The sequence below is a fragment of the Lolium perenne genome, chromosome 4, assembly GCF_019359855.2.
Source record: "Lolium perenne isolate Kyuss_39 chromosome 4, Kyuss_2.0, whole genome shotgun sequence".
Classification (NCBI taxonomy): Eukaryota; Viridiplantae; Streptophyta; class Magnoliopsida; order Poales; family Poaceae; genus Lolium; species Lolium perenne.
Window position 1 is genome coordinate 22,803,687 of NC_067247.2, and position 72,089 is coordinate 22,875,775.

A 72,089-nucleotide genomic window follows, 5' to 3' on the forward strand; every position below is an offset into this window, starting at 1 on the left:
ATGCATCAAACCGGCCCAAGAACTGGAACTCGCCGCCGGGTTCAGGTTGTTTGGGTGATTGGTGGCGCCGGTGAGTTGAGTACTGGTGAACATGAACCTGCACTCGGCAGGAGTGACTCCATGAGAGTGAGCAGCTTGACGCGTAAACTTTCCACGACAAAAAATACGTCATGTGATGACATATCATGTATGTACGGCTAGTTCCTACTTCCTGAGAACCAGCGCGACTCTGGCCTTTGCTGGCCTCGCCGTGTTCGGCAGCATAGGAGCTGGGACAGTGTTAGGCTCCTCCCAAGAAACGACCTGTCGTGTCCCACCATACTTCCCTCCAGATGCTGACATCACCGCCAAAGGATGATCTGGTATAGTATTTCGGTGCTGGCCGCCACCACGCCAGTACAACACTGCCCCGCTTATGCCTTGCCCTGTCGTTGAATCTAGTAGCAGGCCAGATCAGTAAGCCAACGATCGCTACAGATCTACCAGATGGAAGCGCGCGAGGATGCTTCGATCCGATTTCACGGTGTATTGTACGATTTCACGATCGGATATTTTGTATCGACGTATGAAAGACAACCTTGTGGCTGGCCATGGCGAACCGCCGCGGCGTGGAATCATCCTCGAGCAGATCCGACGCGTTTGTGTTTGTGTAGTAGTCGAATTGAGGGATTGGCCATACGCTGAACTAAACGAAGTTTTGAGCCATCGGTGTGCGTGTTTATGATAGGAATGTTAGCTATTTGAGGACGATTGATTGAGTTTCAGCCAGACTTTGCAAGACTCCATACTTGGCCCGATTTGCTAGTTTCAGTAATACACGATACACGTTTGAACATCGGGTCCATTACAACTCACACCATACGGGGCAAAGGGTCTAACCAGACGGACCAAAGACGGACGAAAGCGTATAAGTGGATGGACAAAAGCGCCTTATGACGGACCAAACCAAGGAAACACTTCTCCCTTTATTATTAGGTATAGATATAGATGTTGATATATTCAATAAGGAAGAAGTTTGAAACATTTGAATGAATTCAAATAAGTTTCAGCATGAAGTGGAAATCATCGTAATAGAAAAGTCAAATATCTATGATTGGATCATGGTGGAAATATTTGAATTACGAGTTTTTAGCGAACATCTAAGAGAGTTATGAAATTGTTCTACAACTCACATTTATTGGAGTATCATAGTGATGATGAAGTATCCAAGAGATGTATCCAAACCTTGTTGGATCAATGATGAGATAAAATATTATGACGCCATTATATTTTTGTGGATTATGCTTTAGTGACTACCGCTTTTACACTGAATAGAGCATCATCATGATCCGTTGAAATGACACCATACAAGTTATGGTATGGGTATAAACCCTAATAGTCTTTTCTTTAAATTTTGGTCTAAGAGTTTACAACCAAAATCGGATGAATGTCTTTGTTGGTTATCCCAGAGATTTAGTTGGGAATTCTTCCCACGAGACAAAGACAAAAGTGTTTGTCAATGTTTCTTATTTCCGAGAAATTGTTTCTAGTGAAGTATTTGAGTGGGAGGACAATATAATTTGATAAGGTTTATGAACCTGAGCATAATGATCAGAGTAGCGCAGCATCGGAATTGGTTTCGGAAGCGACCACAACGATCATGGCTCCCATGACTACAAAGTGTTTTAGCCATGAAGGTCGAAGTACATATTGAACCTTGTAGGTATGGTTTACTTTGTGATCAAATAAATGATTTGTGGACAAAGGATTGATTTTTAACAATGATAAACCAACTATAAACAAAGAAGTTATGATGGGCCCTGACTCTGTTAAAATGGCTATATGCCATGAAATCCAAGATAGATAAAAACTTTTTGAAAGTAAATGGATCTATAAAATTGATGGACTTGGATGGAATATCCTTGAAGAAGCTTGACTTGTCGAAAAGTTGTTTACGACAAAGTTCAAAGAGTTGACTATGATAAGATTAGATCTTCCGTAGCAATGCTTATAGTCTATGTGGATTATTCTAGTAATCACTACATATTTCTTTTATGAGATATGCTAGTAGGATGGCAAAATACACTACTTAACAGAAGTGTGTATTAAAGGAGTATATAAGATACAACCAATTGTTTTGCTAGTCCGTAGAATACTAGATAGGTATACGAACTTCAATTGGATGAAATGAGTATCGCGGAGTTGGAATCTTCACCAGATGAAATAGTCAAAGAGTTTTTGATTTCATCAGAGACGATGAAGAGGCTTGCGTTTGCAAGAAATTAAGTGGGAGCGCTGAGACATATTTATAATACTTATGTAGATGACATATAGTTGGTTATAAATGATGTAATTATATACTTGATTAAAAGGTTTCATTGAGAAATTAACTTCAATGAAAGGATATAGACAGAAACAAATTTTGTGTCAAGATCTATGAAGATAGATTAAAACACATAATATGTTTAAGTCAAAAGTACATTGAATAGATATTGAAATAGTTCAATATAGAAATATTAAAGAAAATATTCTTGTCATGTTAAGTTTTAACAAGACTTGAGTGTATCTGACACTCAAAGAGTAAAAACACATGAGTGATTATAGATCACGAATAATATGTACACAATCAGATATCATGTGCTATAAAGTGTTATGAGCATTTACCAGAATGATTCATATGATGATCATTGGACGACAGCAAGAATATCCTTGAGTACTTTAGAAGAACTAAGGATATATATATACATATTTTTGTATGAAGAAATGACAAACAAATCGCTGTAAAGTGTTACACCAATATTGTTTTTGTCACATATAAAATATAATTTCAATCTCAAATTAGACTAAGTGTTGTTTAAAAGGTAGCACAATGAGCTAGAAGTTATCTATGCTAGATTTAGAAGAGTTCTAAATATTGTGATGGATTCTACAAAAGAAGGCAGAGTATGTCATTGTTTTGACAATGACAAAGGATGTTAAGTCAAGAGGTTCTTTGAGAACTTGGTGTAGTTCCGACAGAGTCAGAACTTTGAAGCTATATTGTGTGTGACAATATTAGTGACATATTTCAGACCGCGGAATTAAGGTTCCACCAGAAGACCAAACATATTTAAATGCCGACTCATTTGGAAATGAGTGATGCGTTGAGACGCAAATGAATTACAAAATCCATACGTTTCTGAGCGTGTCAGATCCGTTGACTAAAAACCTCTCCCGTGAGCAATACATGATAAAGCACCATAAGGCCAAGGTGTTATATCTTTACAAATGTAAACTAGATTATTGACTCTAGTGCAAGTGGGAGACTGAAGGAGATATGCCCTAGAGGCAATAATAAAGTGGTTATTATTTATATCTTTATGTTTATGATAAATGTTTATATATCATGCTATAATTGTATTAACCGAAACATTAGTACATGTGTGATATGTAGACAAACAAGAAGTCCCTAGTATGCCTCTTAAACTAGCTTGTTGATTAATGGATGATTAGTTTCATAATCATGAACATTGGATGTTATTAATAACAAGGTTATATCATTATATGAATGATGTAATGGACACACCCAATTAAGCGTAGCATAAGATCTCGTCATTAAGTTATTTGCTATAAGCTTTCGATACATAGTTACCTAGTCCTTATGACCATGAGATCATGTAAATCACTTATACCGGAAAGGTACTTTGATTACACCAAACACCACTGCGTAAATGGGTGGCTATAAAGGTGGGATTAAGTATCCGGAAAGTATGAGTTGAGGCATATGGATCAATAGTGGGATTTGTCCATCCCGATGACGGATAGATATACTGGGCCCTCTCGGTGGACTCTCGTCTAATGACTTGCAAGCATATGAATGAGTTGATGAGGGACCACATACCCCGGTCCGAGTAATGAGTACTTGTCAGGAGACGAGGTTGAACAAGGTATAGAGTGATACCGAAGATCAAACCTCGGACAAGTAAAATATCGCGTGACAAAGGGAATTGGTATCGTATGTGAATGGTTCATTCGATCATTGAAGTCATCGTTGAATATGTGGGAGCCATTATGGATCTCCAGATCCCGCTATTGGTTATTGGTCGGAGTGAGTACTCAACCATGTCCGCATAGTTCGCGAACCGTAGGGTGACACACTTAAGGTTTGATGTTGAAATGGTAGAACTTGAATATGGAATGGAGTTCGAATATTTGTTCTGAGTCCCGGATGAGATCCCGGACATCACGAGGAGTTCCGGAATGGTCCGGAGAATAAGATTCATATATAGGAAGTCATATTCCAAGTTTGGAAATGATCCGGTGCATTTATGGCAGGTTCTAGAAGGTTCTAGAAAAGTCCGGAAGAAATCACCATGGAAAGTAGAGTCCCGGAGGGACTCCACCTTGCATGGCCAGCCAACCCTAAAGGGGAGGAGTCCAAGGTGGACTCCCCTAGGGTGGCCGGCCAACCCACCTCAAGGAAAGGTGGGAGTCCCACCTTGGGTAGGACTCCCTCCTTGAGTAGGTTTCCCACATATGGGAGGTTTTAGTGTTGGGGTCTTATTCGAAGACTTGGACTAGAACTCTTGGGGCTTCCACCTATATAATGAGGAGGAGAGGGAGGGGGCAGCCACTCTTTGGCTCATCCTTGGCCGCACCCCTTAGAGGGCCGGCGCCCAACCCCCCTCTCCCCAAACCCTAGCTTCTTCTCCTCCTCCACTTCTCCCGCATATGCTTAGCGAAGCTCCGCCGGAGATCTCCACCGCCACCGCCACCACGCCGTCGTGCTGCCGGATTCAAGGAGGAGCTACTACTTCCGCTGCCCGCTGGAACGGGGAGAAGGACGTCGTCTTCATCAACACCGAACGTGTGACCGAGTACGGAGGTGCTGCCCGATTGTGGCACCGTGATCAAGATCTTCTACGCGCTTTTGCAAGCGGCAAGTGATCGTCTACCGCAGCAATAAGAGCCTACTCTTATAGGCTTTGGAATCTCTTCAAGGGTTAGTCTTGATCATCCCCTCGTTGCTCCCATCTTCTAGATTGCATCTTGGCTTGGATTGCGTGTTCGCGGTAGGAAATTTTTTGTTTTCTATGCAACGTTCTCCTTCAAGCGGAACTGTTGGCCCCACGGTGGGCGCCAACTGTCGTCGTGGTGAACAGACAGATGCCATGGGATGGCTTAAGTTGGGGCCGAATGTGCGCTAGAGGATTCGGGGGAGGGTTTTCGATTAGATAGGATGAACTTCCGGATGCTTTCCTCAAGAACTCAGCCAAAGGCAATGATACAAGAAGAAACACACAAGGAAGAACTCTGCTCTAGATCTTTCTCTATATTGATTTCCACAAGATGCAGGTTTTTGGATACAAAGCTCATCATCTGCCCGTGTAATGGGGCTGCCCCCTCTCCTTATATAGGGGAGAGGGTGGCTTACAGGGGAAAGAACCCTAATGGCATCTTTGACTAGACAAACTACTTTTACAAAGTTACTTTAATCATGAACGGCGGCGCCGGTATCTTTAATCAGGGAGGCTGACGTCCTCCGGCTGCTTTTGGCGTCATCCTCCTCTTTGGCATCAGGGCTTCGTTTAAAGCTACTTTGCTTAGCTCATCTTTGTCCTCTAGCTCTGAAGAGAATCTTTGACCAGTCTTGCCGACATGCTCTTCTTGCCGGTAGCCCGGTGTCTTCTTTACCTGGGTCCGGTATACCCCTCTTGGGGATACCGGCTTAGCTCTACTTAGCCAAACACTTAACTTTACCCTCCGGTATAAACATTAAACCGGTATCTTGATGGCTCAAACCATCCGGTTTGGCATACCTTTGGCATACCGGGGGTCATCCCCCCAACACAAGGAATATGATAGGAATGCACGTCTGGAACAAAAAATAAAGTGTTATTATGTTCGTCATTGGCATTCTATCTAGCCCTTAGAATTTATAATAAAGAACTTAATAATTGTTATTTTGCTCTGGTCAAATAAAAACAATGAGTTGTTCAAATTATGACATTACTCCATGTACGATGGATAAGTTATTATAAATCTTAATGGTGAAACACACATACATAACACTGGCGCTAAAATGCCATAAGGCAAATGATTTGAATTCCACTTATTTGTGGAACCGCCATTTAGGTTATTTTAGAGAAGAACGCATGAAGGAACTCCATGCAAATGGATTTTTAGAGTCATTTGATTTTTGAATCGTCTAGCGCTTGCAAATCTTTTCTAAAAGAGAATGACTAAAATACCGTTCATAGGCCAAGAGTTGAACGGGCAACTAACTTAGTGGAAACATACATGATGATGTATGTGGTTCACTGGGCATAGTTGTGTGCGGGAGATTCTTCTACTTCATGAAAACTTCCAACAATGAATTGAGTATACATATGTGGATATATTCGATAAGGAAGAAGTTTGAAACATTTGAATGGATTCAAATAAATTTCAGCATGGAGTGGAAATCATCGTAATAGAAAAGTCAAATATCTATGATTGGATCATAGTGGAAATATTTGAATTACTAGTTTTAGCGAACATCTAAGAGAGTTACGAAATTGTTCTACAACTCACGTTTCTTGGAGTATCATAGTGATGATGGAGTATCCGAGAGATGTATCCAAACCTTGTTGGGTCAATGATGAGATAAAATATTGATGCCATTATATTTTTGTGGATTATGCTTTAGAGACTACCGTTTTTACACTAAATAGAGCATCACCATGATCCGTTGAAATGACACCATACAAGTTATGGCATGGGTATAAACCCTAATAGTCCTTTCTTTAAATTTTGGTCTAAGAGTTTTCAACCAAAATCGGATGAATGTCTTTGTTGGTTATCCCAAAGAATTGATTGGGAATTCTTTCCACTATGAAGTAAAAGACAAAAGTGTTTGTCAATGTTACTTGCTTATTTCCAAGAAATTGTTTTCTAGCGAAGTATTTGAGTGGGAGGACAATAGAACTTGATAAGGTTTATGAACCTGAGCATAATGATCAGAGTAGCGCAGCATCGGAAATTGGTTCCGGAAGCGGCCACGACGATCATGGCTTCCATGACTACAAAGTGTTTTAGCCATGGAGATCGAAGTACTTATTGAACCTTGTAGGTATGGTTTACTTTGTGATCAAATAAATCATTTGTGGACAAAGGATTGATTTTGAACAATGATAAACCAACTACAAACAAAGAAGTTGTGATGGGCCCTGACTCCGTTAAAATGGCCATACGCCATGAAATCCATGATAGATGAATACTTTTTGAAAGTAAATGGATCTATAAAATTGATGGACTTGGATGGAATATCCTTGAAGAAGCTCGACTTGTCGAAAAGTTGTTTACGACAAAATTCAAAGAGTTGACTACGATAAGATTAGATCTTCCGTAGCAATGCTTATAGTCTATGTGGATTATGCTAGTAGGATGGAAAAAATACATTACTTATCAGAAGTATGTATTAAAGGTGTAAACAAGATACAACCAAGAGTTTTGCTGGTCCGTGGAATACTAGATAGGTATACAAACTTCAATTGGATGAAGTGAGTATCGCGGAGTTGGAATTTTCACCGGATGAAATTAAGTGGGAGCGCTGAGACATATTTATAATACTTTATGTAGATGACATATAGTTGGTTATAAATGATGTAATTATATACTTGATTAAAAGGTTTCATTGAGAAATTAACTTCAATGAAAGGATATGGACTGAAACAAATTTAGTGTCAGGATCTATGAAGATAGATTGAAACACATAGTAAGTTTAAGTCAAAGTACATAGAATAGATATTGAAGTAGTTCAATATAGAAATATTAAGAAAATGTTCTTGTCATGTGAAGGTTTGACAAGACTTGAGTGTATTTGACACTCAATGAGTAAAAACACATGAGTGATTATAGATCACGAATAATATGTACACAATCAGATGTCCTGTGCTCTAAAGTGTTATGAGCATATGCTAGGATGATTCATGTGATAATCATTGGACGACAGTAAGAATATCCTTGAGTACTTTAGAAGAACCAAGGATATATATATAGTTTTGTATGGAGAAATGACAAATAAATCGCTGTAAGGTGTTGCACCGATATTGGTTTTGTCACACATAAAAATAAAAATTTCAATCTCAAATTAGGCTAAGTGTTGTTTACAAGGTAGCACAATGAGCTAGAAGTTGTCTATGCTAGATTTAGATGAGTTCTAATTTTTGTGACGGATTCTACAAACGAAGGCAGAGTATGTCATTGTTTTGACAATGACTGAAGATGTTAAGTCAAGAAGTTCTTTGAGAATTTGGTGTAGTTCCGATAGTGTCAGAACTTTGTTGCTATATTGTGTGCGACAATATTAGTGACATATTTCAGACCGCGGAATTAAGGTTCCACCAGAAGACCAAACATATTTAATGCCAACTCATTTGAAAATAAATGATGCGTTGAGACGCAAATGAATTACAAAATACATACGTTTCTGAGCGTGTCAGATCCGTTGACTAAAACCTCTCCCGTGAGCAAAACATGATAAAACACCGGAAGGCCAAGGTGTTATATCTTTACAAATGTAAACTAGATTATTGACTCTAGTGCAAGTGGAAGACTGTTGGAGATATGCCCAAGAGGCAATAATAAATAGTTATTATATATCTTTGTGTTTATAATAATGTTTACATACCATGCTATAATTGTATTAACCGAAACATTGATACATGTGTGTTATATAAACAACAAGGAGTCCCTAGTAAGCCTCTTGTATAACTAGCTTGTTGATTAATAGATGATCATAGTTTCATGATCATGAACATTGGATGTTATTAATAACAAGGTTATGTCATTATATGAATGATGTAATGGACACACCCAATTAAGCGTAGCATATGATCACGTCATTAAGTTCTATTTGCTATAAGCTTTCGATACATAGTTACCTAGTCCTTTCGACCATGAGATCATGTAAATCACTTATGCCGAAAGGGTACTTTGATTACATCAAACGCCACTGCGTAAATGGGTGTTTATAAAGGTGGGATTAGGTATTCGGAAAGTGTGAGTTGAAGCATATGAATCAACAGTGGGATTTGTCCATCCCGATGACGGATAGATATACTCTGGGCCCTCTCGATGGAATGTCGTCTAATTAGCTTGCAAGCATATGAATGGTTCATAAGAGACCACATACCACGGTACGAGTAAAGAGTACTTGTCAGGAGACGAGGTTGAACAAGGTATAGAGATACCGATGATCAAACCTCGGACAAGTAAAATATCGCGTGACAAAAGGAATCGGTATCGTATGTGAATGGTTCAATCGATCACTAAGTCATCGTTGAATATGTGGGAGCCATTATGGATCTCCGGATCCCGCTATTGGTTATTGGTCAGAGAGAAGTCTCAACCATGTCTGCATAGTTCGCGAACCGTAGGGTGACACACTTAAGGTTTGATGTCGTTTAAGTAGATATGGAATATGGAATGGAGTTCGAAGTTTTATTCGGAGTCTCAGATGGGATCCAGGACATCACGAGGAGGTCCGGAATGGTCCGGAGAATAAGATTCATATATAGGAAGTCATATTCCAAGTTTGGAAATGATCCGGTGCATTTATGGCAGGTTTTAGAAAGTTCTAGAAAAGTCCGGAAGAAATCACCATGGAAAGTGGAGTCCCGGAGGGACTCCACCTTGCATGGCCGGCCAAACCCTAAGGGGAGGAGTCCCAGATGGGCTCCACCATAGGTGGCCGGCCAACCCCCCCAAGAAAGGGGTGGGAGTCCCACCTTGAGTGGGATTCCCCCCTTGAGTAGGTTTCCCACCTATGGGAGGTTTGGTTGTTGGGGTCTTATTCGAAGACTTGGACTACAACTCTTGGGGATTTCCACCTATATAATGAGGAGGAGAGGGAGGGGGCAGCCCACTCTTGGCCGCACCACCTAGGGCCCCCATGGCCGGCGCCCTACCCCTCTCTTTCCCCAAACCCTAGTGCCCCTCCTCCACATATTACTCCCGCAGCGCATAGGCGAAGCCCTGCCGGAGTTCTCCATCGACACCGCCAACACGCCGTCGTGCTGCCGGGATTCCGAGGAGGATCTACTACTTCCGCTGCCTGCTGGAACGGGGAAAAGGACGTCATCATCAACATCGAACGTGTGACCGAGTACGGAGGTGCTGCCCGATTGTGGCACCGTCAAGATCTTCTACGCGCTTTTGCAAGCGGCAAGTGATCGACTACAGCAACAACGAGATCTAATCTCGTAGGCTTTGGAAATCTTCGAGGGTTAGTCTCATGATCTTCTCGTTGCTCCCATCTTCTAGATTGCATCTTGGCTTGGTTTTCGTTCTCGCGGTAGGAATTTTTTTTTCTATGCTTCGAATCCCATCATTCAACGCCTTGTTTCCTCGCAACCCTCCACCAGAAACTCTTCCTGATCTGATGGACAAATTTCGGATGCTCCCCGGATCCACGGGTTCGTGAAGGCTCAGCTACCAGCCGGAGCAAGGTTTGCCATGATTATGTTGCAGGTCTGCTACCCGAAATTAGACATGACTAAGATTGTCGCAAAATGCCAAGCCAAACTAATTAGGAGGAGGAGAAATATTGACAAGATCAACGAAGCTGTAACTCCAGTAGCCGAAGAAATGATGGATGAGTTGCTTCGTTTAGACTCTGAATTCTTCGTGAGAGGTAGCTATGCTGAAGATAGCCTTGGGGGTCCAAATAACGAGAGGATCAATATAGATGATATATTAGGTGCTAGTTGAAGGATTTCTTTGTTGTTTTTCCCTGTCAATGAACACCTGTATATTGTAAATGATATGTACATTGTCAAATATCTCGAACTATCTTTCTTTCAATAAGCCCCCGAGCTTTTTGTTGACCACTATTTTGTATCTTTATTGATTTGCGAGGTGTTTTGCACCAAGGCGAAATATCTTTGCAAGTTGTATTTTTCGGCAATGTATATATATATTATAACTGCTGGGCGCAAGCCCCCCAGAGTGTTGATAAAGAAGATTTATGTCACCAATATCTTTACTATATTGCAGCATCGCGAGCCCGCCTCATTAAAAACCTTTCAGCCCCACTCGGTGCCCTGAAAGGAAAAGAGTGCGTCTGAAAACTCGCTGGCGTTTCAGTACATTATATTTTTACAAAGGAGGACTATATTTCGACTCTAAGCGTAGAAACGCCTGAGTTGTGCTACGTTCCAAGGATTCGGTTCGGCGACCCATGTCTTCTTGTCCTTTATCCTGTACGCTCCTCCTTCGATTACTTCTGTGACGATGTATGGGCCAACCCATGGCGATTCTAGTTTCTCATGGCTAGTTTGTGTGAGCCGAAGAACCAAATCTCCTACTTGGAAAGATCTTGGTCGCAAACGTCGAATGTGGTAATTTTTCATATCTTGCTGGTACTTGGTGACCCTTGATAGTGCCTCGTCTCGAGCTTCGTCCAGTGCGTCGACATCGTCTTCTAATGCCTTTCTCGAAGTTTCTTCGTTGAATTCCACCACTCTCGGGGAGTTGTGTTCTATCTCTATCGGCAATACTGCCTCAGCTCCATGGACCATGAAAAATGGAGTTTCCTGTGTCGTTGTATTTGGTGTTGTTCGAATACTCCATAACATGCTGGGTAACTCCTCTGGCCACGTGTGTCGTGCTTTTTCCAATGGTGTTAATAGACGCTTGTTGATGCCGTTGCAGATGACGCCGTTTCCGTTCTCGACCTGTCCGTTGGTTTGCGGATGCGCAACTGAGGCAAACTGTAGTTTGATGCCTACTTCTTCGCAATATGCTTTGAACTCTTTGGATGTGAAGTTGCTGCCATTGTCTGTGACAACGCTGTGAGGGACTCCAAATCGAAAGACAATGCTCTTGACGAACTTGACTGCGGATGCTCCATCTGGTGAATTTATCGGCTTCGCTTCTATCCACTTTGTGAACTTATCGACAGCTACGAGCATATACTCGTATCCTCCTGGCCAAGCCTTGTGCAATTTGCCCACCATATCAAGACCCCATTGAGCAAAAGGACATGACAGCGGTATTGGCCTCTACTCTGCTGCCGGAGAATGAGGTTTTGCGGCAAACCTTTGACACGCGTCGCAGGTGCGAACTATGTCTTTTGCATCCTCGATTGCTGTTAACCAATAGAACCTTGCTCTGAAAACCTTGGCTGCTATAGCTCGACTGCTTGCGTGGTGTTCGCACACTCCTTCGTGTACATCCTTCAGGATTAGCCTTCCTTCCTCGGGTGTGACACATCATTGTAATACTCCCGAGATACTTCATTTATACAGCTCTCCTTTGACCACAGTAAAGGCTTTAGATCGCCTGATAACTCGCCTTGCTTCAACTGGATCGTCGGGTATTTCTTTTCTCGAAATATATGATATGTACGACTGCATCCACGGAATCTGTATCATCGTTATTTCCTTAGGCTCCTCCTCTTCTCCCGATGATGCTTCTTTAGCCCCCGAGGATTTCTCTTCCTTTTCCTTCCTCTGCTGTTTTTGCGCCTCGGTTGATCTTTCAGCTATCTCTTCCCAGAACACACCAGGTGGTATTGCGAGACATTGTGACCCAATGTTTGCAAGAACATCGGCTTCATCATTGCTTAGCCTGCTGATGTGATTTACCTCGCACCCGTCAAACAACTTCTCGAGCTCGTTATACACTTCTTTGTATGCTATCATACTATCATTGACTGCGTCGCATTGATTCATGACTTGCTGAGCTACCAGTTGTGAGTCGCCGAAGATTTTTAATCGAGTTGCGCCACAAGCCTTCGCCATCTTCATCCCATGTATAAGTGCTCCGTATTCTGCCTCATTGTTAGACGCATTTGGAAACGTCATCCGTAAGACATACTTCAACTTCTCGCCTTGAGGTGATACTAGTATCACGCCTGCTCCAGCTCCCTCTAATCTCTTGGACCCATCGAAGTTCATAGTCCAGGTTCTCGATAAATCCGGAGGTCCCGTATTTTGTAGCTCCATCCATTCTGCGATGAAATCTGGTAAGATCTGCGACTTTATTGCTTTTCTTTTTTCATATGTGATGTCCCGAGGGGAAAGCTCTATTCCCCAAAGGGAGACACGACCCGTAGCTTCTGGATTGTTTAGTATATTGGATAAAGGCGCCTCATTGACCACTATTATCGGATGCGCCGAAAAATAGTGTCGCAGTTTTCTTGCGGGTGTAAACACGCCATATGCTAACTTCTGGTACTGCGGGTACCGCTGTTTTGAAGGTGATAAAACTTCGCTGACAAAGTATACCGGCCGCTGCACTCCATGGAGTTTGCCTTCTTCTTCTCTTTCGACCACGAGGACTGTGCTGACCACCTGAGGCGTGGCTGCAATGTATAGCAGGAGAGGTTCCTTTTCCTTGGGCACCACCAAGATTGGTGATGTCGAGATTGTGCGCTTAAGATCTTCGAAAGCTCTATCTGCCTCCTCATTCCACTGGAATTTCTCGCCTTGTTTGATCAAAGCGTAAAACGGCAGTGCTTTTTCTCCTAGCCTAGCAACGAATTTGCTCAGAGCTGCGACTCGCCCCGTCAGCTGTTGTATTTCCTTTATCTTTGTTGGCTTCCTCATTGTTACGATAGCTTGGATCTTTTCGGGATTGGCCTCGATTCCTCGTGCTGAGACTAGGAACCCGAGGAGTTCCCCTGCAGGAACGCCAAACGAGCACTTTGTCGGGTTCAGTTTGAGGCAGAACCTGTCGAGGTTGTCGAAAGTTTCCTTCAGATCCTTGATCAAGGTGGACCCTTTCTTTGTTATTATGATGACATCGTCGATATATACTTGGATGTTCTTGCCAATCTGCGTGGCTAGACACTTCTGCATCATCCGCTGGTATGTTGCTCCCGCGTTTTTCAGCCCAAAGGGCATTGTTCTATAACAGAACACGCCATATGGTGTCATAAAAGCTGTTTTGACTTCATCCTCTTCTTTTAACCTGATCTGGTTATAACCAGAGTATGCGTCCAGGAAGGAAAGACATTCGCAACCTGCCGTGGAGTCGATAATTTGATCGATCCTCGGGAGAGGAAAGTGATCCTTTGGACAATGTTTATTGAGACACGTGAAGTCGACGCACATGTGAAGGACTTTTGTGTTTTTCTTCGGAACCAACACTGGGTTAGCTACCCATGTGGCCTCTGTATGTAACTCCTTGATAAAACCAGCTTCCCTGAGTCGATCGATTTCTGACAGCATAGCCTTGCGGTTTGGTTCCGAAAAACGCCGCAAAGGTTGTTTAATTGGCCTTGCTACTGGATCCAAGTTGAGGTGGTGCTCGGCAAGTTCCCTGGGTACTCCTGGCATGTCAGCTGGACACCATGCGAAGATTTCCCAGCGCTCACGGAGGAACTTGACGAGCGCGCTTTCCTATGCGAGGTCCATGTTTGTTGCAATGGATGTCGTTTTCTTGGGATCTGTCGGGTGGATCTGTACCTCCTTGGAATCCTTAGTAGTGTCAAAGGTTGGCTCCTTGAGCGGCCTCCCTGTGTCTGGCAATACATCGTAGTATGTTGTTAACCTTGACGCCATATACTCTGCTTGCATCCCGAAAGTTTCTGACAATCGATGAAAATCCTTGTCGCACTTGTCAGCCATCGCAAAACTTCCTTTTACTGTGATTGGTTTCTTAGGCCCAGGCAACCTCCATAGTAAGTATGTGTAATGTGGTACTGCCATAAACCTTGCATAAGCTGGTCGTCCCAACAAAGCATGATACTGCGACGGGAAATCCACAACCTCAAACTCCAACCTCTCTATTCTGTAGTTTTCTCGGGTTCCAAACTGAACGTCGAGGTTGATCTTCCCCAGCGGATAACTTGGCTTGTCTGGCGTGATACCATGGAAACGTGTGTCAGTTGGTTTTAGGTTCGCCAGGGATATATTCATCTTCCTTAGTGTATCTGCATACATAAGGTTTAGACTGCTGCCTCCATCTATGAATACTCGAGAAACGTCGAATCCTGTGATCACCGCTGGTAAAATAAGTGTTGATTGCCCTGGTCGAGGAACTTGCTGCGGGTGATCCGCTATTGTGAAGACGATGTCCTGTCCCGACCAATTCAGGTACTCAATTGTTGGTGGAGGCATCTTCTCTGCCATGAACACTTGACGCGAGATTACTTTCTGAGCCCTGTTAGATGGCCTAGCTTTCTGAATCATCGAGACCGCACCATTGGTGTTAATATATGGAGGTGGATTTGGAGCTGCCGCTATTTGCAGTTGATGTCGATTTGCCTCTGTAATTGCAGGAGGGGTGGAAGGTGAATCTCACTCCTTGGCCCCTGGGGGTTTCTATTCATTGCTTGCGTATTGGCTTGCCCTGCAAATCTTAGCATTGCTTGAAAATTTCGACAGTTCTTCTGCAGATATCCTGACTGCCTCTTTCCATTATTATCGAGGTAAAAATACATCTGACACGGTCCGTTCATCATATCCTCGGGAGATATATATATGGTCTCTGGAACCTTGGTCCACTATTTTGTCTGTTGTTACGGGAATCGGTTCTATTGTCGCCTCGCTGCTCGCTACTCCTTTGATAATCATCTCGATTGTTTCCTCGAAATCCAGCCGATATTTGGCCAGGGGCATCATAGCTCGAGAACTGTCGAGGGAATCGTCGTCTATTTTGAAAATTTCGACTGCGGTCCTCCTCTGGCGACCTATGTCGTTTGTTGTGAACAACATCTTCTCCATCCGCCCACCGATTCGCTATTTCCATGAGTGCTGATATTGTTTTTGGGTTGGTTCTACCCAAATCCTCGACAAAGTCTCTTCTCCTAATACCAGCGACAAATGCATCTATTGCCCTCTCATCATATATATTCTCTGCCGAGTTTTTGATGATGTTCCACCTCTGGATGTATGTCCTCATTGATTCATCGTGTTTCTGCCTGCACGCCCTTAACTGCTCCAGTGACGCAAGTTTCTTGCACGTGGATCGGAAGTTCTTCACAAAGATATCCTCGAAACTTTCCCAGCTGTCGACAGACCCAGGGGATAGCTTCTTTATCCACGATCGTGCAGCACCGCTCAAGTGTACTTGAATACTCTGCATGGCTGTTGCCCTAGTTCCACCCATCAGCTTCACCGTCTCGAGATAATCAACTAGCCAGTCCTCAGGATCTTGCAGGCCGTCGAATTTTTTGTAATTATCGGGTAGTTTAAATCCTGACGGAACTCGAGTTTTGCGGACTCGTCTCGTAAAGCACGGGAGTCCACACATATCCTCATCATCTTCTGGTGAACACCGACGTTCTCTTCTTTCCTGTCGCGCTTTGTCCACCCTTGCTTGGGTTGCTGCGTCTCTTGCCCCACTCGATCTTGCGGGATCTTGCACCGCTGCGGTGGGTCTTGGACTATTTTGCCTTGCCGAACCTTCGGGAGGTGTACTTGCAAATGTTGTTCCCATGGCTCCAACTCCTGCCATGTCCATGTTATACAGTGCTTCTCTTGGATCTCCGGGAGGTGGTCTGGACGCCAGGATGAAGGCTTGCGTCGCCATATATCCAGCCTCTGGTGTTTTGGGAATGATGTTTCCCCTTGTATCTATCGACATAAAGGACATGTCGAGGTTTTGAACTAGGTTCTCCCTCTCGGCCTCAGGTATATTTTGCAGTCGAGATCTTGCCCTGTTTCGAGCTTCTCTATGGCTGCTTCCCGAAGTGTCTGATTGTCGGCTCAACTCTGCTCTTCGCTTACTTGACGCAGAAGCCGCGGCTTGTCTCTTATCCAACTCGATTTTCTGTTTTTCGAGTTGCCGCCTGGCACGGGCGAGTCTATATTGATATGCTTGTAACTCTTCAGCTGTCGCGGTTACAGTCATTGGCTCTGTACCGTCAATGGCTCTGGCGACTCTATCCCATACTGCTTGCGGAAATTGCACCATATCTCGCGTTCCAGGCCCGACGTACTTGCTTCCTAGACCTCGCGTAAGATCAGCGGGGTCTACGTACGGATTTCCCAAGTTGTCGAAGTTCTCAGATGTTTCCTCCTGAGGTCGGCTTGAATCTCCGATTGCGTAGATCTGATGGTACTTTATTTTTTTGTATTTTGTCAAGATTGGTGACACCGTCATATAGACCGGTGAAGACCTCTCCAACAGCAGTGGATTTGTCGATGAAGCCGAAACTATCGACGCTATCAGAGTCACTGCTTATATTGGAGTCCGCAGACGACTCGAAGGACATGTCGCTGAAGATCTTGGCGAGTTTTTCACTTGCCAAAGTGTTGATGAAGCGTGGCGGTGAAATCTCTTGATCGTCTATCTCGATTGATGACGATGAGTCCGAAGAATTGTAATCTACCGCCGATAATCCTGACGGAAACTCGAGGCGATACGATCCTTCTTTCTCGACGCGGAAGTAGAACTTTCCGAACGTCATCCCCATGGGCTCCTCCAGATACGCATATGCATCCAAACGGGAGGGCGGGTGAGGAACAAAAGTGACTAGATCAGTTTCGATACGTTTACCTCTATCCATCGCGTTGCTTGCTGTCGAAGAAGTCGACGATCTTGAACGTGCCATCGAGATCAGCTCCTTGTCGCCTCTAATCCCCACGGTCGGCGCCAATTGACAAGGGATTAACTAGTCAATGCCTACGGATTGTAGACTATGGTTTAGTTGGAGGTAGAGGGCAAGTAGATCTCGAAGGTTTCAGCCGAGAAGTACTCGACGATTAAGAAACTAGGGTTGTGTTGACAATGGATTCGATCATCTCTTCGTCCCTCGACTCCCCCTTATATAGGAGGCGGAGCCGAGGGCTTCGTGTTACACAAGATTGCATATTCCGGAAGACTCTCTGAGTTCGACCCGTAAAACTACACATCTCTATATTTTCTAATACAACTCTATCTTTCCTGAATACTAATTGGGCTTCCGAGCTTCATATTCTTCGCCTCGTGGGCCTTCAGTAAATCCCGGATACCATCTTCGGCAGGTCCATTGGAGATGCCTATGTCAGCCACGTTGTGTGATTGATACGGTCGAGTCCACAAGTTATTGGACTGCAGGGTGTTACAGGTAAAAATTTTGTTAAGGTTATAAATTTTGGCAGGGCCGGTGACCCTGACGTAATCGAGTAGGACATATAGGTGATTTTCAACCGACCTATGCATGAATTAATAATGCAACAAGGAAATTCAATCGGCCGACCCGTGCTGCCGTGCATGAGTTAATCAGGCAACAAGCAAATCAACCGTGACGTGTCCCAAACAATACTGTGCGTTGTAGATTCATAGATTGTTAGCAATACCAACGCAGATGGCCGCCGCCGGCGACGATCCGGAGACCAATCGCGCGTGTACGGTCGACGCAGCGACCACGGCCGTGCGGCGATGCTGGTCCTCCAGGTTCCCCGACGATCTCCTCGCCGACATCTGCCGCATGCTCGACTCCCCGCGCTGCCGCGCGCGTTTCGTCGCCGTTTGCCGGTCGTGGCGAGCCGCCGCGCGCGCGGCGCCCCCCGTTGCGCTGCCATGGCTGCTCCTCTCGCCCTGGAAGGGCGACTCGACGAGGCGCGTGTATTGCCCCGAGGACGGATCCGTCGTGCGCGTCCGGCTCACTTTCAAGATGGAGGTCGTCGGCTGCCACGACGGTGGCTGGGTCGCCACGTTCATGCCGGCATCGCTCAAGATCGTAAACGCCTTATCCGGCGCCAAGGTGAAGCTCGGCCGGAAGCAGGAGAGGCTAGTCTGCGGGGATCATGTCCACGACTCGATCCTGAAAATCTACGCGTTCTCGAAGATGCTGAAAATTGTATTCTCCGAACCACCCACCTCCCCTGGCTGCATCCTCGCCGCCATCGTCGACCACGACAGTATCGGGCACTGCGTCGGGATCTGCAGGATTGGCTGTCCAAACAGCGGGTGGACGATGCACAGATGTCACGGTAGGACGTTCATGGACATCACCTTCTGCAACGGCGACCTCTATGGCCTCGCCGAGAACGCAAGTGAAGTCGTCAAGTTTGAGATTGGCGCGAACGAGGATGGCGCGCCGGTGGTCATGGCCGAGCGCCACCTAAGCATCGGTGTGAGCTCCTCCGAGGAGAATCAGCTGAGTTACATCTTTGATCTACACGGCAAGCTCGCGATTGCAACGAGGGCACAATGGTCACGGAACCTCCAACTTTTCTTCAAGGTGTTCGAGTTCGTTGACATACATGATGCCATTGACAACGAACCAGCAGCGTGCTACAAGCACAAGTGGGCGGAGGTGGCCGACTTGGGCGACCATGCCTTATTCTTGGGACGGACGTTCTCTACAGCAGTGCACGTGCCGTCAAACAGGCGAAGCAGCGTGGAGAGAAACACCATCTACTTCTCCTATCATCGTCGCAGCTACTATAGCTACTACGGACTTGTCAAGCCCCGACATGCCCTATTGTTGGCCACCTCGAAGGAAAACAGCGGCCCCACATATTACATGGAAGATGACAGGAACAAGCACACCAAGGGCGATGAAATGAAGAGGATCAGGTCGGTAGGATACTCCCACATCACAATGGACAATAATCACGATGGCGGCGCATGGGTTCTCCCTCCAGATATCTAGCCAATATAGTTGTTCGTAAAGTATATATCATATACTTCCTCTCGTCCATAATGCTAGTCGCTTAATACGACATACTAGCATATGCTCTCTGCTGCTGAAAATATTAGTCGTTTTATTGTAACTTTGTTATTGGTACCACCTGATATTGTTCCGAGAGATCTTACAAATTAGCATCATCGAATTCAATGGCATCTTCGCAGAAAGAATAAGTGTTTTGCAATAATAACAAAGCCTATCAATCTCATGAGCAGCTCTATTAGCCTTTCTTAATTAGGTAGTGTTTGCATTCCACTTTTACAATGCTCGCAACTAGCGTCACACATTCAGCAAAAACCGTTGTGGCTTCAGTCCACCATCTCTCGCTTTCAGAACATGCATCATCAATCGCCTCCAAGGAATCTAATTCGGCTTGTATTTGATGGAACCCCAGCAGATCCTCCGGAGATAGACCATGCTGCATGACCAATGTCTCAACCATTCTTGCATATGCATTTTCCAGCCAGGATTGCAGCTCCTGATCGCACATCCACATGAAATGATGTGCCCACATTGAGCTTGCCATAACCCGCGTTGGACCTTGGCCGAGACAACACCAAAGAATTTTGGTACTCAAGCATTGGCTTTGGCATGATTTGAAACAAGCGTTAAAGACAAGAAATCATAGCTTTTCACCGTCACGCTCGTTTTGTGACTTTTCTTTGGTTCCACCAAAGATACCAGCTAGCTATTGCTATTAAAATTTACGAGAACGATAATACTAATGGATAGGGCTATATGGTAGCCACCCCTGATGTGGTTGATTCCGACCGCTATGCGACAAGATGTCGCCTGGCATAGACCGTAAGCCTACCGATCGGAGGGGGGAAGGAGAGGACTGACACCAGCAGATCCGACGCTGCCACACCTCGCACTTCCATCGCCCAACCACCACCGTCTGAATCATCGGATGTCGCCACTCGCCACCACCATGGTCCGCGGCGCTCCCCGCCACCTTGCCACCCCATCCTGCCCAGATAGCCATATCCACTAGTGTAATGTCGCCTCGGCCCTCCCTCTAAGCCAACCAAATATTCTAGGTTCTTTATTTGTGCCATCGAGCTCCACCGCTAAGACTAGGGTTCGCTAGAGTCGTCGCTGGCACCAGCTCGTTGAGAGAAAAGGAACCTAGCGAGCTCTCGGGTGGAAGGAAGAGTAGCCACAAAGTTTTTTATAAGAACTAACGTCAAAGAAACTTCAAAACTCCAATTTGAATGTAATGCATAGAAAACACAATAATAATATTCCAACAATAGAAACTTGAGAACAAAAAAATTAGAATACCCATTTGTTTGTCGAGATATTAGCTTTTTTTTTTATAGAAATGTCGAGATATTAGTTGTCCAACGGACCGGCTAGACCTGGCATGCGCTTAAACAGGGGAGCTCCTATTACCCGCTTTAAGCAGGAGCGAGTCTCCCTCCCGCTTGAAGCACTAGCTTATGGGCCTCTCAGCAGCGGCCCAATAAAAGGTACTCCCTCTTTTTTCGTTACTTTTTCTCTCTTTTATTTTCTGGTTTTTTCATTTGTAAAGCATTTTAAATCTGAAGTTTTAGAAAACTGAAAGTTTTTCAAAATTATTTCTAAAAAAGTAAACATTTTTAAAACTGAACATTTTTTTTGAAAGAATAAATTTAAAAGTGAACATTTTTTAAACTGAACCTTTTCAAAATGTAACAAATTTTAATTTTTAAAAAAATTGAATCTAAGCAAATTTTAAAATTGAGAGAAGTTCAAACGTTAAAATCTGATCAAATTTAAATAAAAAACGAAATCTGAACAAATTTCGAAAATGTTTAAAATTGAAAAGGTTTGAATAAACTGAACAGAAAACCGTTTGATTTTTAACATGAGAACAGAAAACAGTTGGAAAACCTGAAATCAGAAGGAAGGAGAAAAAAAACCGGAAAAACAGAACATGAAGGGGACGAAGCAGTCTCTCGTTAGATGGTAACTGGTTCCCCTAAGCGGCGTCCCAGATAACCTCCGCAATGAGCGGAAAATAGGGTTTTCCCTTAAACAGGCTGGGCCCAGCAGGACACATGTGTCGGTTGGCCCGCGTGCTTTCCAGCCTTTTATGGCATTTTTGGGCCAACTATTTAAAAAAAATAGTATTCTGCACCGTGCCGACACGTGGGCCTCAGTTTGGCTATGAGGGGCCGATCACGTTTGCTTATGGGCCTGCTCGTGAAGAGCTACCTATAATCTCAGACCCCTCGCTCCTTGTCCTCTCTGTCGCGCGCTCCGCCGCCGCAGCCTCGCGCCACCGCTAGCCGCCCCAGTCCAGACTCCAGAACCCGTCGACCCCGGCCGTACGCGACGCACAGGTCGCCGCCGCGCGTACCCTAGTACAGACTGGATCTCCACCGTCATCCAACCGCTGACCCGCCGGAGATCGTCCGAGCCCATCCGCCGTCCACCGCGTCCATGCCAAGGTCCACCGCCATCCAGTCCGTGCCTCAGCGCCGTCCACTCCTTAGTAAAGTCCGGCCTCCACCGGTTGGCATTTGCCTTTAAAAGAATACTACTGGTAGCTATTGATTAATAATGCTGGTTTCGGGTTCTGCTGCTCCACCCGTCAAACCCCAATGCCACACTGATGCTAGACAGTCGAGAGCAGTTTCTTATCTGTGAGTATGCGTATGCTGGATAGGATGCATTATTGTTAATCTGTGAGATGTAGACATGTAGTATATGCCAAGTGTCTGAAAAATCTCCGAGATATATTTGCTGTATAGATTTCGTTGTTGATGTTGGATAACTTGGATGGATATAATCTGAGGAATTGAATGCCGTACAAGCGAGAAATCATTCTGTTTTCTAATATTAGACAGTTGTCACATTTGACATAAATGTTGTTGCCCGCAATTCATTTACATGCATGCTAGACAGTGAGGAGCAATTTTAACATACCTGTTGTGGATGAATTGAATGATGATGTTCATTATACTGCTAATTTAATTTGTGTAATACATTCACATAGCAGATCCTGGGCAAGGACTAAACTACTCTGGATTTTAGGTCATAATTTTGACATTTGGTGTGAATTCATTTGTTTGCGCATGGCGCAGCTGAATCCTGTCTCTCCAACAGCTACTCCTCGAGGTAAGAAACCTTAGCCCTCGTCTCTTGCCCAATGCTTTGAATTTGTAGTCCCTCCGTCCCATGAAATATGTGTTGACTTCATCTAAATTTGGATGTATCTAGAGACTAAATATTGTCTAGATACATCAAAATTTAGACAAAGTTAAGATCTGTTTCATACTTTCATGGGACGGAGGGAGTATTTTACTTGCTCAGTTGCTCCTCCCTCCTGATGCTTTCGTGTCGTTTCAGGTCAGAAGAGGCGGCGTGAGAAGTCCGAGAGGACAGTGCTTCACGGCTGTCTGCCTGACTCTTATGGTACGGGTTTTTTTGATGTGTTAATGATTTTCGCTTTCTCTTTGGCAGATGGTGGTAATATAACAACATTAGAGTAGGCGTTAATGGGTAGAGTTTTGGTTCCCTCCTCACTTGTTTCAAACTAAAATTATGTGGAACTAAATGCTGGTGAGTTGGAACGTGATGCTTTTGGCGATGCCTTGCGTTCTAGAGGAAATGGCGACTCAATTTCAGGGTTCAGTAGTTCTAGTAAAAAAATCTTAGTTTTAGAACAGTTACTCATACTTGGTAGTCGGTACATCGGTCTTAATTTCACAACAGTTCAGAGTTTCTAATATGTTGTGAAACCCTGTGTTTAAATTTGCAAGGAAAGTCAACATAGACTCCCACAATGGAACAACAAGTGTGTATGTTCAGTTTTTTTCTTACAAGGTCTAAATTATCATTACACTTATTCTGTGCAGATAGTGGTGGTTGATTACGGAGGTGTGATATCTATGCAGGTTAACCTCCAACTCTAATAGTTTGTTGTAGTTATTTTCTGGTGTCTATCAGTACAAATTATTCTGTTATTTATAACTGTAGAATTGGTCTTATCTACATGTTCTTGAACAACTAAAGCATTTGCCACCAGAGGAAAAATGTAACCAAAATGTCGTTGATCAGGCCACGGTTATTTTTTCTTGGATATGCATTTATGCCATGCTCTATGGCCGTACTTCTATCTATGTCACCAACTCACTGTATAGCGAGTAGCAAAAAGACTTGAAATTAATATATGATTTGATGTTTGTGAAGTCAGTTCCATGCTTGTTAGATTTTCTTTTATTTGGCTAAGGTACCTGGATGAGCATGCATGCTAATATCGGCAAACAATAATCTTAAGCTCGCATCTTAGGCCAGCTATGGAATTTCACTTAGAACTGTGACACCATTTTGACTAGATTTTCCCTAGGCTCCCGCTTATATCATTCAATTGGATTGTCAGTATCAACTAAAACTCAACTAGTTCTGCTTTTAATCATGATCTGCATTTACTTGCCAAAAATCATTATTCTTTTTTTTTTGCCCGTGGAGTATGTGTGATGTGTTCACTGGAGTAAAGTGATACTTTGATTGCTAACATATTCTATTCTTAACCGGCTACATCAAGTTGGCCTTCTAATTTATTTAGTGTGATACCTAGTCGTAGTTTGTTAGTGCATGTGTGTGTGGTATCCCGTTGTATTTCCCTATATATTGAGCCTTACAAGGATGCATACAATCAATCATTGGAGATGATACTTCTGTGCACACTTAATATCTCTGTCATGGTACCAGTCTGAATTGTGATCCCCTTGTATTTCCCTACATATTGAGCCTTACAAGGATGCATACAATCAATCATTGTAGATGATACTTCTGTGCACACTTAATATCTCTGTCATGGTACCAGTCTGAATTGTGATCCAGCCATGTCATCTGGGGAGGCGCTGCTGCGGGCACGCCCGCTGCCATGGCTCAAGCCACTGCCACCGCTCTCTCCTGGGTGCTTGCCGCACTTCATCTTGCCCACCCCTTGTGACTCCCCTTCTAGCTCTCTAGCGTCAACATTTGCCAAGACATCACCATCGCTATCGTGCTCGATATGCACGTTGGCCTGTACACCATGCGGAAGTGGCTACTCGAGATCAGCATGGCCATTTATGGCGTGCTTGACCATGTCGATCTGATGATCAGTCGTTCGTCATCGACAATGAGTGGCGCACCGTCGACCTCATCCTCAAGTAGTGAATTTATACCACTATTTTCGTAGAGATGCTTGCCATGGTGATGGCGGTAGGCGTGTGTCACTGTGGAGGTTTTCTTCCTCAACAACAAGCGCAGAAGGGCCCTGCACCTTGGACTGAAGCTCCATGAACAGGTCCCGGGCGCCCAAAGTGTGACCTCTCTGATGACGCCCTCGTCATCCCCTCATCCGTGGTCTGAACGAGTGTTGTATGTACCACCTTTTGCTGACACCTAATATAAGTTGCTCATAGACAAGATGCAGGCCCACGCCTCCAACCAGCTTGACTCCAACTCTGTGTTGTTGGCGATCAACCACATCAGCTCCATCTCCTCCGCTCAACACCGCCCTCCAACACATAGTGGTCAGGGTTTTTATGGCGCGCCCAGCGCACCCTCCGCCAACTAGGGCAAGCAGAAGCGCAAGCTCGTACCCGCCCACTACAGCTACCCAGCGGCGCACGACAAAAGAAATGACTAGTGGCCCTGGACAAGGATGCTTACGCGAACCATAGTCCAAGGCCACGAGTAGCTAGTGCGCCACTAGGTAGCCGAGTGAGAGTATACGAGCTTGCGCTGCTGCTTGCCCTTGTTGGGCGAGGGTGAGCTAGCCGTACCGTACGAACCCGTGTCATCACTATGTGTTGGAGGAGGGTGCTGGCCGTAGCCCGTAGGAGCTAGAGCCGGTGTGGTTGGAGGAGCTGCCCAGGTGTGAGGATCGGTTGATCAACAATGACGAGGAGTTAGAGATAAGCCGGCGCGAGCCTACATCTCGTCTATGAGCAACATATTCCAGGCGTCAGCAAAGATGATATGCAGTGGCTTGGACTGGAAGATCTTCATGATCGTGGCGTGGCGCTCATGCGGACAAGGGCGTTGGAGAGCAGCATGTCAAAGTCGTGCAAGGCATCCGATATGACACGCGCAGTAGGAGGCCGCTCTAGACCTGCTCGTTGAGGTGCAGGCCCTGGTGCACTTGTTGAGGAAGATCGCCTCAACGCTGCTCACACCTGACGCATGGATTTGATGGCATCTATCACCATGGTCAGCATCTCCGTGGAGATCGTGGCCTGAATGCACGACTTGAGGATGAACTCCATGGTGCGCCACTCATTGTTGATGACGTCCAGCTGATCATCGGATCAAGCTTGCCATAGGTGGCCATGAGGAGAAGCCCCTTCTACATACATGGAGTACGGGCCGTCTGCAGATCGAGCATGATGGTGATGGCTTGGCGAATGTTGACGCGGTGGATCTGGAAGGAGAGGGGTAGCGGATGGGCAACAGGAGGAGGTGGGTAAAGCTCCTGGGAGAGAGGTGAACCGTGGGACAGCCATGCCCCCAGCAGTGCCTCCCCTACATGGCATGACTGGGTCGTGATTCAGTCTGATACCATGATAGAGATATTTAGTGTTCATTGCAATATCAGCTGCAGTGATTGGTTGTATTCATCTTTGTAGTGCTCAATATATACATGGTGGGGGAGAGAGGATTACACGCACACATGCACTAACAAACTACGGTTACAGAACTTACCTGGCTGGAGACATGGCTGCATGGATAGCTGATGATGCTTGAATCTTGGAGAATAAGTCTTCAGTCTAACAGCATTGTCTCGTTTTTTTATGTATAAATTATCTTTCAATTTTTTGCTTGCTGTTGAATGTTTTGTTCAACGGATTATGCTTAAATTACGAGAGGAAAGTATAAAGCATGCTGGAAGTCACTAGCTATTTGTAGTGTTGGACTCTCATCTTTCTTACCTGCTGGAACTCTACCTTTTCATGTTAAGCTGGTGACGAAGTTTACAGGTATTCTTCCCAAAATACAGCTTGAAATATGGCAGGTCAGTTAATTCCTTGTGTCTCTCCAGAGTTCGTTGCATTGCAAATTTACTTTTGCAGATAGATATGTGCAGTGCATCCGAACAAAATTTGCCAAGATTCAGAGCCCTTCTGAGTTTTTTAACAAATTTTTTGTCAGACTTGCTCAACAGCACATATCTTAGCGCTAAAACAGTACTCCATCCATATCACAGTTAGTCTACATTTCGGATATGGCTTAAGCCAAACTTTTAGAATTTTTACTACGAATATCATTTTGGATGGTGTATTTATATTGCAAATTTTAAAATCACATATATAGATTTGTCTTGACTTCTACAATCCTTTACTCTTCTTGGTATTTATACTTATATCACAGTAGAAACTAGTGGTCAAAGTTACACCTTAAAGTTTACGTGATACGGAGGGAGAGTATTTATCAAATTACAAATGTTTTTCGCTATCCAATCATTACACAGGTGTATAAATGGTTTGATGCATCTTCTATTGGTGAATCTGATGATGTCCGGTTTGATTATTTCTGCACAAAGGTGAGTCCTTCTCGCTTCTGTCCTTATATTACATTCTTGATAAGGCATTATGGAATTTAGTGCACTCAGCTCATTTTCAGAACTATGAATCGTCTCTATGGTACTTACTTTTATCTGTTCGACTAAAAGGGGATCTGCTCCGAGGCTTCATTTTTATTTGACAATCTTCTTTTAGTCCTATGCTATCTAGCAACTGTCTATATTAGGGCTACATCGCAACAGGATATATCTCATTCAAGGCAAGAAGATGATCTTGCTTGATGGCGAGAGACCCCACTTCTTCCACATATACAAGGTCATAACATCTAAAAAGGGCCCCAAGTACTTGTTCTGATGTGCTCTTGCTGTCGTTCATAAGCATGTGCTCTACTTCTAAAGATGCAGATCAGGGGAGGACATCATTTGGCCGTCTATCCATTGCCAGTGAGAAAGGATTTCTATCCGGAGGTGTCAGACTTGAAGTTTAGCTCAACTGAAAGTAACGCGCTAGACATAAATCTTTTCTTTTTTAGCTCAACTGGAAATTGTTTTTTTATCTGAAAGTGTTTCTAGTGGATCATAGAGAAACGGTCACTTTTGTTGCTTTTTTTCGCAGCAGAAGTGGCCTTTCATGTCGTAGGAAATAGGAGTTGAGGTGATTTCCACTTACCGCCCTACTTACCGTTCCCAGGGCATATGTAATTGTTGGTCGTCCGGCTGGACTGACGAACCTGCTTCATCATCATTAGAACTTCATCCATCTTTTGTTTGGGACAGCAATCGAGTGTAATAATTTATGGATATGTATGTAAACTAAGCAAGTAGAGAAGAGGATTAGAGGAAGCCTGAGATTTTGATAAAAAAGAAGACCAGGCGTCCAAGTATCTTCCTCAATGTACCTCCCCCCTGGATCATCATATATTGGCACAGAACGTATCAGTGAATGCAAGAGATGTAAAAGCAAAGATACATAAAGATACCAAATGTTAACCTGCTATTATATATAGATATTTCACACGTAGTGCATAGTCGTCAACCTTGATCGATCAAGAATTTCACCAAAGCACATGAACGAGCGCATCCTACCTGAGAAAAACAATAAGAAGAGAAAAAATGGCTAGCTACGGCAGAAAAAACAGAATTAGGAGTAATGATCATCGAGTCTGCATCCTGAAGGAAAATGTTAATCATCGAAGTGCAGAATCTGCAAACCACTCCTCCATCTTCACCAGACCTCGGCGCTGGAGGGGCTGCGCACGTGGACCTTGGCGTACCTGTGGCACGACGCGCAGTGGAGGTTCCACATGCCGACGGACACCATCGACGACGCGTACCCGGCGCCGCAGTGCGCGCACAGCCCCGGGCACGGGAACCTCCTGCATCCCCTGCGCGGCGGCGAGGGCGCGTCCGCGCCGGCCGGAGGTGGTGTCGGCTCCCTTGCCCGCTCGCGGCACGGCATGCAGAGCTCCTCCTCGTCGCCGTCGGCAGCCGCGTAGAACTTCCGCCAGCAGTGGGCGCAGAGCCCGCCCCGGAACGCGCGCGGTGAACGGGCGCCACGAGGCCTGCTCCTGCTGCCGCCGGCGCCGGCTTGCCGCCTCTCGGCCTCCTCGGGCGCCGGCGGCGGTGGTGAGCGGCGAGTGTGGTTACTACTAGGCCTCTCGGCGGAGCCGGAAGGCGCAGGGGGCGACGTCGGGACGGGCCGCGGCTTGGCTCCGGCGGCGGAGGAACAGTGTGGGTGACGGACCGAGAGCGTCTTCCATGCTTCCTGGAGCAGCTTGAACGCGCCCTCGGCGGCAACAGAGCCGTTCTTGTCGGGGTGCAGGACGAGGCATAGCCGCTTGTACCGACGCTTGATGTCCTCGTGCGTGACGCCATCGATCTTCAGCGAGGTGCGGGCGCCGACGCTGAGGACGGCGTACCAGTTCCTGCCGCTGGCGCGGGACATGCCCGCGGCGGCGTGGACCTCGTAGGCGGCGAGGGCGTGGTCGAGGCCGGGGAGCGGGGTCCGGCAGCGCGCCTTGGCCTCCCTCCCCGCCCGGAGCGCTCCGGCGAGGTCGCCGGCGAGGAAGCGCTGCTCGGCGAGCCTGTGGAGCCTCTCGGCCGCCTCGCCCGCGTTGCCGCTGCTCCTGGCACCAGCCGCCATGGTATCGAAAGCTCGCACGGGATCGAAACGAAACACACGCGCTCCGTGGAAACTTGCTCAGCATATATGGTGTCCCGCGAAGCTGAGTTCGAAACTGTTACGGTATCGGAATCCGACTCATACCATAGTGGAACACTGGAACATGGGTACGATGAACACATCCAATCAGAATCAGTTTCCAAACTTCCAAAGCCTAATCTACGGAGTGCGTCGTTTTGGGGGCCGGGGGATGTCGGTACCTATGGAGACCCTTTTTAAAAAAATTGTAAAATGGACATTAGAAGTTTCGCAAAATTCTGAGAAAAAACCTTAGATGTAGTTGATAATGACGATTTAAACTTGCATTCAAAAAATCAATGCAAAATACTGTATTATGTATTCTGTGTAAAAAAAAATCTAGATCTAGGAAGTGAACAGTTGAAAATTCGAACTCTTCAGATTTGCCTGTATTTGTTATTTTTGTGTAGTCCGAAATATAAATTAATTCGTGTTGAGACTTTGTACAACAGTATAGATTACGTCATTGTCAACATCTTAAAAAAACTGTTTTTTTTTTACTTCAAAATGATAAATGTTTTTTTAGGACTCGGTCCTAGGAGCCCATCCTCCAAAGTAACTTTTTCCTAATATATACGACACTACATGCATACAACAGAGTAACTTCAGGGATAGTCGGACAGAGGTGATTTCCTCAGAATATTACATCTCAGCTTTTCACCACATCGTTGTTTCATATCCTTACAAGAGTCATTTTTCTCTCTTTCGGCACACAGCTGCAAGGTTGCAGGTTATTGCAGATTTCCAAGTGCTCTGTTAACTAACTCAACACTGACTACTCCTGTGTGCTGCGTATAGAGCTTCTGAGCACTACATTTGTAAAGTTATATCCTCGTGTTCGACATACACAAAGAATCGTACATCGTAGAAGATACATATGCATTATTCATGAAATAAAGAACAAGTTCGTCAGTGCTTGACTGGATCGCGATTATCTTTCATCATTGCAGTTCGCCAACCGGAGCTTCATTGAGCCACAGGAAGTGGATGAAATCGTACAGCTGGGTGCTCACACTTACCTGATCAAGAGCACGCACGCAGCAAGAGGTGAGATTAAAATGTAAGGGGACATATATATTACTATTAGTATCATCTAGCTGAAGAGTAATCGAACCTTGTATGGTGTTGGATTCAGCTTCCTCAAATGGTCCGGCCTCATACGGAGCAGATCACGCATGCACCGGCTCCTATTTTCGTTGATGGACGTTAGCTCTTCCCTTTGCGTGGCTTCACATGAGAATAGGATGAAGATTGGCATCAATATCCTTTTCGACTTGAGTACTTCGATGTGTTTCTCAACCATTTATATAAAATGAGATTAAGGATTTAGGCTAAATATTTGTCAACTAATACTACACCAATATTATAACTGCATGGCACCAATGCTTATTAGCAGAAATCTTATTCTACATTGGTCGCAGCAATCGGTGGCATAATGCAGTGATTGCAACGCCAAGTAGTTATTTAGGCAATACCAGTATGCACAACTTACTACGACAAATTCATATTACTACGACATGGTAATCTGGTGATTGTCATGTTTGTTTAGGCACCTTATTTAGAAACTGTAGCTATGCTGATGAATCAAAATAGTTGTAGGACTATAGCTGTCAGATCTGTGTGAATATACTTCACAAGACCTAGCCTGACAAATGATGTATATATCCAGATCTAGTATTGAGATGTGTAAAATAGTAGATGCTACTCAAGTGGATATACATACATGAATTTCCAGGCCAGTAACACTTGAGCAACTCCTCAACATGCTGTGGAACAACATGAGCTCTCTTTGACTCAATGAAAGGGTGACGACACAGGATCCTCTCACCAACCTGTCAAGGAATGCAATAATGATCAAGCCCACGAGCATATACATATGTGCTAACTAATTATGAGTATGTATATGCTTGAGTTTGAAGCGGACAATTTCATTGATGCAGCCTTACTGCTTATGTGTAACATGAATATTGTTTACCTTTGGGCTTGGCTCGTCTTGTCCGGTCATTATATCAACTAAAGGGTAACCTTCTTTTCCATACAACCTGTAGCACCGTTTTTTACATGGTATGGATACCTGGAGCGGGGAAATACACATTCTGTCATTATGGTGGAGCAGATGTTTGCTAAAGCTATTTCTTTTATTTGAAATGCTAATGAGTAGTAGTATACCTTTGTGACATCTTCAGAGAGTTTAATGCGAGGCTGTTTGTTGATTTCAACTAATTTGAATACACAACCAAGTGCTGCTTGTGCATAGCAAGTAACTAGGTAAGTGCCGATTCCAAATGAATCTACCTCATGGCCCTACACAGAATGTCAATAATCATGCAAGAAGCCATCAATCATAGTGAAGTGGTAAAAACATATCTTCTGAGCACATGCACATCCATCAAATTCATAGGCTTGCATATCTGCACCGCAATGTTAAGAGCCGGTATCAAAACTACACAGTATTCCATTAAGCAGATAAAAGCTCTCAAACTTAGTAACCAGGTGATACCAAGCATTTTAAAGCAAACCTTCAACTTTCTAGTAAGTCACGACTTATCAAGACCAGCTGAGTAAAGTTTACTCTTAATATTTACTAGAGAAATATAGACTGGTAATAGCTTGAATGGTGCGATTTTACCAAACATTTTTAGCAGCAAACAAACTAGACTTCTGAATTACAGCTTACCTGCTTGTTCAAGGCATCAATTGTTTCTTCGTTGAGATCATTGCTTGCTGTAATATTTGTTTTTCCAAAGCCAACAACCCCAAATTCTTTTTCAATTGCACAGAAGAACTTGCGTGTCTCAATAGACAGATATGCCAAATCACCAGAGTCTAGCCTAATTCCACCTGCCTTATACCTGAAATGAAAAGGGTTATAAGGCTTATGAATCAACAGCATATCGAAATTTCAGCTAAAGTATTCAAATGTGATAAGGAAGTCAAATACAGTCACTATTCAGACCTATCAAGTAAAACCTTCTCTTACATCATTTGTTTTTCAAATGCCAAAGCAGCTAATATGTTGCATGCAGATCTTTGCTCCTACAGTTCCTTAAGGCATGTAATTTAAAGCAATAATAAAAATATGTAATCAAAGACACTAAAGCAAAGGGCTGAGGGGCCATATGTTGCATGCAGATCTTTGCTCCTAGAATTCTGTAAGGCATGTAATTTAAAGTAATAATAAAAGTATGTAATCAAGACACTAAAACAAAGGGCTGAGGGGCCATATGTTGGTGATTCTGCTTATGCCAAGATGCTTGTTCGAAAATCACTCAGGAGACATCAAAATAATTCATGTTACATATCACAGCAAGGGTGCATGGTTAGTATCAAATGTTCACGATATGAGTCCAGCGCCAAACAAGTACATAATTAGGTGTGAACAATGTAGCTATTCCATTCATATGAACTCAAATATGCAACTTCGTATGTATACTAGGGGAGATAAACTCAAACAAAACTAACTAGCACGCTTTGTGTTGTCAGCTACAGCTTCCCATGTAACAGAAGCAAGTTGGGCAATAAGAGAAGTATAAAGAAGAGCTGAGGCATACCCCATATCATTGAGGGCTAAAGCAACAGCGCAGAAGTTTGGCACTCCGCTTCTCATGACCTAGCAAAGATACATACTTAAACATCAACCATGCTCATATATAAGTATAACCTGAGTTAATGCATTAGTTCTGTCAAGGTCAGTCCTGAATTTGTGTTGGATAAGATATTAACGTTCAAAAGGGACAAAATTTTAATTGGCTTGGTTAATAATTAAGAACAGTTATATGAACAGCAGATTTAACCATATATCATAAAAAATATGATTTATAGTTTATTTGAAAAAAGATAATACAGCGTTAAAAATGTTAGTCAGCTTAAAGAAAACATCATTGAACAGACGAATATGTAGGCCATGCCATAGAAAGCATGAGTATTGCAGAGCAAAATTAACTAACATCGTATGTGTCCACCAAGGCCAGGAAGGCTTTTGGAAATGCCAATGCATATGACGTGAATGCAGCCAACTCACTTTGATTTGTTTCGCCAAAGGTACCATGCAATGAGCTAGCATCCTGAAATAAAGCTTGAATAGTTCAACATAACTTACTAACCATAAGTTCTATAGCAACAAGTTACAGAGAAATTATGTTGCAACTTGCAAGGAAGAGAAACTTCATGGATAAGTACAAGTGAAGACTTGTCCAAGCCACTTCTAGCACAAGCGAAACGGTTAATTTAAATTAGTTGTCAAGACCACTGGGAAATATTGATAAGAAGTGTATCATATTGGGGTGGAATTCCAATTCATTAAAAAAATAGCTTGCTCTTACAAAAATGTACAGATACTATTTAGTCAGATAAAGAAAAATGATGTAATGGAGAACACTATTACAGCAAAATTAGTATGGCTACTCAAAGTATTGGATGAGGGTTGGAGTACTCAACTTGCCAAGATATCCAGAAAGGATTACTAAGACTATTTCTGATACGTAATTTGTATAAATTAAACTGTAAAGCTAGACTTTTATGTTTAACAGTCTGCAGTGGTACATTAACAATGACAACTAGTCACCTCAAGTCCTCAACTTCAGCTAGGCACCTCTTATCTCTAATTATAAAATTTTATTGAATTTTGTTCACTAAAGAGCATTTGAACTTATGGTTAAGAAAAAGAACATATAAAGAGGCGGTGTCAATCACAAGCAACAAGCAATGTTTAAATTAACAAGCAGAAAAGTGTCTATAAGAGTTAAGTTACATGAGCAAAAGAGTTAACAAATAACTGGTGCTTTATCACACCTGAATCCTGATCAGCCAACTCTGCACCAGAGAGACAAAGTCTTCACATTTGCTCGAACCATCAGAACTAGAAAGTACTTTGTCAATGATTTCATCAAGACCCTACAGCCAAACAATTCATTAGAAAAGAAGAACACTTGTATTAAACAGATCTAGTTTTCACCTAACAAAAAATTAATGAAATCCACAGTCAAAACAAATTAATGAAATAGTTGCAAGGTTCATGATGTAAAACATACTGCATTTTGTACTTTCCCTGATGGATTTCCTTTTTAAATGGCCAGCTCTAGTGTGTCTTAGTTTGGTGAACATTAAGCGACTTAGATTTTGCGCTTACTAGCCAGATGCTACGGTTTTCTATTTTATAAGCATAAGCTTAGCTTCGCTGACCAAGTATATATACTTTTCTTTCACTATTTTACATTTGAATATCAGTTTGGGAGAGCTTGGCTAACATAATCTAGATTGATGAATGATACGTGTCCATCTACATCGTTATTGGTTAAATGCAATTGGCCAGGAAATTTCGGCCCGAATAGACTATTTGGATGATACTTTCTCAAAGTGTCAAATGGTAGGTGCAAACTGGAATTGCATGAGATGTAAAGAGGGGAACTAGGGAAAAAGCAAGTTTGTGCTAGATGAATGATGATATACGAAATCTATATTGGACACATTACTGAAGAACATCAAGCCTATCCAAGCAGAATAATTAGAACATAGCAGATGTTTTTTTCCAGAACAAGAATGATGTTTCAAATATTAAACAGGAAAGTTGAATAAGTCCCAAACACCAGCAATTCACGGGAAGACTTGAAAGTGACTACTAACCATGAAAGAGCTCACAAATGCATGTGAGTGAGTCCCACGTATTGGTATCCCAAACAACCTTCCTGCTGCAACATTGCTGCTCAGGTAGGAATGTCAGATTGTGACAAATGTGTCTTTGGATAAGCATTTTTACAGCCTTCAGTATAACTCAAAGTTGGTTCATGTGTTCAAATATTGAGTAAGAAGATTTATCATCCAATGATGGATTAACATAGTTTTAAAATTGCATAGTCCAGTTAAATAAACTATGTGATCCTAATGTAGACAGTTAATGATTGTTATCATCAGTAGCAGAGGAAACCCAAAAGCTTTATCAACAACCACGAGCGCCCACATAATAATCAACAAAACTATGACCTCTGAAAAAGTAATAAAAATGTTTGAAGCGGAAGACAATGTGCAGATGCATATTATGCTCATTGTGAAAGCAGACCAGACCTTGTAGCATCAAATCCTCCCATGTAAGAATATCTTGATGCGCTGATTCCCCCATCAGGCCCCTGATAGACAAGTCTTTATAAGTCCATGTAAAGGATAATGGATGAAAAGAAGCAAAACAAATGATAAAAAATTAAGACCCACTTGAGCCCGTCGAAGGCCAAATTCAAGTAAATTATTTTCCTTCCCTGCTACAAGGCGGTGCCTTGCAGCATTTGTAGTAACCAGAGAAGCATAGTTCACGAGAGTTAAAAATGGAGTTTCAAGAAGTTGGACAACCTGGGACAAAAAGTAAAAGGCAAAAGTTAACAGAAAGGTAAAATACGACAACAGTCGATGTTATTTGCTAACCAGCTCCTGGTACTTACCGCAACAGGTCCTTCGATTATCATCAGTGGAACCTTAGGAAACACAACAGAACCCTCAGGGATTGCATAAACCTCAACATCTGAGCAGTCAATCGAGCTGAGGTACTCAAAGAAACCATCCTATCAAAAGAAAATTAGGTATCCAGTTTTAGTTGCAAGCAAAGATGAAAATAATATCTGAACAAGAAGTGAGTTACTTAAAGGAGACAGCTAAAATTATTTTTGTGGGTTTTGTTTGTGTTAGGGTTTGGGGGAGGAGTTTGGCCAGCCGTAAGGGAGACGGCGGCGGCGTTGGTGGTGGCGGCGATCTGCTGGTTGAGGGAGGCTTCGCGGTCATCTAGGGCTTTGGCACGAGCCTCGAGCTCGCGCTCCTTGGCTGCGATCTCTTCGGGATTCATGGTGGGAGAGGGGAGGAAGGTTGGCGGCTAGGGTTAGGGTTTTGGAGAGGGAGGGGTTTAGGCGGCGGCGGGGTGGATGACCCGCTCTGATACCATGCAATAATGGGCTGCTCGATGGCACGCCTCCTCTCCCTCTGTCTCTATTTATATGCACAAGGACTTGAAGTACAAGTCAAGTTTTACAAGTATTGTTACACAAGAAATATCCCTAACTAATCCTAGTTAGCCGCCCGGGAGGATGTCTCCCTAACAGTTTGCTTATAGGCATTTGGGTGGTCGATGGGTTAAGGGGTGTCCAGAAGGATCCTTTTATGCCCTAATCCTTCCACTTGCATGAGCATTCAACTCGATTAAATCTAATCATACATGAGCATGATCTATTTAAAGTGCAGGTTTTCCAATAAAATGATTAACTCCCTCTGGCCCAAATTAACTGATGCACATGGTACTAGAATTAAAACAGGACGTAGTAATGGCCTGCAACAACTAATTTGGGCCGGAGGGGATACATTTTTTGTTAAAAGATTGGCATTCCCACCTCACATGTAGGCAATGCAGCCCGCAAGAATCTGATTTCCTCTTCTTTGAGCTTGAAGTTGGCAATAAACCGTATACACTCTTCAAGGCCACCAAAGATGGTGAACTCACCAGCAAAGGGGTTTTTCCGGAAGTACAGATCAAAGCTGAAAACAGTGTGGTTCGCAGTAAATATCAAGAAGTAAAAGAGTATAATATTCAAACAGAAGACCGACAACTGTTGGCCAAGTGCACAAGGCTTTGTTCAACCAACTGGCTTTAAGTAAGGATATAGGTATGCTCGATATACCTCCCAAAACCCAAAATAGTATGCTTCTAGTGATTGCTTAGTATTGCTTGGCTGTATTGATGGTAGGTATGGTCGTATAAACAGTTGCAATATCTGATAAACAGTTGTGATCAGAGGAAAGTTTTGTGTCTAAATCAACAACTAGGATATAAACAGTAGTCGTATCCACCAAAAAAATGTTACACATAGGAACGCTTGCTAGTTGAATGAACTACACTTGCTCCCAATTTAGCCAGAAAAATCCCCGGTGCTCGAATATATGCTCTAATTATACTGTTCCTAAATCAACACTCCAGCATCGCACATCGGAGGTTGACACCAACAAACAGCCACGATGACGAATCGAGAGGCGCAGGCCCAAATAAACAAACATAGAGAGCGCGGGAAGCTACTGGGAGGGTTAGGATTCTGACACGGCGCGGTCGAGGTGCTTGCCGGCCTTCCAGTAGGCGTAGGCCATGGAGAACTGGTAGAGGTCCGTGAGGAGGGGCGTGACCATCGGGTTCGTCGGCCGCGGCACCCCGCCGCGCACGTCCCCGTTCGCCGCCGCCGCCATGTTCCCGGGAGCGGCGGTGCTCGTGGTCCGGATCGGAGAGGAGGGCGCGGCGAGGCCGGCGGAGTGGAGCGGGTGGAGGATGGAAGAGGGAATCGGGTTCCCGGTGGCTGGACTGACTGCGATGAGGAAACTGGAGTGTGGAGAGTCCTCGCCCACGGCTGCGTGACACGTGGGTCGTGGGCTTTTTGGTAATGGATGGGCCGAGAGTTATGCTATGACTGTACCGGGCAGCCTGAGCATACAGACCGGCCCGGAGCGTAGTGACGGCCGGCTGAGCCCACGGAAACTGGTTAGTGCTCAGCCCATACTGAATTCAAAACTCCCTAAAAAAAACGTCAGAATTAAGAGTAAATTCCACTTCTATTTGTGACACATATTACCTGATTTATTGGAATTTCTAACAAAATATCCTATGTACACAAACCAAAAACGGTAGCATCCATCATTCAACATTCAGTAATTCACCATTTAAACGAAATGCATACCCACGCTAAGAATGGTCTGCGCCATCGAAAATGTTTTGTTACGGAGAAACCGTGGGAGAGTCTCTCGCTGCAAAATTTATTTCTTACAAATATTTACAATATTATAAATATGTGCAAATAGAAATGAAGATTAAAAAGTAAAAAAAATGTCTCCCCATCTAGGAAGTTGGCACTATAAGCAAAAAAAAAAGATACAATAAAAACATTGGGATGCACACAAGATAAAAGTAAAAATATAGGTCATTCACGGAGAAAATAGAAGTGTGACATGCATGCGCTTTGATTTTGTTTCAGATTTATAAAATTGACTCAAGGACCACTAAGGTTAAGAGGCATTGGAGATTTATGAATAAATAAATGAATTATTTATGAATTATTAAAATTGGCCCCAAACACTGCCAGCATATTTTTGTTAATGTGTAACTGACTCTAGAATAACATATCTATGTGTGTCATCTATACACAATATGATGACTCGATTATCTTTTAACATGTGGTCTTAACAAATATAGTTCTCTATTACACTTTAAAAAAATAGTATCTTGCTATTGAATAGTAAGGTACAATATTATTTGGTATAAATTTGTAGCTTTTTATGTTGAAAAAATATACTTCCAATAAGTTTAGATGTCACTTTGCAACATAAAATTTCTTTGTTAATTTGATTTTGGCATACCATCTTTCATAAATGAATTCACAAGATATGATAAAAGAAAAAGGAAGATGGGTATCTATATAGATAAACCATAGAGTATATGTGTGTGTCAAACCGATTTTGTTTTTGTTAAAAATCTTAGCATGGATCTCTGAAGTGTATTGTCCCACAAATATCTCATAAGAAATTTGTAGAGTGTGCACTTAGTACACAGAGACCATATGGACACAGGTCAAAACCTTTATTTGCAACAGAGGCAAGCGCCACCGCTCATGTGGAGATCTAAAAGAAACAATTCACTAAACATTTGTCAGTGTCAACATGGGCAACATACAAAATTAACATCCATGTACAAATTAAGACTTCAACGACAAAAAAAAGGCAACATGTTATGAGATGGCTAGAAAGCATTAAGAAAAAGAAAATCGAACAAATTGATGCAGGCCTTCAATTGGTCTGATATATGTCGTGGCGTGTACGTACGTACGTAGCCGTCGTCCCCGGCTCCGGCGTCTCTCGCACGCGGAACTAATAAACACTCTAGGAAATATTCAGAAGTGGCTTGAGCGCATCCCTTTTTTGCTTCTCCAGGTCCACACGGATGCGGAGTGGATGGCGGCCGGCACCTGGAAGTCTTGGAGGACGAGCGGTAGGTGTGGGGGGTGTAGGTCTTGGAGGACGAACAGTAGTAACAACTTCCAAGACTCAAATATAAAACAAAAGTGCTGTAGTAAAATCATGGGTTGTCTCCCATAAGCGCTTTTCTTTAACGCCTTTCAGCTAGGCGCAGAAAGTGTGAATCAAGTATTATCAAGAGATGAAACATTAATGCATTGTATCTTATCTATGTAAGTTTCAGAGGCTCCTTTTTCATTACTCTTAGGCTTGCTATTCTCATCAAATAGATTTTCAGGAACAATCCAATCAAAATTCTTTTCTAGTGCTTCATGCATTCCTAAGAGCTTAATAGGTATCGGTACTTTAATCTCCCCATCATCATTAATATTATTAGTGTACCTTATTCTATCTATGTCCATCTTTTCAAGTGTTTTTGCAAAGTCGGTGAACAAACCAAGCCTCTTATGCTTAATAAAGACTTTTCTAGCCTCTCTAGCTACACCACCAAATTCTTTGAGAAGGGTTTCTAAAACAAAATCTTTCTTTTCTCCTTCTTCCATATCACCTAGTGTAAGAAACATATGTTGCATTATAGGATTGAGATTGACAAATCTAGCTTCCAACATGTGTACCAAAGAGGCAGCAGCAATTTCATAAGTAGGAGCGAGTTCTACCAAATGTCTATCTTCAAAATCTTCAACCATACTAACATGAGTGAAAAATTCTTCTATATTATCTCTTCCAATTATAGACCCTTGTCCTACCGGTATGTCTTTTAGTGTGAACTTAGGAGGAAACATGATGAAATAAGTAAAGTAAATGCAAGTAACTAATTTTTTTGTGTTTTTGATATAGAGAACGCAAACAAGATAGTAAATAAAGTAAAGCAAGTAACTAATTTTTTTGTATTTTGAGATAAGAAAGCAAACAAAGCAGTAAATAAAATAAAGTAAAGCAAGACAAAAACAAAGTTAAGAGATTGGAAGTGGAAGACTCCCCTTGCAGCGTGTCTTGATCTCCCCGGCAACGGCGCCAGAAAAAACGTTGCTTGTGACGGTACAGCACACGTCCGTTGGGAACCCCAAGAGGAAGGTATGATGCGTACAGCAGCGAGTTTTCCCTCAGAAAGAAACCAAGGTTATCGAACCAGTAGGAGCCAAGAAGCACGTTGAAGGTTGTTGGTGGCGGAGTGTAGTGCGGCGCAACACCAGGGATTCCGGCGCCAACGTGGAACCTGCACAACACAATCCAGGTACTTTGCCCCAACTTAACAGTGAGGTTGTCAATCTCAGCGGCTTGCTGTAACAAAGGATTAGATGTATAGTGTAGAAGATGATGTTTGCAAAGAACAGTAAGAACAAGTATTGCAGTAGATTGTATTCGATGTAAAAGAATGGACCGGGGTCCACAGTTCACTAGTGGTGTCTCTCCGATAAGAAATAGCATGTTGGGTGAACAAATTACAGTTGGGCAATTGACAAATAGAGAGGGCATAACAATGCACATACATATTATGATGAGTAGTGTGAAATTCAATCGGGCATTACGACAAAGTACATAGACCGCTATCCAGCATGCATCTATGCCTAAAAAGTCCACCTTCAGGTTATCATCCGAACCCCTTCCAGTATTAAGTTGCAAACAACAGACAATTGCATTAAGTATGGTGCGTAATGTAATCAACACAAATATCCTTAGACAAAGCATTGATGTTTTGTCCCTAGTGGCAACAACACATCCACAACCTTAGAACTTTCTGTCACTGTCCCAGATTAAATGGAGGCATGAACCCACTATCGAGCATAAATACTCCCTCTTGGAGTTACAAGTATCAACTTGGTCAGAGCCTCTACTAGCAACGGAGAGCATGCAAGATCATAAACAACACATATATGATAGATTGATAATCAACATAACATAGTATTCCATATTCATCGGATCCCAACAAACGCAACATGTAGCATTACACATAGATAATCTTGATCATGTTAGGCAGCTCACAAGATCCAACAATGATAGCACAATGAGGAGAAGACGACCATCTAGCTACTGCTATGGACCCATAGTCCAGGGGTGAACTACTCACACATCAATCCGGAGGCGATCATGGCGATGAAGAGTCCTCCGGGAGATGATTCCCCTCTCCGGCAGGGTGCCGGAGGCGATCTCCTGAATCCCCCGAGATGGGATTGGCGGCGGCGGCGTCTCTGGAAGGTTTTCCGTATCGTGGCTCTCGGTACTGGGGTTTCGCGACGAAGGCTTTAAGTAGGCGGAAGGGTAGGTTTAGGGGCGTCACGAGGGGCCCACACACCAGGGCGGCGCGGGCCCCTCCTTGGCCGCGCCGCCTTGGTGTCTGGCCACCTCGTGGCCCCACTTCGTTTCCCTTTCGGTCTTCTGGAAGCTTCGTGGAAAAATAAGACCCTAGGCGTTGATTTCGTCCAATTCCGAGAATATTTCCTTACTAGGATTTCTGAAACCAAAAACAGCAGAAAACAGCAACTGGCTCTTCGGCATCTCGTTAATAGGTTAGTGCCAGAAAATGCATAAATATGACATAAAGTGTGTATAAAACATGTGAGTATCATCATAAAAGTAGCATGGAACATAAGAAATTATAGATACGTTTGAGACGTATCACTGGCTCAGTTACCTCATAAGATTCCGCACTTATCGTGTTGTTGATGTCTACGCCCCCTCCTTTTCCTATAGACAGTGTTGGGCCTCCAAGAGCAGAGGTTTGTAGAACAACAGCAAGTTTTCCCTTAAGTGGATCACCCAAGGTTTATCGAACTCAGGGAGGAAGAGGTCAAAGATATCCCTCTCATGCAACCCTGCAACCACAAAGCAAGAAGTCTCTTGTGTCCCCAACACACCTAATAGGTGCACTAGTTCGGCGAAGAGATAGTGAAATACAGGTGGTGTAAATAAGCAGTAGCAACGGCACCAGAAAAGTGCTTTGCCCAGGACAGTAAACAAGCAGTAGTAACGCAGCAGTAGTAACGCAAAGAAAACAAGAAACAAGCAAATATAGCGATTTAGGAACAAGGCCTAGGGATCATACTTTCACTAGTGGACACTCTCAACATTGATCACATAACACAATAGATAAATGCATACTCTACACTCTCTTGTTGGATGATGAACACATTGCGTAGGATTACACGAACCCTCAATGCCGGAGTTAACAAGCTCCACAATTCAATGTTCATATTTAAATAACCTTAGAGTGCATGAAAGATCAACACGACTAAACCAAGTACTAACATAGCATGCACACTGTCACCTTCACACTATGTAGGAGGAATAGATCACATCAATACCATCATAGCAATAGTTAACTTCATAATCTACAAGAGATCACAATCATAGCCTACGCCAAGTACTAACACGGATGCACACACTGTCACCATTACACCGTGCAGGAGGAATAAAACTACTTTAATAACATCACTAGAGTAGCATGCAGATAAATTGTGATACAAAACACATTGCAATCATAAAGAGATATAAATAAGCACTTCACTATGCCATTCATAACAGTGAATAAGTATTCTGTGAAATATAGCCTAAGAGACCCACACGGTGCACACACTGTCACCTTTACACACGTGGGACAAGGAGTCTCCGGAGATCACATAAGTAAAATCCACTTGACTAGCATAATGACATCTAGATTACAAGCATCATCATATGAATCTCAATCATGTAAGGCAGCTCATGAGATTATTGTATTGAAGTACATAGGGAGAGAGATTAACCACATAGCTACCGGCACAGCCCTGAGCCTCGATGGAGAACTACTCCCTCCTCATGGGAGACAGCAGCGTTGATGAAGATGGCGGTGATGTCGATGGAGAAGCCTTCCGGGGGCACTTCCCCGTCCCGGCAGCGTGCCGGAACAGAGACGCCTGTCCCCCAGATCTTGGCTTCGCGATGGCGGCGGCTCTGGAAGGTTTCTGCGGGTTCCATCGAACGTCCTAGGGTTTTCGCGACGGAGGCTTTAAATAGGCGGAAGGGCAGCCTCGGAGGGGGCCTGGGGCCACCACACCATAGGGCGGCGCGGCCCCCCCTCTGGCCGCGCCAGGGTGGCGTGTGGGGCCCCCAGGGCTTCCCTCTGGCGGCTCTCGGGTGTTCTGGAAGCTTCGTGTGAAAATAGGCCCCTGGGCGTTGATTTCGTCCAATTCCGAGAATATTTCCTTACTAGGATTTCTGAAACCAAAAACAGCAGAAAACAGGAACTGACACTTCGGCATCTCGTCAATAGGTTAGTTCCGGAAAACGCATAATAATGACATATAATGTGTACAAAACATGTAGATAACATCAATAATGTGGCATGGAACATAAGAAATTATCGATACGTCGGAGACGTATCAGCATCCCCAAGCTTAGTTCCTGCTCGTCCCGAGCAGGTAAACGATAACAAAGATAATTTCTGGAGTGACATGCCATCATAACCTTGATCATACTATTGTAAACATATGTAATGAATGCAGCGATCAAAACAATGTAAATGACATGAGTAAACAATTGAATCATAAAGCAAAGACTTTTTATGAATGGTACTTCAAGACAAGCATCAATAAGTCTTGCATAAGAGTTAACTCATAAAGCAATAAATCAAAGTAAAGGTATTGAAGCAACATAAAGGAAGATGAAGTTTCAGCGGTTGCTTTCAACTTGTAACATGTATATCTCATGGATAGTTGTCAATGCAAAGCAATATAACAAGTGCAATATGCAAGTATGTAGGAATCAATGCACAGTTCACACAAGTGTTTGCTTCTTGAGGTAGAGAGAAATAGGTGAACTGACTCAACAATAAAAGTAAAAGAATGGTCCTTCAAAGAGGAAAGCATCGATTGCTATATTTGTGCTAGAGCTTTTATTTTGAAAATAAGAAACAATTTTGTCAACGGTAGTAATAAAGCATATGAGTTATGTAAATTATATCCTACAAGTTGCAAGCCTCATGCATAGTATACTAATAGTGCCCGCACCTTGTCCTAATTAGCTTGGATTTACATGGATTATCATAGCATAGCACATGTTTCAACCAAGTGTCACAAAGGGGTACCTCTATGCCGCCTGTACAAAGGTCTAAGGAGAAAGCTCGCATTGGATTTCTCGCTTTTGGTTATTCTCAACTTAGACATCCATACCGGGACAACATAGACAACAGATAATGGACTCCTCTTTAATGCATAAGCATTCAACAACAGATAATATTCTCATAAGAGAGTGAGGTTTGTTGTCCAAACTGAAACTTCCACCATGGATCATGGCTTTAGTTAGCGGCCCAATGTTCTTCTCTAACAATATGCACACTCAAACCATTTGATCATGATAAATCACTCTTACTTCAGACAAGACGAACATGCATAGCAACTCACATGATATTCAACAAAGAAATAGTTGATGGCGTCCCCAGGAACATGGTTATCGCACAACAAGCAACTTAATAAGAGATAAAGTGCATAAGTACATATTCAATACCACGATAGTTTTTAAGCTATTTGTCCCATGAGCTATATATTGCAAAGGTAGAGGATAGAAATTTAAAGGTAGCACTCAAGCAATTTACTTTGGAATGGCGGAGAAATACCATGTAGTAGGTAGGTATGGTGGACACAAATGGCATAGTGGTTGGCTCAAGGATTTTGGATGCATGAGAAGTATTCCCTCTCGATACAAGGTTTAGGCTAGCAAGGTTATTTGAAACAAACACAAGGATGAAGCGGTACAGCAAAACTTACATAAAAGACATATTGTAAACATTATAAGACTCTACACCGTCTTCCTTGTTGTTCAAACTCAATACTAGAAATTATCTAGACCTTAGAGAAACCAAACATGCAAATCAGATTTTAGCATGCTCTATGTATTTCTTCATTAATGGGTGCAAAGTATATGATGCAAGAGCTTAAACATGAGCACAACAATTGCCAAGTATCAAATTATCCAAGACATTTTACCAATTACTACATGTATCATTTTCCGATTCCAACCATATAACAAATTAACGAAGCAGTTTCAACCTTCGCCATGAACATTAAAAGCTAAGAACACATGTGTTCATACGAACCAGCGGAGCGTGTCTCTCTCCCACACAAGCATTTATTCAAATAAAAACAAAAACAAACACAAACAGACGCTCCAAGTAAAGCACATAAGATGTGACCAAATAAAAATATAGTTTCAGGGGAGGAACCTGATAATGTTGTCGATGAAGAAGGGGATGCCTTGGGCATCCCCAAGCTTAGATGCTTGAGTCTTCTTGAAATATGCAGGGATGAACCACCGGGGCATCCCCAAGCTTAGACTTTTCACCCTTCTTGATCGTAGTATATCATCCTCCTCTCTTGACCCTTGAAAACTTCCTTCACACCAAACTTCTCATAAACTTCATTAGAGGGGTTAGTACATAATCAAAAACTCACATGTTCAGAGGTGACACAATCATTCTTAACACTTCTGGACATTGCTCAAAGCTACTGGAAGGTAATGGAACAAAGAAATCCACCCAACACAGCGAAAGAAACAATGCGAAATAAAAGGCAGAATCTGTCAAAACAGAACAGTCCGTAAAGACGAATTTTTAATAAATACTTCTGTTGCTCAAATCAGAAAACTCAAAACTAATGAAAGTTGCGTACATATCTTAGGAACACGCACGTAAATTGGCATATTTTTATGATTTACCTACAGAGAAAACAGCCCAGATTCGTGACAGATAGAAATCTGTTTCTGCGCAGAAATCCAAATCTAGTATCAACCTTCGATTAGAGGCTTCACTTGGCACAACAAAACACAAAACTAAGATAAGGAGAGGTTGCTACAGTATTAAACAACTTCCAAGACACAAATATAAAACAAAGTACTGTAGCAAAATAACACATGGGTTATCTCCCAAGAAGTGCTTTCTTTATAGCCATTAAGATGGGCTCAAATAGCTTTAATGATGCACTCGCAAGAAGTAGTATTTGAAGCAAAAGAGAGCATCAAGAGGCAAATTCAAAACAAATTTAAGCCTAACATGCTTCCTATGAAAAGGGATCTTGTAAATAAACAAGTTATGTAGGCATAATGCAACAAGCGTAGAAAGATAAAACAAGTGTAACTTCAAAAATTTCAGCATATAGAGAGGTGTTTTAGTAACATGAAAATTTCTACAACCATATTTTCCTCTCTCATAATAACTTTCAGTTGTATCATGAGCAAACTCAACAATATAACTATCACATAAAGCATTCTTATCATGAGTCTCATGCATAAAATTATTACTACTCCCAACATAAGCATAGTCATTCTTATTAATTGTAGTGGGAGCAAATTCAACAAAGTAGCTATCATATATAGGAGGCATATTGTAATCATAATCAAATTTATCCTCCATAGTAGGTGGCATCAAAATACTACTATCATTATAATCATCATAAATAGGAGGCAAAGTATCATCAAAGTAAATTTTCTCCTCAATGCTTGGGGGACTAAAAAAATCATGCTCATCAAAATCAGCTTCCCCAAGCTTAGATTCTTCCATATCATTAGCAACAATAGTGTTCAATGTGTTCATGCTAATATGTTCCATGGGTTTTTTAATTTTCGGATCAAACCATCCATGTCTTAAATCAGGAAATAGAATAAGAAGCTCATTGTTGTCCATTATGCCTAACTAGTGTAAACAAGAAACAAAAAGATGCAATTGCAGGATCTAAATGAAATAGCTTCGAGCACACACACAATGGTGCCAGAAAAGTACTGTTACCTGGAACCGGAGTATGAGTGCCTTTTACCTTTCCTCCCGGCAACGGCGCCAGAAAATATCTTAGTAGCCGAGATCCGGAGTGTGAGTACCTTTTACCTTTCCTCCCCGGCAACGGCGCCAGAAAATAGCTTGATGTCCACAACTGGCGCGTGGTTGACGTGGGAGGTTTGATGGCGGTTGCGGGCTTGATGGAGTGCCTTGATTCGATCCCCGACAACGGCGCCAGAAAATAGCTTGATGTCTACGCCCCCTCCTTTTCCTGTAGACAGTGTTGGGCCTCCAAGAGCAGAGGTTTGTAGAACAGCAGCAAGTTTTCCCTTAAGTGGATCACCCAAGGTTTATCGAACTCAGGGAGGAAGAGGTCAAAGATATCCCTCTCATGCAACCCTGCAACCACAAAGCAAGAAGTCTCTTGTGTCCCCAACACACCTAATAGGTGCACTAGTTCGGCGAAGAGATAGTGAAATACAGGTGGTGTAAATAAGCAGTAGCAACGGCACCAGAAAAGTGCTTTGCCCAGACAAGAAACAAGCGTAGTAACGCAGCGATAGTAACGGTAAAGAAACAAGAACAAGCAGCGATAGCAGTATTTAGGAACAAGGCCTAGGGATCATACTTTCACTAGTGGACACTCTCAACATTGATCACATAACAGAATAGATAAATGCATACTCTACACTCTCTTGTTGGATGATGAACACATTGCGTAGGATTACATGAACCCTCAATGCCGGAGTTAACAAGCTCCACAATTCAATGTTCATATTTAAATAACCTTAGAGTGCATGAAAGATCAACACGACTAAACTAAGTACTAACATAGCATGCACACTGTCACCTTCACACTATGTAGGAGGAATAGATCACATCAATACCATCATAGCAATAGTTAACTTCATAATCTACAAGAGATCACAATCATAGCCTACGCCAAGTACTAACACGGATGCACACACTATCACCATTACACCGTGCAGGAGGAATAAAACTACTTTAATAACATCACTAGAGTAGCATGCAGATAAATTGTGATACAAAACACATTACAATCATAAAGAGATATAAATAAGCACTTCACTATGCCATTCATAACAGTGAATAAGTATTCTGTGAAATATAGCCTAAGAGACCCACACGGTGCACACACTGTCACCTTTACACACGTGGGACAAGGAGTCTCCGGAGATCACATAAGTAAAATCCACTTGACTAGCATAATGACATCTAGATTACAAGCATCATCATATGAATCTCAATCATGTAAGGCAGCTCATGAGATTATTGTATTGAAGTACATAGGGAGATAGATTAACCACATAGCTACCGGCACAGCCCCGAGCCTCGATGGAGAACTACTCCCTCCTCATGGGAGACAGCAGCGTTGATGAAGATGGCGGTGATGTCGATGGAGAAGCCTTCCGGGGGCACTTCCCCATCCCGGCAGCGTGCCGGAACAGAGACTCCTGTCCCCCAGATCTTGGCTTCGCGATGGCGGCGGCTCTGGAAGGTTTCTGCGGGTTCCGTCGAACGTCCTAGGGTTTTCGCGACGGAGGCTTTAAATAGGCGGAAGGGCAGCCTCGGAGGGGGCCTGGGGCCACCACACCATAGGGCGGCGCGGCCCCCCTCTGGCCGCGCCAGGGTGGCGTGTGGGGCCCCCAGGGCTTCCCTCTGGTGGCTCTCGGGTGTTCTGGAAGCTTCGTGTGAAAATAGGCCCCTGGGCGTTGATTTCTTCCAATTCCGAGAATATTTCCTTACTAGGATTTCTGAAACCAAAAACAGCAGAAAACAGGAACTGGCACTTTGACATCTCGTCAATAGGTTAGTTCCGGAAAACGCATAATAATGACATATAATGTGTACAAAACATGTAGATAACATCAATAATGTGGCATGGAACATAAGAAATTATCGATACGTCGGAGACGTATCAGTTGTGTCCACCTCTTTTTGCTTCAAAAATGCTTATTTTCTTATACTTGCAGGTCTGAAGAAGAAGGAGAAAAAGATGACATCGCGATCCATGGCGTGGCTCCCAAGAGCACGTCAAACACCGTGGTTCTCTCTGAAGCACGCCGCGCTGCTGAGGAATCCTCCCCTCCCCCTCAACAAAATGTGGAAACGTCGACTCCTGCGACCAGCCCCCGAGCCCCTTCACCGAAGAGGGCAAGGACTGGAGCTGACGAGAGCCATGAGATTGTTGATGGGGGTTCCTCAACTTCTTCGTTGAACGACGTAAGTCTTGATTCACTGTTTTGGTTTTGCCACTCTAGCTCTGATTATTTATCGAGTTTTTCTTCTTTCTAAGCTTGTTTCCCAATATCTTCTTTATAGGCTTTGATGAAGCATCTCATCAATCTTGGGACCCAATTTATTGGGTTTCGTGATGCAGCCGAAGATTTGAGGGCCAAGTCTCGCTTTACTCTTAGTAGTCAATTTTCCTCGGCAACCCTTTTTTGTGTTCTAACATCGGATTCTCGTCTTCTACCTTCCCTTCATAGGCCCTTGACAAAGCCGAAAAACACGCTGAAGCGTTGGCTATCAAGCTTGAGGAGAGCGAAAAAGCTCGTGAGAAGGCTGAACAGGATGCTGCTGCTGTTGGAGATCTTCGCCAGAGGCTCCACACTGCTGAAAATGCCTTGAGCGAGAGGGTTTCTCAGCAAATCGCGTGTGAGGAATCCATCCTAAATCGCTCGCAAACCTAGAACCGGCGATTCGTTAGTAAGTATTCTCTTTTGCCTCTCTCTGTTTTGATCATTTCTTGTCTTTCTAGATATTGATGAACTTGTGCTTTGCTCCAGCAGGAAGGATGGGTGAAGATTTTACCCTGCATGAGGCTGAGGAGGATCGTCTTCTCGACACCCTCTCCATCCTCGAGCTGCAAGGGGATCTGGCGCGCACCAATATTTCCGATGCGCGAGCCGCGTTTACGCGCCTCTTCCCCCATTTTTTCCCTAAGCAGATGCAGCCGCAAATCTTCTCCGGGCTTGTCAGGCGTTTCCTTCCCCAGGAAAACCTTGCGTTGGCCTATCGAAAGGACAACCTGAAGATTGGAGTCGAAGGTACCATTGCCTTGGTTGCCAACAGCCATCAAGAGGTCGACTGGGCAAAGGCTGGTAACCCTGGGAAGATGAACAAGGAGAAGTGGAAGGCGTTGGTGAAGGATGTCAAGCCTCACTCGAAGAAGATCCTTGCCTTCTTCGGTGCAAAGCCTACTGCTTCTGCTAGCACCGCCAAGACGGAGGTCAAGTAGACCCTCCTGTCCCTATTTTTCTTTTTCCTTTTGCCCTTTTGTGGTTGTCGCTCTTGTTATGCCTTGTGACAACCTTTATCGGCTCAATAGGAGTCGACTTTTGTAATGAACATGTAAATATCTTGATGATTAAAGAAGTACCGCTTGCCGAAAGATTGATGTCGATATTTCCTTTTTCCAGTTGGTATTTGATAACTATACCGCGGCTGCTAAACCCTCTGATGTGTCACCCGCTACCTCTTATTAGAGAGAAGTTCCTGTCGACGATTTTGCCGCTGATTCCTCATGTGCTGAGCTATCTCAAGAATTAAATGAACTTCAACAACAGCTTCAATCAATGAAGAAACAAGCCATCGTTGTTATGGATCAGGCCCGAAAATCCTCGGATCGCGAACGAGCTGCGCTTCAGCAGGCCCAAGAAGCTCTTAAGTTGAAAGAAACTGCTACTGCCGAAGCTTTACGCGCCACCAACCGCGAAGAATATATGCTCGACCTTCTGACTGATGCAAGTTTGGATATGGAGGGTAAGCTTCGCCTTTTACTATCTTTCTATCCATATGTACCTTGTTCACGCCTAATTGTTCCCTTTCACATGGTTAGGCTCCTTTTTGAACGTTGCTGCGGAAGATCAACATGTTGAGGCAAGATCCAAGGTTCTTGTTCAACTTGCTCGACAAAACGATGCTGGTTTTTGATCGACCCTAGACCGCACCCGTCGGATTGTACGATTCCAAGACCGTGCGGCTCAGGTGCGGGAGTATCTTGAATTATGTACGAAGACACTGGCCATGGTTTACAATGCCATGTTTCCTCGGAATCTTCAGCCTAAAACTCTTCCTGACTTGATGGACAAATAAAAGAGTGTTCGTCGAATCCATGGATTTGTGAAGGCTCAATTAATGGCTGGTGCTAGGTTTTCTTTGATCATGTTGCAAGTCTGCTACCCGAAGCTGGATATGGCCAACGTTGTTGATCTCTGCCACGCAAAATTGAGGAAAATAAGAAGGAATGTCGACAAGATCAATGACACGGTGACACCCGTAGCTGAGAAAATGATTGAGGATCTTCTTCGGATGGACGCTGCTTTCTTCAAGGAATACCATTATGCTGGTACCATGGGTGCTTTTGCGGAAGATGAAAGAATAAATATAGATGAATTGATATAAGCCCTGTCTTCTTTTTCTGATGTCGAGTTTTATCTAAAATAAAAGAGAGATCTTGTATATTGCGAGAACCATGTATAGTCAAAGCAAGTTTTTTTTTCTTTTTCTCGAGTCCCCGAGTGTTTCGGTGGGTGTATGTATGCTTATTATTCGCGAGGTGTTTGAACCAAGGCGAATAATTTGTTGAGTTATATATTGTAAGGACCGAGTATATATTGTTAAATCTGCGGGTTGTAAGCCCCCGAGCCTAACGAAGAAAAAGATATATGTCACCAATATTTTTACTATATTGCAGCATCGCGATCCCCCCTCATTAAAACCCTTTCAGCCCCACTCGGTGCCCTGAAAGGAAAAGAGTGCGTCTGAAAACTCGCGAGATTTTCTGTACATTGTGTGCTTACATATGTAACTATATTTCAGCTTCTATGCGTAAAAACGCCGAAGCTGCGCCACGTTCCAAGGGTTTGGTTCCTCCTTCCCTGTCTTCTTGTCCTTCAATCTGTATGCACCTCTTGGAATCACTTCCGTAACGATGTATGGTCCTATCCAAGGAGATTCGAATTTTCATGACTGTCCTGGGTGAGCCAAAGAACCAAGTTGCCAACTTGAAAGGACCTTGGTCGCAAACATCGACAATGGTAAATTTTCAGGTTCTGTTGGTACGTGGTGACTCTCGATAACACCTCGTCTCTAGCTTCGTCGAGTGTATCGACATCATCTTCCAACGCCTTTCTCGAGGTTTCTTCATCATACTCCGCTACTCTCGGAGAATCATGTTCTATTTCTATCGGGAGTACCGCCTCCGCTCCATGGACCAAGAAGAACGGGGTTTCTTGCGTTGTTGTGTTGGGTGTTGTTCGTATGCTCCATAACATGCCAGGCAACTCATCTGGCCAAGTGTGTCGAGCTTTCTCTAATGGTGTTAACAACCGTTTCTTGATACCATTGCAGATAATGTGGTTTGCTTTTTTGACTTGGCCATTGGTTTGCGGGTGCGCCACCGATGCAAAGTGTAATTTGATGCCTACCTCTGCACAGTATGCTTTGAATTCTTTGGATGTAAAATTGTTTCCGTTGTCTGTAACTATGCTGTTGGGGACACCGAATTGAAAGACTATGCCCTTGATGAAGCTCACCACCGATGATGCATCTGCCGAAGTTACTGGTACTGCTTCAATCCACTTGGTGAACTTGTCGACAACCACAAGCAAATATACGTATCCTCCTGGCCAAGCCTTGTGTAGCTTCCCCACCATGTCGAGACCCCATTGTGCGAAAGGCCAAGCCAGTGGTATTGGCATCAACTCTGCTGCCGGGGAATGAGGTTTTGCGGCGAACCTTTGGCACGCATCGCAGGTGCGTACTATGTTTTTTGCATCTTCTGTTGTTGTCAACCAATAAAAACATGCTCTAAATACTTTGGCTGCTATTGCTCGACTGCTTGCATGGTGGCCGCATATTCCCTCGTGTACATCCTTCAGTATAATTCTTCCTTCTTCGGGTGTGACGCATCTTTGCAATACTCCTGATATACTTCGTTTGTACAACTCCCCCTTGACTACAGTAAAAGCTTTAGATCGTCGGAAGCCCCGTCTTGCCTCAACTGGATCTTCGGGTATTTCTTTCCTCATAGTATATGCCACGTAAACCTGCATCCAAGGAACTTGTATCATCATAACTTGGTGTGGTTCCTCCACATCTTCCGATACGTTTGCTTCGGGGTTTGCTGGAGCCCCCGAGTCTTTCTTGGGTTTCTCGTGTTTCTTCGACTGCTTCGGTATTTTCTTCGGCTTGGTGGACCTCTCACTTATCTCTTCCCAAAATATGCCAGGTGGTATCGGCAGGCATTGCGACCTGATGTTTGCCAAAACATCGGGTTCATCGTTGCTGAGTGTGCTGATATCGTTAACTTTGCAGCCGTCAAAGAGTTTCTCAAGTTCATTGTAGACTTCCTTATATGTGATCATGCTTTCATTGACTGCGTCACACTTTTTCATCACCTGTTGAGCTACCAGCTGGGACTCGCCAAAAAATTTAAGGCGAGTAGCACCGCACGCTTTTGCCATCTTCATCTCATGTATAAGTGCTTCATATTCCGCTTCGTTATTGGGCGCATTAAGGAACGTCATCCACGGTATGTACTTCATTTTGTCGCCTTGAGGTGATACGAGTATAACGCCTGCTCCAGCTCCCTCCAATCTTTTGGACCCGTCGAAGTTCATGGTCCAAGTACTCGATAAATCTGGAGGTCCCGTATTTTGCAGCTCCATCCACTCTGCCACGAAGTCTGGTAGGATATGCAACTTTATTGCTTTTCTTTTTTCATAAGTGATGCCTCGAGGAGAGAGCTCTATTCCCCAGAGGGAGACACGTCCTGTAGCTTCTAGATTGTTCAGGATGTTGGAAAGAGGTGCTTCGTTGACCACTACTATCGGATGTGCCAAAAAATAGTGCCGCAACTTTCTTGTTGTTGTGAACACGCCGTATGCTAACTTCTGGTACTGCGGGTAGCGTTACTTTGATGGCAATAAAACTTCACTGATGAAGTATACCGGCCTCTGAACTCCATGGATTTTTCCTTCTTCTTCTCTTTCCACCACAAGGACTGTGCTGACCACCTGAGGTGTGGCCGCGATATATAATAAGAGAGGTTCTTTGTCCTTTGGAGCCACCAGTATGGGGGGTGTTGATGAGGACAGCCCATCTATTGATACAACCGCTGTACCTACAGCCACACAAATACAAGGACCAATCACTCGAGCTCGTGGCAAACAACTTAACTATCAGGTAATTTCGTTTTTTGGAACTATTCCTCACATACATGAGAATATGATGCTGCCTAAATCAGATATGTTTGTTACTCTTAGGAATGATGGACCTAGCATGGATGAGGAGGACAAGCATTGGAGTATGATCACACATGGAGGAGATGGCAGCAAACATGTGAGGATTGAAGAGGACGCCGCAAGTGGAGATTTCAGAACTTTGAAGCCACGGTAAGAAGAGATGAAGACATGGACGAAATATAATATGGTGCTGCGTCACCTTTAGTTTTGGGCCAGGCCCATGTCATTTTAGCAGGATTTAAGTCAGCCACTTTTTAGAGTCCGTATTGAAGGGGGAAATGCCTTCTAGGGTTTGGTTCGGCCACCATACGTATGGCTGGCCAAAACCCCACCTTTTCCTCCTTTAAATACCCCGTAGCCGTCACGTTTAGACTGGGATTTTGATTAGACTAAAAGTTAGCCATTGCCGCAACTCTTGTGTACTTCTTTTGAGGCCAATGCCCAGAACAAGACCGACTATTCGGAATCCCACCTTTTCAATAAAGCTTTCATCTATATCCGCAATAATTCTGATTGCATTATTAGTTCTTACTTGTCTCGATTTCAGGTAGGAATTAAGACCCTCGCTGGTCAGGCTGATTGTGCATCCGCAAGATCAGTAACTCCCGGAGATTGTCCTAGCGATTGCATTGGCGCACGAGCTTTGCACGTGTAGTCGGATCGTCAAGCACGAACTCCACCAACAAATCAAATTATCCACGTCTCATCGAAAGATCGGCCACCTTTGCCCTACCAGGTGTCGAGATTGTGCGCTTTCGATCTTCAAAAGCTCTGTCTACTTCTTCGTTCCACTCAAACTTTTCCCCTTGCTTGATCAGTTCATAAAACAACAACACTTTTTCTCCCAGCCTGGCGACGAATCTGCTTAAAGCCGCGATTCGTTCAGTTAGTTGTTGTATTTCCTTGAGCTTGGTTGGCTTCCTCATCGTTACGATGGCTTGAATTTTCTCTGGGTTAGCCTCGATTCCTCTTGCTGATACCAGAAACCCGAGGAGCTCTCCCGCAGGAACACCAAAGAAACATTTTGTCGGGTTCAGCTTGAGGCAGAACTTGTCGAGGTTGTCAAAGGTTTCCTTGAGATCATCGATCAAGGATGATCCTTGCTTTGTTGTTATGATGACATCGTCAATGTATACTTGAACATTCTTACCGATCTGTGTGGCGAGACACTTCCGCATCATCCGTTGATATGTTGCTCCCGTGTTTTTGAACCCAAAAGGTATTGTTCTATAAAAAAAACATGCCATAAGGGGTTATGAAAGCTGTTTTGACTTCATCTTCTTCTTTTAAACGAATCTGGTTGTAACCAGAATACGCACCCAGGAAGGAAAGACGTTTGCAACCCGCCGTGGAGTCGATAATTTGATCGATCCTCGGGAGGGGGGAGTGATCCTTTAGACAATGTTTATTGAGACACGTGAAGTCGACGCACATGCGAAGGACCTCCGTGTTTTTCTTCGGGACCAGCACTGGGTTAGCGACCAATGTATTTTTGGTGTGTAATTCTTTGATGAATCCTGCTTCTCTGAGTCGATTAATCTCAGATAGCATAGCTTTGCGGTTTGGCTCGGAGAAACGCTCCAAAGGTTGTCGAATTGGCCTAGCTCGTGGATCCAGATTAAGGGGGTGCTCGGCAAGTTCCCTGGGTACTCCTGGCATGTCAGCTGGACACCATGCGAAGATTTCCCAACGCTCACGAAGGAACTCAATGAGCGCGCTTTCCTATGCGCTATCCATGTTTGTTGCGATAGCCGTCGTCTTCTTAGGATCTGTCGGGTGAATCTGCATTTCCTTTTAGTTTTTGGAGGTGTCGAAAGTTTGCTCTTTAAGCGGCCTTCCTCTGTCAGGCAACGCATCACAATCAGTTGTTAGCCTTGACACCATGTATTCTGCCTGCATCCCGAAGGTTTCTGACATCCTGTAATAACCCAGAACATAGGAACAACGAAGGGTAGATTTAGGAATGGGATGTGCATTTCATCGCAAAACGAGGGAAATTTTCGCGCCTTATTGCAACTAAACCTAAGAGGGATCGAGGTTCTCTCTCAACTGCAATTAGGGTTAGGCAATTTGAGTTATGAATTTTGACATGACCTCTTTTGTATCTTGTTGATTTGGGAGTTGATTTCATTTAACAAGTAAGAACGAATTATAACTCAAAAATAAACAATCAACAATAATGGATATGGATAAGGAATTCATAATTTAAATGCAACTCATAAATTTCAAATAACTTTGAATCTCAAATTGAATTATGAATACAACAATTATTTAGAAATAGAATTATTACAAACACAATCAAGCTCATAGAGAAACCTTGAGCTTTATTGATATACACACACATATACAAAGTCATTACAATATCCTTATTACAATAATGGATGAATAATAAAGACAAAAAATAAAAGTACAACATGGATTTGATCCTAAACTAAAATTTCATCAAATCTTCCAGTAGACATGCTCCAATGTTTGTGTGGTCTTGAACCCCTGCAAAACAAAGACCAACAAATGTTTCTGTCCAGATCCAAGTGTCATTGACACTTGGCAAGGAAAATAAACTGAATTAGGAGGATAAGCTTCAAGGTTGGGAGCAAGTTCCAACCAGGACAAGGGGGAACCAAACTGCAGGCACCAACGGTAGCCAGAAGTGGTGCACAAGACATCACACCAAAGCACACCCTTGTGCTGTCGATCTAGGACAACAGCTGGAGGTGCTATAAATAGCACAGTACATTCAGATAGGGATGAACCATCAGTTCATCAAGGAAGAACAGCCAGAACGTCCAGCAAGGTAAGATTCCATAGTATACAGAGAAAATCCATCAACCAAAAGAAACCAACCCAGCACCCAAACACCATGGTGATCTAAGGCATAGACCAACCAGGAGCTAGGAGGAGAAGGGCTGTGATCATAGCAACTGCCCAGAAGCACTGCAACAACACAAAATTTCACACTTGGAGCTGGAGCAAGGTATACCTCATACCTGGATGGATCTTGTGATCCAATCCATCATAAGCATGCTCATACACACTTGTTGTGGAGCAGATTGCTCCACTGGGTATATCATCACTTGGTATTCACCAAGTGGTGCCAGGCAGAAGAGGCCAGACCAAGATCTATTGGATCTAGTCACTGGATATGCTTATATGTTAGCTATCCATGTCACTGAAACCCTAGAACAGTAGCCAACTACATTACCTAGCACCTATGGTGAATTAAACCATCAGATTCAACCCTTTTTCATCAAAATCATCCACAGGGCATTCACCTTGGTGATTCCCAACTGTGGAGTTTATTTATTTTCACAAAACCCACCAGATAGCCAAATAGGATGCAACCAGATGCAGTAGACAGCTACTGAGGTCACAAACCATCTCAGCATGCAAGCAAAGCCACACAGACAGTTTGACATCATCACCACATAGGTTCAGTCAAGGATTTATATTCCAAGATGGTCTTGGAATTTATTTAAGCAACAGCTGAAGCATTGAATCATAACCAGACATGGTTCATCAAGAATAACTAACAGAAATTTAAACCTGGTAACAGCATGACATGCACAGAAGGATTGCTGAAGCAGATGCTTCAGTAATGCCTATCTGGATAATAAAGCCATTAATCAAGTGATAATACAAGATTAAGCACACCAATTCATCCTTAAGCATGCACCAGGCAATTGGTGGAGCATTAATAGCAACACAAGTTATACCAAATGAGAATAAAATTCTCAGATAGCATTACAGGGTAAACAATTGGTAACCAGCAAGTCTGGAGTGTCTAGCCCAACGCTAGAACATAGCCAAGCAATGTATACACAGTAACCATGCATATCTGATGATCCAAGGGATCAATTGGATCATGCACATGGTACTGAGCACATTACTAGTAGCACAAGTGTCAAGGACACATCACAACATGACTGTAAGCATCACCAACAAGCACAGGCATAGTTATACACCTAGACAAGCAAGGATAGGATGCCAGTAAGCATAAGCAGCACCATAATCATGTACAACATGGCATAGCAAGGCATGGCATGACAGAAGCAGTAAGAGAGCAACAATGGCCATGAACAGCAAGCAGTACACACTTGGCCAGTAACCAGAGCTTGGTGAATTGGCCAGGGCTTGCAGAGAAGAGGCATAGGATGCGTAGGCAACAGCAGCAAGGCCCTGTATGATCATTGGATCATCAGGAAGCTTGAGCGACAGAGGAGGAAGAAGCACAGAAGCATGGGGGCGCACAGACGTGGTGTTGAGAAGGAGGAGGAGCAGGAGAGCTTACCAGCGCCTGGAGGCAGAAGCCACGGCATGGCGAGGTAGTGCCCGCGCGGCCGTAGCAGCTGCAAGTCCAGGGAAGACACCGGCGTTGCGCCGACGAGCACACGAACAGCACAGTACCCCGGGGACGACGGCACAGGCGCTGCTAGCACAGCACCCGCGCCAGGTCGGTCCCAGAGCAGCGCTATCGTCGATGGCGAGGTTCACGGCTCGCCGGTGATCGCCAATCGTCGGAGGCGATTCTCCGCGAGATCCAGAAGGGTGGCGGTCTGACAGAGGAGGAAGAGATCGGCGAAACCGTGCGGGTAGATCGATAGATCTCCGCACGGCGGTTCAGATGGTGCTGATGGCAGCGTCAGGGGAGCTCGGAGATGACCGGAGCGAGGCGGCGGCCATGGCGGCGACGCCATCGCCTCGCAATTGCCTGCGGGTTAGGGTTAGGTCACGAGAGAGAGAGAGCGAGAGAGATAAGTGGGTGGGCCGAAGGGGTCGATCTCCACCAAGGGGGGTTTGGCTCGGCCAAATGGGCCAACCCAAATGGGCCCAATTATGTAATTTAGTTGGGCCAAGGTTATTTTGGTAATTTCACCATTTTAAATAACTCTGAATTTTACAAAATTCCAAACAAATTATTTGAACCTCTAAAAAACCATGAAAAATAAGATTTATGAACCATAAATTATTCTTAACATGAATAAAACAAGAAATAGAATTTAGAAAACAAATTCAAATTTTGGAATTTTCTGAATTTAAAATTAAAACTTGGAATTTTAAATTATTATCTCCTTGTATTTAAAAATCAAGGAAAAACTTCAAATGAGTTTAAATATTTGTTTTCAAATATTTCAAAATGAAATTCTATTATTCCAAGTCATTTCTTTTGAAGAAAGATATTTTCCAAAGGAAAATACCTTATTCTTCTTATTCTAAAAATATAGAGAACCCTCTATTATTTCAAATTATTTTTGAAATAAATAATTTTCACAAAAGTAAAGTTGTATTACTATGAACAATTCTTTCTTTATGAAATGAAAGTGTTTTTACAATTAAAAGCAATTGCAAATTACTGCCAAAGGCACAAACCTTAATTCAACCCTAAATCTTAATAAATAAATGGGGTAAGGGACTCAACATAAAATAAAACATTCATGACTGCATTATTTGTATTTTTATAACAATGATGCTTCTTTACAGAACCCGAGGTCCAGGTTCCATCCACTGCATTGAACTGCATTATCTCGCAGTCCACAGGCAAGTTCACCCTTGCTCATATCAACTTGAGTATTTTCTATCAAGTTAATGCAAAGCTATATACTTACCATTCCTGCATTCAAAATGAAATGTTACTTTTCTAATTATGAATGTGACTATGTGGCTGGCAATGGAACCATGATTCATGTTGATATGGTGGAGGTTCCATTGCATGGGTTTTATTAACCTAGGATTAATTACCAATGCCGTCCAGTGATTCTAGCGCCGTACATATCGCGTTAACCATAAGATCTACAATGGCTATAGAGAAGCCAGCTGTATCTTTTCCCTCCTGTACGCCAACGGACTTGATAGGGCCTGGCGGGGTGTTGGGAGAACACTGCCGTAGGTTGGGAAATCCTTTAAAATCCCCATCCGTGTGGATGAGAGGCTCTACCGTCTATGAAGGATTGTCCATAGTACACCGGGGGTAAAGCCGTATGAACGGGAGATGTCTACCGGGGGTGTACGGATGGACAAAAGGGTGGGTTTGCCGGGTCGCGGAAAAGGCGGTGTGGGCTTGGATCTTCTTTCCTGGCCTCACACCAAGGGAAGTGTGAACGGGGGCAAGTCCCTGCGGATGGCAAAAAGGATGAGGTCTCTTATGGGAAAAGTAACGCACCTCTGCAGAGTGTATCAAATTGTGGTTGTAACTCCTTGTCCCGGGAACGGAACTGCGAATGCGGCAGGAAAGGAACTCCATGAAGTTCTGGTCAACCTGTGAAGACTGACGGGCATAGTTTTCAGAATAAAATCAATCTTTTGAAGAAATGTTTTCGAAACATGCATTGACCTGAGATTTCCTGATCAATGGTCGTAGCTAGTGCATCAAACACCTTTTACTCTTTTGAACTTGCTGAGTACCCCTGTACTCACTTTCTTTCGACACCCTTGCTAGACTGTGATACGGAAGTGGAGGCCATCACCGATGGAGCACCGGAAGGAGACTACGAGCTGGTCTACGAGGAACCTGATCTGACCGGAGGAGTTGAAGGAGTAGACTATGGCATAGTCTACGGACCTGACGAGAATGAGGCGGAGGAGTAGTGATATACCTTAGTACCATAGAGCCGAGCAATGTAGAACCTACCTAAATAAGTTGCTGAGCTCTCTTTCATATATATGTGAGTTGTAATAGTACTTAAGTAGTACCTTAGGGTGTTCTCATCGGACCTATGAGAATACCAACTTGTTAAGACTATGTTTGTAATAATATTTGGAGTGTTATGACATGCAATGTTTCTGTTGTACCACTCTGAGGGATATGACAATTGTGAAGAAGTCCCTTCACAAAGATCATATCAACGACTTGTATACTACAACATGAAGTGGTATGCTGGGTCACCGCACATCCTGTGGAATTCCTTGTCGCACTTATCTGCCAAAGCGAAACTTCCCTTCACCGTAATTGGGCCCTTGGGTCCGGGGAGCCTCCATAGCAAGTATGTATAATGTGGCACCGCCATGAATCTAGCATAAGCTGGTCGTCCCAGTAGAGCATGATACTGCGACGGGAAATCCACGACTTCAAATTCCAGCTTCTCTCTTCTGTAATTCTCTTGGGTTCCAAACTGAACATCGAGATTGATCTTTCCCAATGGATAACTTGGCTTTTCGAGCGTGATGTCGTGGAAGCGCGTGTCAGTTGGTGTTAAATTTGCCAGAGATATGTTCATTTTCCTCAATTTATCTGCGTACATGAGGTTTATGCTGCTCCCTCCATCTATGAACACACGTGATACGTCGAATCCTGCGATCACTGCTGGCAGGATCAAAGTTGATTGCCCTGGTCGTGGAACTTGAGGTGGATGATCCACTTGAGTGAACCTGATGTTCTGTCCTGACCAATTCACATACTCTATCGTTGGTGGAGGCATCTTCTCTGCCATGAACACTTGTCGCGAAATCACCTTCTGCGCCGTATTCGAGGGCCTGCCTGACAAGGTATCGACTTGTCAATGCCTACGAGTAGTAGACTAGGGTTTCGTTGGATGTAGAGGGCAAGTAGATCTCGAAGGTTTCAGCCGAAAAGTACTCGACGATGTAAAAGCTAGGGTTTGTTCAACAATGATTCGATCCTCTCTTTGTCCCTCGACTCCCCCTTATATACAAGTTGGAGCCGAGGGATTCGTAATACACAAGTTTACAGAGTCCGGGAGGGTTTCTAACCCGTCCCGCAAGATTACAAGTGACACTTCCTATTACAACTCTATCTTTCCATAATAACATCTTGGGCTTCCGAATCTTCTTATTCCTCGAGTCTTGGGCCTTGAATAAATCCCGGGTACCATCTTCGGCAGGCCCATTGGGGATGCCTATGTCAGTAGCCCCCGAGATTTTATTTGAATCGTAGAGTCAAGTAAAATCTCCACTTTTATATTTATTCGACAACTCTGAACTTTATCACATGTCTTTGCATATGAATTTCTATATTGTACAGGGATAATGGTAGTTGGGGCTAGTTCATCTGACGGATCAGGTACTAGTTAACTGCTCTAGTGGCAATCCGCAAAAACCTACTTCAAGATCACGTCCCTGGACATGATCTCGGGATACTGGTGTAAACTTCGACAGGAGCCGCTTAAGGTCTTACCATTCTGTCGAGTCCCAGTAATATTTATCGGGTACCTAACGCGTCCGTTAGGATTTTTCTTCGTATCTGTTGATACGGAAAAAAGTAACAAACCGACGTCAGAGACGGCGCCACGCCGCACAGAATGGATCTGGGGTCTTACCTTCGCAATGTTTTGCGGCATTCAGAATTTATTCGCAACTTTTGGCGTTCTGAGAATATATTGTCGAGTGCTTATTCGGCTGTTGGAATAGCACATTTTATCGAGTCAACGGATGACTTATATTGCGTTCCCGATGGGAGTATATGTAGAGTTATCCTTATAACTCGAAATATGCTCCTTCTTTCTTCTTTTTCTCTCTTTCTCTTTTTTTTTATAATTTCATCGGGCACGCGAACAGCGTTCCCGATGGGAGTAGCCCCCGAGGCTACAGCCAAGGACTAGTGCTTGGTTGTAGGCTCAACACTTTATTGCATCGTGTCGCTATATTGTCATTCCTTCTCGAATTTTTCTTCTTCTTCTTTTTTAATCTATCGGGTGCGCGAACAGCGCTCCCGATGGGAGTAGCCCCCGAGGCTATGAACAAATGCTTGCGTTTGATCATAGGCTCCCGCAAATTCTATATTGTCATACTCGAAATTTACTTTTTACAAAGTAGCCCCCGAGCATTTGGGCAAAAACTTGTATTTGACCGAAGGCTCCCGAAATACTCGATAATTTTTCCCTGTCGCCAATCTTCTTTTATTATTATTTTTTACTGTCGAGGTTTTTTCCTTTGGTCAAAGTGACCTCATAACTGACGATAGCCACTGTCGTTGCATCCGGAAACCTCGAGCAGTGCTCTCTCTCTGTCTTGTGGGTCCAATTTTCCTCTCATCTTGACACGTCGTGCGAGTGGGGGACACACGTCCTCCGCTTTTCCTGGCGCACGTACTGTAGCGCCTGCTCTGTTCTATTGAAGTAAAAATACCTTTTTACCCTTCAATTATCAATTTCTTGTCCACCGCACGATTTCTCCATCCAACGGTGCGTCGATTCAACACACCCTTATATAAGATCATCGTCTTCCTCCTTCTCCACTTTCGCTCGCGCCGCTCCTCTGCTCTCATCTGCCCAAATCCTCCTTTGCGCCCCATTGTACCTTGAGCTCCGCCACGCTTACGCTGTACTTCTGCGCCATTATTAATGCCACCGCGCAGACTCACCAGGCACAGCACTCCTGAATCATCAATGGCTGCCGCCGATCTAAGCAGCGTGGAGTGGGAGAGATCCAGAATCTCTTCTCAAGACATCAACTTGCTGAAGAAACTGGGGATCAGCAAGAAACCAGACGCTCTGCGCTTCCCCAGCGAAGAAAGCTACCCAACCCCTCCAATGGAGTATCGGGTTAGTTTCATTGACCATCTCATCCGCGGCCTCTCTACCCCCATTCACAATTTCCTTCGAGGGTTGCTTTTCATGTATGGATTGCAACTCCACCATCTCACTCCCAACTCCATCCTTCACATCTCGATTTTTATCACCCTTTGCGAGTCCTTCCTTGGAGTCCAGCCTAACTGGGCTTTGTGGAAGCGTCTCTTTTTCTGTCGCCACAATGGCTCCACCAACGTCGCCTATAACATAGGTGGCGTTGTTATTTGCGTCCGCCCTGATGTCGAGTACTTCGATGTCAAATTCCCTGATTCAGTTCAAGGGTGGCGCAAAAAATGGCTATACATCCATGAGGAAAACCACGGGTCTGTTGAAGACAACATTCCTCCTTTTGATGGTGCCGAAAAAATCTGTCGTCGCCGCTCCTGGGACGCAGAGGCTACCGCTGAAGAAAAAGCGGCGACAGAGGCACTGATGACTCGCATCCACGAGCTCCAAAATACCCGTGGCCAAGAGTTATCGGGTATTCAAATTACGGCGTATTTCCTTAGGATTAGAGTGCAGCCTCTGCAAGCTCGCAAAAATCCCCTCTGGAAGTATGCTGGCGACGAAGATATGGATCGCTTGTCAGCGGATTTGTCGGTCAAAGACTTGGAAAAGCTTGTCCGCAAAATCTCCTCCCTCAACAAGAAGGATCATGTTCCCTCGACTTGTCGCGTAAAGCCGCATAGCGCCACCAATCCTCTTCCTGAGGTAATTCTTCTACAAACTTCCCTCCTCTTCTCTTTTTTTTTATTGACTACTTTTTTGTTTTTGTTGACATCTTTTGTATGACTTTCTCGTCGCCATTTTTCCATTTTGTAGAACCATCCAAATCTCGTTTCTCTTCCTCCCCTTCCTGAAGGTGGAGAAGTCGAAGAACGGGCCGTTGTCACCGACGACAACCAGGGTGCCTCTCGCCCTGAGAGTGAAGCCGCAATTTCCCGAAAATCTGCGGTATCCTCTGAAAAAGAAACTGAATCTGAAGGCACCGCCTCAGGCCCTGCTCCTCCTCCTGCTGTTTCTCCGAAGAACAAAAGGAAAAGGAGTGAAGTCGAAGATTCCGGCACCTCCAAGGCTGCCGAAGAAGTTGCTCCCACTGAAGAAGGGACAACTTTAAATCCTTATGACGCCGCTCTTATCAGCTCGTAAGTTTCCTTTTACTTATTTGCTCTCGAAATTTTTACTATATTTCCTCTTTATACTGTAACTTGCTTATTGCAGCGATGAAGAGGAAGATAATCCCGCCATTGACGTGACTGCTTGAACGAGCACGTCTCGCACTTTGGTTGTCTCGGAAGCTCCTCCTGATGGAGATGAAACTTCGACACCTCAACAAGGTGTCGAGCTTACTGCTCCAGCTGCAAGCCCCCGAGCCCCTTCACCGAAGAGAACACGGGTTGAACCAGTCGAAGAACCCCCGCAATTAAGTGGAGGTTTCACGACTTCTTCTTTAAATGACGTAAGTTTCTTCCCTTCTTTTTTCTTCGCACCTCTATTTTGGCTTGTAGCTTTCCAGCCCCTTCTTTTTTTTGCACTATATTTGATTTTTTCCTCTGGTTCTTTCCTCAGCCTTTGATGAACGAATTTTTTCGCCTTGGTACCCAATTCGTCGGGTACCGTGATCTTTCGAACTCACTGAAAGGTACTATCTTGCTACTTTTCTCCTGATTGCATCTTCTGTATCATGATTGTTAATACGACAATTTGTTATTGTCGTCTGTTTTCCAGCTGACCTTGCAGAAGCCAACAAACGTGCTGATGCTCTTGCTCTAAAATTAGAGCAGAGCGAAAAGGCTCGCAAGAAGGCTGAATCCAACGCCGCTGTTGTTGAAGATCTTCGGAAAAGACTTCACAACGCGGAAACCTCTCTGAGTGACCACATCACTCAACAAACTGCTCGAGAGAAAGAGATTATCTCTCGCTTATCATCGCAATGTCGCCGTTTTGTTAGTAAGTACTTCGACCTCTCTTTGCTCATTGGGTGTCGCAGTTTTCATGGAGTTCCCTTTTTTTGACAATCTATATTTTCCGCCAACAGGGAGGACGCGTCAGCCTTATGATCTTGAGCTTCCTGAAAATGACGCCCTTCTCGATACGCTCTCCCTCCTCGAGATTCGCGGAGACGAAGCACGCCAAGGCATGGAAGATGCTGACTCAGGCTTGGCGAAGCTATTCCCGTACTTCTTCTCGAAGAAGGAGGAGCCAAAAACATTCGGCGAGCTGGCCAAGTGCTTCAATGCTGCAGAGGATCTTGGGCACAATCTTCGACAAGAAGGCTTGAAGGTTGGTGTCGAAGGTACTATTGCTTTGGTTGCGAACAGCCAGCAAAACGTCGACTGGGCCAAGGTTGGCGACGTGCCAAAAATGGAGACGAAGACATGGGTGTCTTTGATCAAGGCCGCCAAGCCCAACTCGAAGAAAATCCTTGCCTTCCTTGGATTCAAACCGACTCCAGCTCCAAGTTCGTCGAAGCCGGAGGTCAAGTAGACCGTTGTCGTCGTGGCGAACGAGCAGATGCCATGGGATGGCTTAGATTGGGGCCGAATGGACGCTAGAGGATTCGGGTGAGGGTTTGCGGTTGGATTGGAAGAACTTCCGGATGCCTTCCTCAAGAACACAACCAAGGGCAGTGAAGCAGGAAGAAGAACACAAGGAAATACACCGCACCAGATCTTTCTCTTTATTGCTCTTAGCAGGATACAGGTTTCTCGTATAACATCAACTCGTCTAATCAATCGTCCTCTCTCTCGTGCTACCTCTTCTTTGTAATGAGGCTACCCCTCTCCTTATACAGGGGAGAGGTGGCTTACAGAACAAGGAACCCTAATGGCATCTTTGACTAGACAAACTACTTTTACAAAGCTACTTTAATCATAAATGGCGGCTCCGGCTTCTTTAACCAGGGACGCTGACGTCTTCCGGTTGCTTTTGGCGTCACCCCCACCTTTGGCGTCAGGGCTTCGTTTAAAGTTACTTTGCTTCGCCCATCTTTGTCTTCTTGCTCCAGAGGGAATCTTTGACCAGCTGTGCCGACATGCTTTCCTTCCGGTATCTTCTTTATCCGGTTCCGGTATACCCCTCTTGGGGATACCGGCTTAGCTTCACTTAGCCAGATATCTAACTCTGTCTTCCGGCTTAAATATTAAACCGGTATCTTGATGGCCCAAACCATCCGGTTTGGCATGATTTTGGCATACCGGGGGTCATCCCCCCAACATTAGTCCCCGAAGCTGGTATAGTCTGAAGGATTTTATCCTACAGACCATGCCAGGTTCTCATATCACAAGATTCCGGTTTAACTATTCCTGCGTTTAACTGGGATCCGGTATCTTTACCCGGACTCACGTTTTCTCTCTTTATGCAGTATTCCCCGGTATCTTAGCCATTGATTGCTTCCTCGGCGTGGTCGAGAATTTCTCGGGCCCCGCGCCTGTCAGTGACATGCACACTGTGACTGACAAGCCAGTGTCAGGGGTCACTTCCCTTCGGCTCCCGCGCCTTCAATTAATGCTCCACAGCGGATCCTAGCCACTGCTCCGAATCGCTGTGCACCTCTCTGTGTCTTTCTATTTTCCCGCGTGTATCGCTGCGCCACGTGGCGGCCCACGGTGCGAACCGTCGCGGCCCGCGGAGCGAACTGCCACGGCCCGACGGTTTTCGGCCCACTACCTCCTTTCCTTTATAAGGCAGAACCGCCCCTTCTTCTTCTTCTTCTCGCATTCTTCGCCCTTCGCGCATACTGCTTCCTGCTCTCCGCGCCTCCGCCGCTCTACGCCCGCCGTTGGTCGCTCGAGCTCTGCCGCCCGGCGAACTTCCTCGCCGGACTTCATCACGCGGAGATTCCTCGCAGCGCTCTCGCAGCGACCGTCGCATTCGCGCTTCTTCAGGCTCCTCTCCGCTCCGCCGTGGACGGAACTCCTCGGTGACCGTTGGCTCGCTTCTGCACCGGTGAACTTCTTCTACAGCGACTGCGCCGCCTCAGGTGAGGCCTAATCTGACTTTGCTCCCCTTTTGCTTGTCTTCTAGATCTTGGGTCGACAGTGTTTTTATTTCCCCTTTTTCTTTGATTTTTCTCTTACTCGTAGATCTTCGCGCGAGGGCCAACTGTGGGATTTCTGTTTTTCTACCTTTAAACCAAGTCTGGCGAGGAATCTTCCTCCGCTTCCTCTTCTGCGTCTTCCTCCGGTAGCCGGCGTAGGCATTCTTCCGATAGATCCGCTAATTCCGCTTCGATGGATACCGATTCCGGTAGCCACAGAGAATCCGGTAGCTCTAGCCAAGCTTCCGGCGTAAATCCTTCTGCTGTCACTCGTGGAGCCTGGATGGGCTCCAACGTCACTGAGTACGAGATCGACTGGTTATACCGGTCCCGCAGGATTCCGGAAGGAGTAACTTGCCGGCTTCCTGGTGACGAGATTGAACCGGTGCTTAAGCCCGGTGAACACGTTGTTTTCCTCGCTCACTTTGAGCGCGGCTTCGGCCTTCCTGCTTCCCCGTTCTTTCGGAAGTTCTTAGATTTCTACGAACTTCAACCTCATCATCTTCCCGGCAATGCCGTTTTTTATCTTTCCTGCTTTACCACCTTCATGGAGGCATATGTTGGCATTCGTCCCATTCGCGAGACGTTTGCCCGTTTCTTCGCTCTGCGGATCAATTCCGTTCAGGGCAAGGACATCCCTGCGCCCAAACCCCCCGTTCAATGCGGGTCTTGCATCATCGGCTCCTGTCAGGGGAGCCCCTTTTTTAAGTTTGCCGGTCTCGAGTCATGCCGGGCATGGCAAGGGACCTTCTTTTATGTGAAGAACAACGGCACCGCGGATCTCATTGATCTGCCGCCCTTCAATCCGGCGCCGCCCAGCAAGGCCAACTGGAGCTACAACCCGAAGTCGGGCCATCCGGAAACCAACCGGGTGGTACGCTATATGACGAATTTGATGAAGGAGACCGACATCTGCTCCGACGATATTATTCGCACCTTTATCTCGCGCCGGGTGCTTCCTCTCCAGCGCCGGCAACATAGGATGAGCGAGATGTACGGCCCCGGTGATCCCACCAAGATTACCGGCCTCCCTCTCAGCAAAAGGGACGTCGTCCGCAAGGCTAAGCAGATTTGCCAAACTGCGATGCCGGATGATTGGGAATGGGGCCTTCTGCCTTTCAGTACCTCTAATCCTCCGACCCAAGAAGTAAGAGATTATGCGACTCGGGTCGGTTTACCGGTAACATTTATGCTATTGTTAACCCTCTTTTTATTTGTTTCAGGCCAAGGACCGCTTCCCCTCTATTCGCGCAGAGCGACGAGGCCCCTGCGTGAAGCGTGCCCTAGATTCCGTTGATCCGGATCCTTTCATCGGTTGGCGGGACCTGAAGATGGGCAAGACCAAAGCTTCGCGCCTCGGGCCGTCCGTGCCGAAACCAACCGGGTCGTCGGACGACCTGGACATACTTGAGGTATTTTTCTTTTTCGATTCCCCATACTTTTTCATCATTGCTCCTTTGTAGCTGTTTTCTTAGCTATCTCGAACCCACAGATTCACGAGCACATGCCGCCGCTGCGAGCCGAGGTCGGCCACGAGTTCGTGGACAAGCTCATGGCCCACGGCCAGAAGAACAAGGCACCGGCATCTGATGCCGGTTCCAGCGAGGATCCTCCCTCGAAGCGGTTTTGGACGGAACCCTTGGGGCAAAAGGAAGTAGGCATGAGGCGCTACAAGCGCAAACAGATGCCGACCTCCTGTGGGTAAACTCCGGTTTCCTTGCTTGTTTCTTTTTGCTAAGCTCTTTTTCCGGTTTCTTTCTTCCAATTTTCTCTTTTTCTTTTATTCAGCCCTGCGCTCAAGCTTGGCCCAAGGCCCGAGGGTCCCGAAGGTACCGCGAGGACCTCAACTCCTCCTCCTCACTCAAGCCCGGCACCGTCTGGTGCCGGCAACATATCTGCCTCCCCTTTGGGGGGCACTTCAAGTTTGGGGCGCGCGGCCCCTACACCGCCAGAACACCGCGCGGAGGAGGACCTTGTCTCCCCTCCTTTGACCCAAGATACAGGCACCAGCAACATCGGCGCCGAAGAAGAAGCTGCCGGGCGGGCGGAACCTTTGGTTCCTCCCGTCCAGAAAAAGAAGAAGACTCCCGCGCCGGAAACTTCCGCGCCGGGAGGTTCCAACCCGGGTGACGCGCCCAGCGCTCCCCTTTCTCCAAGAATCTCTCCAACGCCACCGCCGGAAGCTCCTCTCGCCAGTCCAACCGGCACCGCTCCGACTCTGCCGCCGCCCAAGACCTCCAAGCTCGTCAAGGGCAAGGCGACGGCCTCTAGTGCCTCCTCCGGCGGTCCGCAGCCCTTGGTGCTGCACGCGTCCCGCGCCGCCAGCGCTGCCAGCGAGAGGGCAACCGGCCTGCTCGGCCGGATCACTGAATTCAAACGCCAAGGCCGGGAGCTGGGGCATCTTCTGCCCTACGCGGAGAAGTGGAACGTCGCGGATAAGTCCCCGGCGACCCGCGGCATGGGCAAGGACAGGCTGCCGCTGCCTGATCCTGCTGGAGACCGGTCTTCCGAGGAGCACTTCATGCGGCTGCGCCGGGCCGTCAAGGAGCTGGATAGTGCGTGGTATGATTCCACGAACAATCTGATGGTAAGTCCTACTAACTCTCTTCAACTTTTTCCGGTTTTTCCCTGCTTCCGGATCTTTTCTATCTCTTTCTTAATTTCATGCTGGTTTTTCTCTTATTTTTACTTAATCTTATCTATCTTCCCAGTCCCCGAGTTTTGTGTTGAGAGCGTAGCTCTTAGCACAAAATTCAACTTAGAAACGCGAAAAACCAGCATGCCCAGCCCCCAAGTTTCGGGTTAAGATCTTTGTTCTTAGAGCGAAACTCTAACTAATCTCTTTGTCTTGAACAGCACACAGCTGACGCCCGGAAGGTCCTCTTTGAGGAGCTTCTATGGGAGCACCAGGAGCTTGCTGAGGCACACGAAAAGTGCCAAGGTAAACTTTTTGTGCCTCCGGTAACTTTTTCCGGTAAGCTTTTTCCTTCTTAACTCTGACAACTCTTTGTTCAACAGTAATCCCGGAAGCTTCCATTGAAGCCCTCTAGCAGCAAGTCGCTGCGCTCCAAGGTATGGTTGCCTCTTTTCCGGTGAACTTGTCTTTTCCAACTTCGATTTCGTTAACATTTTCTTTCCGGTGTTTAGCCGAAAAGGAGCAGCTTATCCGGCAGCATCGCGAGGCTTTGGACGCCCAGGAGGTCTACGCCAGTGGGCTGAAGGAGCAGCTGATCCAGGTCGGGCTGAAGCACAGCAACGCCATGAAGGCCGCCCAAGCCACCGCCGAGGCCAAGCTAAATGAGGCTCTGGAGGATGCCAACAACTCCAACGCAGTGCTCAATGCTGAGTTGGAGGAGGTGGCGAAGGCGCGGAAGGCTGCTGAGGAGAAGGCCGCGCGGCTGGAGGCGGAGCAGAAGGAATACGACCTTCTGGTCACGCAGACCGACGCGCTTGCCCTCCGTAAGCTTCTTCCTTCTTCCTCTTCAATTTTTGCTTAAAAGCTTATCTTTCCCGATAGCATTCGCTCAAGTTCTTTCTTTTGCCTTGTAGGGCTCTTCCCGGACTCCCAGGGGTTTGCCGCGAAAAGAGTTGGAGAGCGCCGGGTTGCCCAGGGCTATCAGAATCTGGGCGCGCCGTGGGACCCCTACGACCACCTGGTTGCGCTGAACGCACGGGTTTCCCATATGCGCGTGATACGTCTCCGACGTATCGATAATTTCTTATGTTCCATGCCACATTATTGATGTTATCTACATGTTTTATGCACACTTTATGTCATATTCGTGCATTTTCTGGAACTAACCTATTAACAAGATGCCGAAGTGCCAGTTGCTGTTTTCTGCTGTTTTTGGTTTCAGAAATCCTAGTAAGGAAATATTCTCGGAATTGGACGAAATCAAAGCCCAGGGGCCTATTTTTCCACGGAGCTTCCAGAAGACCGAAGAACACACGAAGTGGGGCCACGAGGTGGCGACACCACGTGGCGGCGCGGCCCAGGGGGGCCCGCGCCGCCCTATGGTGTGGCCCCTCGTCGGCCCCGACTCTGCCCTTCCGCCTACAAATAGCCTCCGTGACGAAAACCCCAGTACCGAGAACCACGATACGGAAAACCTTCTAGAGACGCCGCCGCCGCCGATCCCATCTCGGGGGATCCAGGAGATCGCCTCCGGCACCCTGCCGGAGAGGGGAATCATCTCCCGGAGGACTCTACGCCACCATGGTCGCCTCCGGTGTGATGTGTGAGTAGTCTACCCCTGGACTATGGGTCC

General features: G+C 44.7%; 2 protein-coding genes and 1 long non-coding RNA gene across 3 annotated transcripts; 2 read left to right on the top strand and 1 right to left on the bottom strand.

Annotated features, from left to right (window-relative positions):
- Positions 1-18,238: 18,238 nt before the first annotated feature.
- Positions 18,239-19,531, top strand: LOC127346611 (uncharacterized). Its single transcript, XM_051372895.1, has one exon. The coding sequence runs from the start codon at positions 18,239-18,241 to the stop codon at positions 19,529-19,531; it is 1,293 nt and encodes a 430-aa protein (XP_051228855.1).
- A 5,725-nt stretch (positions 19,532-25,256) lies between these two features.
- Positions 25,257-28,033, top strand: LOC127291893 (uncharacterized). The gene is made up of 2 exons (XR_007844807.2): positions 25,257-27,384; positions 27,468-28,033. It is a non-coding gene; the product is annotated as an uncharacterized lncRNA (long non-coding RNA).
- Positions 28,034-29,880: 1,847 nt separating this feature from the next.
- Positions 29,881-37,581, bottom strand: LOC127291894 (nicotinate phosphoribosyltransferase 2). Its single transcript, XM_051321210.2, has 15 exons — positions 37,334-37,581; positions 36,633-36,777; positions 35,697-35,816; positions 35,473-35,607; positions 35,329-35,390; positions 34,891-34,966; positions 34,060-34,161; positions 33,216-33,332; positions 32,820-32,878; positions 31,946-32,120; positions 31,438-31,572; positions 31,244-31,342; positions 30,992-31,100; positions 30,383-30,495; positions 29,881-30,287 (listed from the first exon to the last, which is right to left on the bottom strand). The coding sequence occupies exons 1-15, from the start codon at positions 37,474-37,476 to the stop codon at positions 30,210-30,212; spliced, it is 1,668 nt and encodes a 555-aa protein (XP_051177170.1). The 5' UTR covers positions 37,477-37,581; the 3' UTR covers positions 29,881-30,209.
- Positions 37,582-72,089: the final 34,508 nt, after the last annotated feature.

Bases quoted from the DNA above. Each gene is read 5' to 3' on its own strand.
- LOC127291894 (XM_051321210.2), bottom strand. From the start codon at position 37,476: ATGGCGGCGGCGGCGAACGGGGACGTGCGCGGCGGGGTGCCGCGGCCG. The intron at 36,778-37,333 runs GTCAGAATCCTA...CACTGTTTTCAG, and splicing joins AAGCACCTCGACCGCGCCGT to CTTTGATCTGTACTTCCGGA. The intron at 31,101-31,243 runs GTAAACAATATT...ATTCCTTGACAG, and splicing joins AAGACGAGCCAAGCCCAAAG to GTTGGTGAGAGGATCCTGTG.
- LOC127346611 (XM_051372895.1), top strand. From the start codon at position 18,239: ATGGCCGCCGCCGGCGACGATCCGGAGACCAATCGCGCGTGTACGGTC.